This window comes from Cydia fagiglandana, chromosome 5 (assembly GCF_963556715.1).
Source record: "Cydia fagiglandana chromosome 5, ilCydFagi1.1, whole genome shotgun sequence".
NCBI lineage: Eukaryota > Metazoa > Arthropoda > Insecta > Lepidoptera > Tortricidae > Cydia > Cydia fagiglandana.
The window spans coordinates 7,065,370-7,137,458 of NC_085936.1; the positions used below are offsets into that span (position 1 = coordinate 7,065,370).

General features: G+C 38.1%; 2 protein-coding genes across 2 annotated transcripts; both read left to right on the forward strand.

Annotated features, from left to right (window-relative positions):
• Window positions 1-23,620: 23,620 nt before the first annotated feature.
• Window positions 23,621-30,210, forward strand: LOC134664366 (uncharacterized). Its single transcript, XM_063520946.1, has one exon. The coding sequence runs from the start codon at window positions 24,731-24,733 to the stop codon at window positions 29,984-29,986; it is 5,256 nt and encodes a 1,751-aa protein (XP_063377016.1). The 5' UTR covers window positions 23,621-24,730; the 3' UTR covers window positions 29,987-30,210.
• Window positions 30,211-33,799: 3,589 nt separating this feature from the next.
• Window positions 33,800-38,238, forward strand: LOC134664367 (uncharacterized). Its single transcript, XM_063520947.1, has one exon. The coding sequence runs from the start codon at window positions 33,815-33,817 to the stop codon at window positions 37,766-37,768; it is 3,954 nt and encodes a 1,317-aa protein (XP_063377017.1). The 5' UTR covers window positions 33,800-33,814; the 3' UTR covers window positions 37,769-38,238.
• Window positions 38,239-72,089: the final 33,851 nt, after the last annotated feature.

Genomic DNA, 72,089 nt, shown 5'->3' on the forward strand with positions numbered 1-72,089 from the left:
GACTCGGACCCGGACTCGGACCCGGACTCGGATCCGCACTCGGACCCGGACTCGGACCCGGACTCGGACCCGGACCCGGACTTGGACCGGGACTCGGACCCGGACCTTGACCCGGAAAACCACTATGATACCTAAACTAAATAAACCACTATGATTACCTACCATAAAATGTGGGTATGATGATGCCAAACCCCTCCCGCTCAAACTCCCGTACACCGCACCGCATGCGCCGTTAAGTGGGTTAGGTTAGGTTTGAACTGCGATCCTCACAGAACCGAACAAAAGTGGGTTAGGTTTGGTTAGAACTGCGAGTCTTACAGAAACGAAATGCTACTAGAAAAGTGGGTTTGATTAGGTTCGAACTGCGATCCTCACAGAACCGAACTGCTATCAGAGAAGTGGGTTAGGTTAGGCTAGATAACTACGACCCTTACGGAAACGAAATGCTACTAGAAAGTAGGTACTGGTTTTACCTCCTTTTCTACATAGTGCACCATCTACCATAATCTTTCACCGGGCCCCATAGAAGTCGGTTTTTTTTTCTTAAAAATTATTAATGCACATTTTTGTCAAGCTCGAGTTCTGATGATGGGATCCATGAGGAATCGAGAGAACTCCTCAAATCTTAAAGGCATGCGTATAGAGATTTTTGTATTTACATCTGAAAATTAAGCATTTTCATTAAAAACTGTCGCATTTGATGAAGTGGAACTGCTGATGATGATCAGAACAGAACTCTTCGACGACGCATAGTTCACGTTTCGAGATTTTTCCTCTTCGTTATGTTTGTTAAGCAAGTTAAGTTTTTAGTGCACATTTTTGTCAAGCTCGAGTTCTGATGATGGGATCCATAAGGAATCGAGGGAACTCCTCAAATATTAAAGGCATGCGTATAGAGATTTTTGTATTTACATCAGAAAATTAAGCATTTTCATTAAAAACTGTCGCATTTGATGAAGTGGAACTGCTGATGATGATCAGAACAGAACTCTTCAACGACGCATAGTTCACGTTTGGCGATTTTTCCTCTTCGTTATGTTTGTTAAGCAAGTTAAGTTTTTAAGCCACATTTTTGTCAAGCTCAAGTTCTGATGATGGGATCCATAAGGAATCGAGGGAACTCCTCAAATATTAAAGGCATACGCATAGATTTTTTTTGTATTTTCATCATAAAATCAAGCATTTACATTAAAAACTGTCGCATTTGATGAAATGGAACTGCTGATGATGACCAGAATAGAACTCTTCAACAACGCATAGTACACATTTGGTTATTACGAATTTCGATTTTGACTTGGACTGGGTCCCGGACTCGGACCCAGAACCGGACTCATACCCGGATCCGGTTCGGACCCGGACCCGGACCTGGACTCGAACCCGGGCTCGGACCCGGACTCGGACCCGGATTCAGACCCGGACTCGGACCCGGACCTTGACCCGGAAAACCACTATGATACCTTAACTAAATAAACCACTATGATTACCTACCATAAAATGTGTAAGTATATAAGTATGATGATGCCAATCTTACTAGCCCCTCCCGCTTAAACCCCCGTACACCGCACCGCATGCGCCGTTAAGTGGGTTAGGTTAGGTTTGAACTGCGATCCTCACAGAACCGAACTGCTATCAGAGAAGTGGGTTAGGTTAGGCTAGAACTACGACCCTTACAGAAGCGAAATGCTAGTAGAAAAGTGGGTGGTTTTACCTCCTTTTCTACATAGGGTACCATCTACAATAATCTTTCACCGGCCCCCATAGTAGTCGGTTTTTTTTTCTTAAAAATTATCTATTAACTGCTATAGGTTATTTTTATAATAGAAATACATAAGTACATGATTTAGAAGTAGATTTGGTTTGTGTTTTTGAATTAATTTTTATTATTGCTTACCTATATGTTAAAACCTGTACAGCGTATTCCGATTGTTCTCTTTCCTGTTTTTACAGTTCACATTTTTCATTTTTTTATGTTCAACAAGCCAAGGTATGTTCCGTAAAGATAATACCTAATCATATATTACATACAAGATTGATTTTTTTTCACTAATGACAACGATATCCCAAAAACATGGAGCGTTTCAACAGGAAAGCTCAAATTGAATAATACTCCTTTATTGCAAATTGCGTTCAATAATTCACTTTATTTTTAATTTAGCTGGCTTGCCGGATAAATTAATTGACATGTCCGGCTTCCCGCCGCAGCATGGCCATTCCATTAGCTTCACGGGCCTGGCTATGGCACCACGTGGTTGACACTATCAAAATAGGTTGAAGCTTTATAACTTAACGGTCGCTGGCGAAATGTACAATGTTTATTATTTTTGTGACCTCATTTTAGTGAAACTCTGTAAGCATGCTTGTATTTATAGTTTAACGACTTTATTATTCTGCGATGTGTTTTAAATCAAGCAATTTTAATACTAGAATTTGGCGAGCGCAGATCAAAGCGTCATCATTTATTAATTTTTTCGCTGTTTTAAATAATATTAATAAAATAAATGGTATAGTATAGTTATTGCAGTCATAAATAAGTTTTTGAATGAAAAAGAGCTAAGTGTGGTAAAATAGACTTCTATTGTGTTTCTTTTAGAAACTTAAATTACGTAGGTACGTACTCGTATACTAGTCATACACTATTAGTCCTTACAAAAGGTGGAGGTTCTTAATTCGGTTGTATGTTTTTATTAAACGGTTTTATTTAGCTTGACCCCGTATCTTCTTTGTATATACATACATATATGTGCTTCAAATTTTGCAATCAAATTTTCGGCCACTTCTACTTAACCGATTTCGATGAAATTTGGCATCCGTATCAGGTCCCCGTGACAATGACTTTTTATAATATTTTCAATCTTGGATCTTCAAATCCTGATGCTGCAGAGATACTGCTTACCTTAACCGAGAACATTACAGACTTGCTAGTTTAACTATATTATTGTTGCTATGAAACAAATCCTTAGTGACTTATTACTGACTTCCAACTCTTCAGTTCTGATGCTGCACGGTTACTGCCTGCCTTAACCACCAGGATTGATACAGTTCTGATACTAGAATAGGATTTTAAGTATTAGGCAGGGGCACTTGCATTTAATAATGGCCTCCAACTCCTCGATCGTGATGATGCAAGGTTACTGCCTGCTATAACCGACAGGTTGGAGAATGTGTAAATTTTAAAGTAGTGCTCTATGTTTTAGGAAGAGGCATTTACGTTTAATATTGTCCTCCCAAGTCATCAGTTCTGATGGTGCAGGGTTACTGCCTGCCTTAACCACCAAGATTAATAAAGTTCTGATTTCATAGTAGGATTTAAAGTATTGGACAGGGGCACTTGCATTTAATAATGACCTCCAACTCCTCGATCGTGATGATGCAAGGTTACTGCCTACCATAACCGACAGGTTGGCGAATGTGTTACGTTGGGAAATATAATACATTCATATATTTGGAAAATAAATATTAGTAAACATAACTAGAAATTATAACACAATTTTACCTTTTTCTACGTCATACCTAGCTCAGAAAGGTCCACATTTCATTGTATATTTTTACTTTTATAGATCTTACTCAACATTTTTAAATACTAACGCCCCACGTTTTTATTTTAGTCTGAGAAAAAAATCCGATCAATACTTAATCCACTGACATAGTGTCGAAAAGTGGCGTTTAGAATCAGACTCGAGAAAACTACATTTTGCTACACGTCTTGCATGAATACTGCCCAGAAAAGAAACATAGGTAGTACATATATAGAACTCCGATTAGTATAATAATTTTTATTTTCTAGTTTTTGGTACACATCTATTAAAATAAAACCGTTTAACTTAAAACTTTTTTACCTTAATTTTATTTATGCGCTTTTTTGTTATTTGTTACCTCGTTCAGCACTCCGTAGTTTTTCAAGCGATTCGTAAAATATTTTTTTTAATTGGAATGTATATACCTACAATTAGTCTCATTTATGCTTAAATCTAGTTCTGATTGTGATGATAGGATCCATTAGGAAACATATAGGCATGATAGACTGATTTTTGGTGATACAATATGGTCGTCAATAATTTTAATAGCATTTCAAACTAGTCTGTGTAAGTAATTTTTTTTAAATTTAAAAATGATTACGTATCTACTAAAATCTAAAGAGTGATGAATTCGTTATTAATGATTAGGGGAGATCGGGGCAAGATGATTATGCAATAAGTACCTACAGATTGTAACTAGGATTGCCGGCAGACTATTAGCCCGGGGATTGCGTGCAAAGTTAGAAAAAGTTTACAAACCGAATACGTAGATGCAAATATTTCCACCACGTAAAGTACTCAACTGTAAAAATGGAAAATCAACCTTGTACTCTACACAATAAGCTTTTGTTTCAATTGAGAAACAGAAATATAAATAGTGAAAATAAAACCTGTGTTCGCGGTGTAACCCGGGTTGCACTCGATTACTTTCTTTTTCCGGGATTCCATTTTTTTCCGAAAAGCTGAGTAACAATTCGTCAATGGAATGACAGCCTGTGAAGGGATTTTAAGTTTAATTCATATATTTTCACTGGAGTGCTGTTGAAATATTATATTTTGGGATAATGTATGCCATTTAAATTTAGGTTTAAAGTAGACTAATGAAATTGCACTGAATTCCATTCCATTGTACAGTAGCTAGCCGTTAAAACTTTTAAATATTAAAAATGGAACAATTTATTTCGCTTAGTCCATATTTCCAAATAAAAATGTATACTTGTCTTTAGAATTTTTTGGCACAAAACACGACTTTACTAATTATTTACTTGTTTGTGTTGTATTCAAAATTTGGAGCATTTTTTGATACACATTAAAAAAATATTTTATAGTTTCACGGTATGGTAAAGAGTTAGCCATTTTTACTCTTTTTCCTACTTTAGTATTGTAACTAGCCGTAAGCCCTATCTATAAATATAAAACATTTAAGTAATAAAAAGCCTTAATTATGAAATTGAATTAGACTTTACTCATACTTCAATATAAATATTAAGTTAAAACGTTTGATAACAACGCCATCTGTGGGCAGTGGTGGGAATTAAGTTCATAACAAGTTATGTATTGACCGTCGGAGCGTTATCAACAAGACACCTAACGTTCAAGTAGTTGCGTAAGAAATTCATAGATGGTTCTAAGATGTGACATCAATCAAAAATAAATCTTACGTGTGAGGCACAAGGGCTACACAGATAATGTGTCGTTACGACCTTTGGTTCTGAGGTATCAAATGTCTCAATTACAGAGCGTGTCTGAACTACTTCGTCGGGCCAAAATAATTCTTAAGTGAAAGATGTAAGGTTGATTTTTGTAGATAATTCGTTGAAGATAGGTATCATTTTCAAGGTGAATGTGACTGAACTAAGGGTGGAGGCGCAGGTGCGTTCGTAACTCGGACATGATTCTTGGAAGAGATGTCTGAGGTAGGCAGGTGTTCTGTCTCAACTAGGGGTGGCGCGCAGGTGCGCTCGTACTTCGGACATGATTCTTGGAAGAGATGTCTCAAGTAGGCAGGTGCAGCACAGATGTTTTGTCTGAACTAGCGTGTCTGAGTTAGCAACGAATCATATAAAAGGGCTGAGAGGAGAGGTCACAAGTTTAGTTTATCTTCAGCATCCGGACCGACACCTGACTTTGGTTTTCATAAAGTGCGTCAAAATTACTGGTGAGTGGAAGAACTCTGTTCATTTTTCTAAGTGTTTGGCTTTATCGAGGAAAAGACTATGTCTTTGTCTCATAGAGTTAATATTTGGAATTCGTATCTTTGTTTGGCATTGTGGAAGCAATGTTTTGTTTTCATAATGTTTAAGCTTGGGTATTATTCGAGCGGAGTATTTTCACTTTGCTATTAATTTTTAATAGGAGTTTTGTAACGAAGGTTTAGAGTCTAGTGAATACTCTGGTTATCTATCGTTGGCTTTCGAGGACGAATGTTTTCGGAAAGCTAGAGTTAGAAGATGTGTTATTGTTCGGACAGTGCGGGGTCAATACTTCGTAACGTTGGAATTTAATGCATCTGTACTGAGTATTTCACTATCATTTTGGGCTTTCTTGACAAGTAATCAATTAGATTCAGTTCAGTTACTTGCTTTAAATATAAATGTCTATTATATGACATTATTATTGAATAATTAAGGTTAATTGTTTCAAAATTGTACCTGAAAACTCCTAGACTATTTTTATATATTTCGAAACCAAATCAGTGTCTAGACAGACAGTTTGTCTAGCCTTTCATCTGTTATCCTAACGGTGACAAACGACGGATGGAAGGAGGTTTTTCCTATTTACCAAGATGAGGGTTGTCTTGGGGCTTATCTTTTTACCTACATAGAAAGCCAAATAACTCTCCCTCCTTGGTCTACCGATGTCCAGCTGTAGCTAGTAAAATGGGAGATTTCACGTGCAAATCATCTGGAGTAATCCGGGCTCATTTGAAACCTACAGTATTCGGGGACCTCGTATATTAAATATATTTATTTATACCATTCTTAGACACAATAGGGTCGTCCTACCCGAGTTGCCACCCGGTCTTTGTACCAAATGCCTCGGGGGGGGGGGACAATAACACGAGCCTATAGGTTGAAATTCTCAGAATCGCTCGCTGAATGATTACAGCTTCTCGTAGGGACTACACTTGCGTATATTCCAAAGTACCAGGTCAATGGTAAGAATGAACTGTGCTTTGGTTATACTAGATTAGGGACAGTGGCTAGGGTTAGGGTAGAATCACACACTCATTTGTTGGTTTTTTAGGGTTCTTTTTAGTTCTAGTCCATAAAATTGATATGGTTGATATATATTTATCTTTAAGGGTTTAAAAATATGGTTTCTTTATCCTAAAATATGTGTGTTTAAATGGTGAAGGTTCTATTGTCTAAATCTTCCTATTTTCTATTTTATATGGGGATCATTAACGGTTTTATAACATTTCTATTTTATATTTCTGGTTTTCTGGTGTAGGGACGAGGTACTGAGTGGTTCAATCAGGTTTTCATGATCAATACTTAAATATCAAGCTGGGTTTAGGAGTACAGGCTGGTCTGAGATGGAAGGGTCGAAGATTAGTTCTGTTTTAGGGACCCCTTTGGCAAGACAAGAGTAGTCCAATGGGAAAGTTGAGTGAAATAATGCTCATCTTGATATTTCAGTTTTAATAGACATAATAATTAGCAAATAAACTCGGTACTTTGTTTATACATCTAGAGACCTAGGAATTCTGTCTAGATTATCAGTTTTGGGGAATGGGACTAAGGGATTAGTATCCCTAGCTTTTGAATATAAAAAAGATAAGTAATTTTGATGACTGATGGATACTTTGGCACTTCTTTTCATCATCATCTAGGTGCGCATAGGTTCCGGAGTGCTGGTCAAAGCCCGTCTGGCTAAAGAGGTAGGGTAGGTGATCCGATTGATATTGTTATCGGACTAAGAGCTCCCAGACCTGCATCGAAATATGGAGGTAGTATGTGTGAGTAAATCACACGTCGTTTAGAAGATGATAGTTAAATATAATTATCCTTAAAATGCTAGGGAGTAAATGAGCTTACCTCAGGAGTGCTGCCTCTATAGTACCCCGGGAGCTTAATAGGCGTAGCAGGATTTTACCAAAAACATTTTTAAATTCATATTATATTCATACCATTCAAATATTTAACAATAACAATTATATCTTGCCTTGAGATTTGTTCAATATACTGTGTCTGAGACTCAATTAAAATACCCTTCAAATTATTCTTTAATATCATAATAAAACATATCTTCATTACCATAATCATCTTTTACAATCTAGGTAAAGTAAAGTAAAATTGGAGTCCAAAATATAGCTGTTACTCATTAAAGAATCTAGGGTATTTCGGTTCACTTCAGAGGGGTCCTAACTACTAGACTAGACGATCACGTGGCCAATTATTAGTGTAATTAGGAAATTATGTATTTATATATTTATTTATATAGGTTAAGTGGGAGTGAGAGGGTGACAGTATTAATAAATATATATTTAGCTTTTTTCCAATCACTGGCAATATGCGCCGCGCCGTTATGTCTCCGATATTAATTAAAAAGTTTCGCGGTATGGTAAAGAGTTAACCATTTTTACTTTTCTACTTTAGTATAAATAAATATATTGCCTTTTTCCAAGCACTGGAAATATGCGCCGCGCCGTTATGTCTCCGTAATTAAAGGAGTGTTCGTTTAAACTCATTTGCACGTAAGTTACTTAGCAATGAAGGTACATACCTATATTGATACGGGTGTCAAGGCCTGATAAGTAACTTACTCCCAGACCCAAAATAAGCCTCCAACACAAGAGCACGCCACTTTGCTCGGTCCAGAGCGGTATACGCCACTCCTGATAAAGTAGTACCTATACTTATATTGTGATATTGTGATGTTGCTAGGCAGAGTGATGGCAGGTGGACCAAAATGTTGACGGATTGGTGGCCGCTTTCGGATGAAAGAAGCTGGGACTGTGGGAAGATGGGACTAGCTCAGGACCTGGATAAGTGGCGTACAAGACGATATGCTTAGCAGTGGGAAACTGAAGGAATGAATGATTGTGATTTGTCGATATCAAAGTAAAACCCTCTTTTTCACCTTTTTTTATTCAAGCATTAAAAATATGTCATAATAATTGGATAGGGTTCACGGCGCTGCGCATCTCCGCCGGAGATCTCCGCGATCAATCAAGCTGGCAGTTGACGGAACACCTACATTTATCTTTACTTAAGGACGCCCGTGGACAATGTCACACTTAACTTTGATAGATTTTGACAGAGTTGATGAGCCCTTAACTTAAAGAAACTGGTAAATGATTGCCTACTCAATGGACTTGCTATTGAATGGATCGAGGTAGCCGCGTAAAATTCGGTTGATATGGGATTCGATACCTTCGTATCTATATGATATAGATAGATCTCTTCAAAACAAGAGATAGAGGCTGTTTCTGAACTATTATTAAGCTTTGTCCTTAAGCCCTGTCGTCACCTTGCTAAACTAAGTTAAATCGCGTGTCAGTTGGTAAAAATATAAATGATTGTATTAATTAGGGCATCGATTCGGCATTTCAAAAGTATCAAATAAAATTATAAATGCACTACGCTTTCAGAAATCAGACTTAAACCAAACGCCAAAAGAAAATAAATAGTGTTTTGGGGTGCTACAAAAGTCAAGTGATTTTTTCCATACATTAGGTGAATAAGTTTAATTACTTTCCTACGATTCAAACACGATCAATACCTAATCAATGATTCCCTGCAATCCTTTTTTACCCATACAATAATAATTTAAATGAAATTGACAATAGACCGTTAATAATAATTAAAAAGTTCAATACGAGAAGCTACAAATACTTTAAAGTTTAAACATTATAGGTAAATTAAAATATTCAGGTAGTTAATAATGTAACCATCAGTCATACATGTTGATTTTATCGGTAACTACTTCCAACATCCATTTAACAGTCACAGCGTCAGAACAACTGTCCATGTTGTATTATAATTTAAATTCCTGTTCAGCTGTAGTTATGCAAATGAACAATGTCCTTTGACACATTTCCATTGAAATCGAAACGCTTGGGCGAATAGTTCGCGCTCAAAAATACAGGGGATGCATTACAATCGCTTACATTAAATAGGCGCTCTTTGGATTCCTCTATTAGGTGACCATTCTAGCGTGAGTCATCTTCAGGGTAACATTCTGATGGCGATTGCAGCCGCGTTACTGTTGCAGCGTTATTACCTTACCTTACCTTACTGCTGTAGGGTTGAACCGGTATTGCCATTGTCAACCGTCTTTTGTTTTGCCATTGCGATGGTGTTGTCGAATTTGTACCCGCTAAGTTCACTAATTATACCTAATGGGCGGTGTCAAGCTCAAGCGTTGCTCTTGGCTCCTTGATCTAAGTACTACTTTAAAACCACCACCGTAGTCCAAAAACTCCCATTATGAAAGACCAGGGCCGAATTGCATAATACTCGTAAAATATAGTCAAAGAATTTAATTTACTACCCATTTTGTACTTTGTCACAGTGACAACCGTATGAAGTCTCTAGCGGCTTTCATATTGATTGTCACTGTGACAAAGTACGAAATGGGTCGGAAATTAAATTCTTTGACTGTACAAGGTAATACTAGTGATTTCACATTCTTTTGTGATATCAAAACAGATTAATTGAGTAGAAATTGTAAATAATAACTTAATAACCAAATTTACGTTACTTATAAACCTGTAAATTGAATTAAAATTTAACAGTTAACAAGTGTCCATGTTAATTTAATTCTGTAAACAAAGCTTAAAGTTTCGCGCCGTTCAAAACAATTTAATACGTTTAAGAGCTAAAATTCCGAAATAAACAAGTTTTGATATTCAACGCAAGAAAACTACCTTCTAAAATAAATCTCGGTGGCTCCACTTCTTGAATCCATCCCTGGGTCCTAAGGACCAATCTTGCCAAAGGAAATCTCTTGTTCATGCAACGCCGTATATTAGCTCCAGCGCCATCCGCTAATAGATACCTAAGACATCGCATTTTATCGAGACTGTGGGACTGTGAGTTCACAATGATGCTGGTGCATAATAGTACATTACGATACAAGTATAATGGCTCCTCTACACGATGGGCCAACGCCGGCCACTCCAAAGAACGCATTTATGCGTTAGAGGGAGCAAGTGATATTGCTGTCTCATTGTGTCGCATGGCTGCGTCCCTTGGAGTGGCCGGTGTTGACCCATCGTATAGAGGAGCCATAAGACGTCTGAAATTCGTAGTAGTGTATAGTAGGGCAAACCTATTAAATTGGCCTACTATACCGGGTGTGGCCTGTAATATGAGCAAAAAATTAAACTGTAGGCTGTACTCCTCATACTGACCAACTTTTGTTTAGCGACTTTTAAAAATAACTTGTGGTTTGATTTTTAATACACTTTAAAGTTTATTTATTCTAAGACGCAATGTATTGCGAATTTTGTTATGTTTAAAGCGTGACAAGCAACGTCAATCACTACGTCAATCACAATGATATGGCGTGGCGATAGCGTCCATCGAAGATAATATTTATGTAGTATGAAAAATAGGGAGTCTAAATACTTCATAACTTTTAAAATTTGTTGAACAAAAGTGACACCGTTTGAGGAGTACAATCTATGTTTTAATTATTTGCTCATGTTACAGGCCACACCCGGCATACCACGTACCTATTTGTCTGTGAATAATAACGTAAACAATTTCCTACGTCAATCGTTTATCAAAAAGGTATTCTATGGTCATGGCTAGTCATAGGCCACCTTGGTATGAGACAAAAGATAGGAACCTGTGTAAATTCAGCGCGCAGGTAGTACAGTCACCATCAGATATATCGGAGCGGTCAAGGTGCTCACAAATATTGGAACACGCCTCTATTCTCAAGGCGCTAGAGTGCGTGTTCAGATATTTTTGACCACCTCGGCAGCTCCGATATATTTGATGGCGACTGTACGTTAATGTGTATAACTTTTTGCCTTCACTCATTTATGTAAATTGCTGTATAAAATATTGAATATCTGTACACAGAAAGGGTTCGATTCGATTTTAAATGCAATTATTGTCTTGTCGGAACATTAAGAATTTAATATTTTTAACTTTCGCGTTTTGAATACATATTAACTCACAAAAACATCATTAAGAATTTAAATTTCGCTTCAAACAAACGAATGCAGGTAACAGGATAAGTTTATCCTTTGTAAAATGTATTTAATTTCTGTTGTACAGGTTCGTGGTATCGAGGTTTTATACTGCACTAGGTGAAATCTTGTTATTCATAATGTAGCTTAATGAAATTCTAATGTTCTAAAAATTATGTCCAGTCCACTGTAAAAATATGGGTGTATCCAACTTATTCAAAAATATGTCCCATAGTTCTTCATTAGCTGACATAAGAGCTATGGGACATATTTTTGAAATGGATTGTGCAGCCATATTTTTACAGTGGACTGTACTAACGTAATATTAAGTTATGAGTTTCGTGTTAAGAATTTTTTTTTTTACATTTTATTTTAGAGTTCCGTCTTTAAATCTAGGTAGTTAAAAGTTAAGCAAATTCAGCAAAGCAAAATGAGCAAAGGAAAAATGACTTCGTGCATTGACAAACATGGTAGACTTATAACATATTTCATTGTTATAAGCTTACCATATTAAGCTATTTTTACTCCGCTTAAAGTTGCTGGTAAAAAGATACACATCGTTATAAAAGTTGAGCGTTTAAGAGAAATTTCAGCGCTCTTGTAAATTACTTAAAGGACTAAGAAGCAAGAACAGCTCGTTGGGATTTCGCTGTGTACTTTCAGATGGGTTATCCGTATCGGTAACAGAGCTATGCTTTTGATAAACCAGTTTAACTTTGAACTGTAATGAGAGTGCTAACACATGTGCAGTGCACGAGTTGCAGCCGCCGCGAGCACTCGAGCCTGAGGAAGGACCCCCGACGGGCCCGAAACATGTCGCCAATAGCGACTAAAAATTCAAGTGAGTGAAACCGTTGTCGTATAAACAATTTAAAATATGTCTCACGAAAGTTTAATATAAATCTTAATCTTATAATAATAAAAACCTCAATATTTTACTTTATTTATGTCTTGGAAAAGAAAACTTTTACTTAGATGGTGATTTTGTTCTGTCTGTGGTAATTCTTTTGCCTACTTAGTGACTTTTACTTGTCATCCGACGATATGAGAGATGAGTTGTACGTCTCACTGAATAACTTTTAATATTATATAAATATTATATTATGTAAATCCCGAAATCGCACCAAATATTAACAAACTTTATAATTATTTTTCATCTATCAGGGTTTTACCACGCTCTCCAAAATATATCGCGCGAGTGACTTAAAAGACGTGGGTTAAACTGTAGAAATTATCTTAATTTAAGTTTATCCTGGTTTAAGTATTAGAGATAATTCGTCATAAGCGATGTGAATAATCAACTATCTCACGAGAGGCAACGAGCTGGACGTTGCTGTTAAACCTACATAGTTAATAGAAGGTATTTTTCAAACCCAGCTGTAGGTTTAATATACCAAGTGATTAGTTCTAGCCATTATCTTCCCAAGAAAAAATATGGGAGTCGGTCGATGTAGTTTAATTATTCAGTTGTTATTCGTGTATCGCTAAGTATAGGTACCTAATGACTATAGTTAATGACATGTTTGAAAGACAAGTCAAAATAAAACACATTTATCAGATACACATGCTAGTATTAAGTTGATGACTACGTCTGGTTAACTTGTTTGCCTAATATTAACTCGCTTCGCAACTAAACTTAAAAACACAACGTAAAGAATGACTCACCGACGGGGTCGACAGACAGACCGGGCCGGGCCCGGGCCGAAGCGTCTAACATGTCTTTCTCTATGACGGCTGTTCGGTGATCACGTGGTGTTTTCTATGGAAAACGAAGTGCTGAATTCATATATTATGATTTTTAGACACGTGAGAGTTCTATCTATATAGTAGTAGTACATTTTACAGGTATTAAAATCATTGTTTAGGAGGAATTACGTTCTCAACTACAAGCACGACGGCACTCCAAGTGTGGCGTGTGCCAATAATTATAAGTTGCCGGTAATAGCGGCGACGTTGTTCACAAGTACCTCGGCGAGTGGGAGTCATTACTCTGAGATATGCCAACTGGTCACGTAACGGGAGCTTTGCGTATGGAAACTCAACAGGGTTCCAGGGAACAAGTGTCCATGGGCTACGGTAATAAAATAAGGAAAAGTTATATCAAAAAAACCCTCCCCTTTTAAAGTAAGTTTAGTCAGTGTCCGATGTACTCCTCAATTACTTAAGATCTTGTGATGAAAAATGAAAAACTCCAGGATAGTACTATAATCTGCTTTTTATTAACTTAATAACTAATAGGTACAAGTAACTTTTGGGTATTCGAGACATCTAAGTATACAAAATGTATATGTGTAGCCCCTGATTGTACGGTACTGTCTAATAATGTAGGAACGCGGAACGGGGAGCCGTGACGTATGTGTGTGATGTCATGATTGTCATGTGTCGTCAACCGGTCTTCGTAAAGTCGACGTGAAATATAATTATGTTTACACTTTTCGCCTTATTACAAAGTAAGGTGCAATAGTGTAAACATAATATAATATCTTTGACGTCGAGTGTTCGAGTACACTTACTTTTGTTGCGCCAACTGACAGTTAGTTCTGACGCTACACTGGAACACACGACACAAACATAACCACACACATACATAGATTGGCTATCACACATAGATAGTCAAACAAAAACGTCACTTTTGACACTGACACGTCCGATCCATATCGTATCTTTAGCAAGTTTTTGAAGTATTTTAAAGTTCGAATCGGGCCGTTGTTCTATTTAAATGTTGGTTCACACGTTGTAGGTTTATTTTTACTGTTTTCGTAAGCACAGGAAGATTTTTCATTGCAGGACAGGTTAAATGGCTGCTTAGAAATGGTGTGAAAACAGTGATGTAGCCCCGTACTCGTTCTGAATACTAAATAGTAAACAAATGTTCAGTGCCGTAGAGATTTAAATTGCAATGCAATATATAAACAGAAAAAAGTGTAGTAAAAAGAAAACGTGCAAACCTAGTTTTGTACTAAATCAGTGTTTATTTCTAGTTCTAGCTGGGATATAAAAAAATCTACTTCATTAGATAGAGAATGAGAGATGAATACATCACAGAAAATGGGGCACTAAGCATATATGGTTATGGTAAAAAAGGACCTCGAAAATACGAAATTTTTGTTTTTTAATTAACATTTAAAAAAATATTCGAATTCGAATATTCATTAATTTTAATAAGCACTAGGAAATGCTAAGCCTTTGCTCTAATAAAACACAAAATCACCAAGAGCGGCATTCCGCATATTAGTTTATACTAATAGTAAATACAGTAACGATAAAGTTATTGCTTAATTGACAACGCCGGCACGTGTATTGTTGATAATAAATACCTATTGTAGAATAAAGCATATTATTTTATAGTACATACGGTCCTACTTTCCCGCACTAGTGCGGAAAAGAGCACTTTCTGTGCGTATGTCAAACGTTTAAAGGGGCATTATGTATTGCAAAACGTTGTACGATACACGTGCGAATAAGTAATTCGCAACTCGTGTCGATTTAAAACACTCTCTTCGGTTGAGAACCTTCGGTTCGGTTCGGTTCGTAGGTTCGGTTCGGTTTGATTGTGAGTAGAGTACACTGTATGTGTAAGTCACCATCTACATATATACACTGTATTCTGGAAAATAAATAATTTGTATTAAGTATGTATTTGTATTTATCGTCACTCGTTTTGAATTTCCTCTTTTCCGCACTTGTATCCTAAATAACTATTAATGCGCGGTTATTTTGATAGTAGTGATCCTCGTGAATTCAGAGTAGACGGACGATCGCACAGACAGGTGATCACCATTAAAGCGCTATTTGTGACCGCGACAGTACCCCTCGGTTTATAAACTGAATCCAGTTCATTACGATTTGCATATTATTTTAAAATGCATAATAATGTGCAAATAATATGGGCTTATGTCTGAAATAAACGATTAGTTGATTGGTAAAGGATATGCAATTATATTATGTATAATGAGAAAAACATGGACTTACTTAAAAATCTTATTTAATCCGTTATTATTACTGGCCCCGATGCAGTAGAGTTCGTTTAGTAAAAACAAATAGGTAACTCATTAATTTTAATAAGTTTTACATTTAATGAATAGATCGCCTCACTAATGCGACCCATAATAGTAATGTTCAGTCTAGTTTACTTAAACATTTAAAAAACGTTGTCTACGTAACGTAAAAACTCTCCTAAGAGGCGCCTTTGATTGAGGAATAATAAAAAAAGTAGGCTGCACTTATTTTATTATTAATACCTATTTAATGAGTTGATGCAAAACATATTATGTTTTGCATCAGGAATTCAACAGAATATACATAATATTTTATACAGTGTTAACAAAATGATAATTTAGGTAGGTACTAAAAGAAATGTTTCTAATATTGGAAAGAATAAATGCAATTGTGCAAGGTACGCGTACGTCACCACATCGTGAAAATCTACCGTGGATATCGCCACGCTGGGGAGCAAGCGATGCTAAAAATAAGGTAAGCAGATTGATGGAAGCTTTTTCCTTATCATGGGCAAGGAGAAAAATTTAGACACACATACACACAGTCACACACAGCTAAATTAGGGATAGTACATTGCAGGAGGAATTAAAACTAATCAACTTATAGCGCCACTTGCACTGTCCCACTAATCCGAGGTTAACCGGTTAAACCGTTAACCCAGTGTCAAATTGTACAGGTAATCATGGTAACTCCAGATTTAACCGGTTAACCCCGGGTTAGTGGAATGGTGCAAGTAGCCCTTAGTTGATTATTATTATATTTCAGGGTACACGTGATTAATAAGTCATAATAAAAAAACAAACACATGTTAATGTCATTAATAATTAAAACTACCCGTTCGCTTCAAGTTGGCCGTTGGCACAGACAAAACATCCTCTAGACTGAGCATAGTCGCGCTACCCCCGCTGCCACGCATACGGTAATTTTACTCCATGTTCGAGTCGAAAATATCTTTGTGTGACGTCCGTGAACTCGTTCGTCGTTTGAATGGACCAATCACGGCACGGGACTTCGCTCACCTCGTCCCGCGCACTCCCGCATTTTTGGCAGCATCGGTTGCATGAAATAATTGCTCTAAACTCCGTCTAGAGGATTCCTAGTCTATGGCCGTTGGCGATCGTTAAGGCAGGATTCCACCAGTGCGCGGTACTGTGCGGCACAAGCATTTTTGTACTGAATATAGTTGTGTCTTACAGTGCCGAACACTGGTGGAATCCTGCCTTTAATTTAAAGTCACAGGCAAATAATTATAGTATCTTCAATTTACGTATGAACTAGTCTGAACAAAGATAACTTTAGCACTTTTTCTCCAGCTTTCTGTCTAATCGAATACAAAAGTTAACATCCCGAGTCACTTTATTCTCCGGCGAATATTTGCAACGTCCATTTGCCTTGAGAGCAGCGTTTTGCAGCCAGCCTTTTCCTTTCTTAATTAGTTTTAAATTAGGGTGCGATAGCTTTGTTAATTCGCTAATTTTGTATCAGACTATACCGTTTGCATGAAATAAGCTGGCCAGACTCGGGTTGGACGTGTTTCAAGCGTTCCGAGCGCGTTGACGAAGTACCTACCCGATTTGACTTACGAATCTTACGATGATAATTAAGTACAGAAAGCGACGTGGCTATCATATGACTTTAATTGGCGATGTTATGGCCGAACCGTCAAATTATATCGATTTAGGTATTATGGAATTAGAAATACAAAAAGATACACGACGTTGTCATATATGTATAGCAGAAATATACGTACCCAAGCTCTCTTGACCGTCTGTTAGATGCCGTTCTTTGAAGTATAAGCTCCGCCGACCGATCGGACGGGCGTATGATTGTGATGCTATCTAAATATTCAGCCAGTATCAACTTACTGCTGAGTATAGGACTTTTACGCAACTGTACTCTGTCCTGTGCTGAACTCAATCCATGTAGTGTATACTTATTGTCGTTTGGCATGTGATCTTTATGTACCAGTAGGTGTCTTGTCTCCAACTACTTATGCAATTAATTTGCTAACGTCCGTAACTTTCATATAGCAGCAGATTTTACTGCTTGGGACACGATCAACACAGTACATGCTAATATGGCACGGCCCATGGCCCTTTGCACTACGCTCTCTTCTTCCTCGTGTTTTACGCACTAGTTTTTACGAAAGCGACGGGGACACTAGGCCTTAGTCTGACTCTAGGGATTAGTCCGGTTGCCTTACGATGATATCCTTTGCACCACACTATTCGCATCTAAAGACAGAATGCCTAATAAACAATTTGACGCTTAGATCCTATAGAATTACACCTCATTAGGTAGTCTGGATGCGGATTGTGTTCGTGGCTCGCTTGCTCGATGCTAGGCAAATGCAGGGCGCTGTTTGTATACGGTAAGTGAATAACTAGCAGAAATTGTGTACAAGGAATTTAATCTACTTACTTACTCCGTTGGCTCAGCGACCCAAAAGATGAAAATATGTATTTTTCAACCCTAGCCAGTAGATTCAATTATATGACATGGCATGATATGTGTCAATTTAAAATTACTTTTTAGGATTGTCACTGATATTTAATCTACATAAATAGATAAATATTTAATCTAAAGTTATTTTTAAAGTAACAGCATTTCTTGTTGTGCATGGATAATATTTTTCCAGTGAAAGCCGAGGCACATCAATTATTCGTGCAAGCCCCTATATTGTGAACTTTATGGAAACCTCTACATATAGAATTCTCGTTTACGAAAATTGCTTGTTTTGTATTAAAATAGAGTAGGTAGGTATTTTTAGGGTTCCGTAACTCAAAAGGAAAAAACGGAACCCTTATAGGATCACTCGTGCGTCTGTCTGTCCGTCTGTCCGTCTGTCACAGCCTATTTGCTCCAAAACTACTGGACCAATTAAGTTGAAATTTAGTACACACATGGAAGTCTGTGACCCAAAGACGGACATGTAATAAAAACAAATGAATTTTGAGCATAGGGGGCTATTTTAGGGGGAATATAAAAAAAATAAAAAACCAAGTTTTGCCAACCATATCGTGTTACATATTAAATGAAAGGGCTTATTTTGAGGATCTCAAATATATATTTTTTATAATTTTATATGAAACAGTTTAGAAGTTACTTAAGAAAATAGGCAAAAAATGACCGTCCCCCCCCCTTATCTCCGATACTACTGGGTCTAAAATTGTGAAAAAAATACACATAATAGTTCTTTACCTCTAGATGACAGGAAAACCTATAAGAAATCTAGAGTCAAGAGTGAGCGGACTTAAGAAAAACAACGCGGTTGGGCTGTTTTAGGGACACAGCCGTAATGGTTTACGTGAAACTCGGTGTGGACAGCTTTTACGAAGGCCGAAGGCCGAGCTACGCGTAGGGCCGAAGGCCCAAGCATCCCTCAGAGGCTTTTTAAAACGCACGAGTTGCGGGAGGTTAGTGATCAACAACAACAATTATACAACAATTATACAACAGACAGAACAATTATAGTTAAATTGTCTGAATGCGAAGGCCCGGGGCCTCTGACATGTGCATGCTTTGGGCCATGCTGCATGCATGCAGCGATTGGGCCCGATACCTATAAATTACTGGAAAAACGTATAAGAAGTCTGCAACTAAGCGTGAGCCGGACTTGAGAATAAGAATTGTGGATAAGCTCTATCAGGGCCACAACCGCAATTGTTTATGTGAAACGTGGTGCGGACAGCTAGTGCGAAGGTTCGATGGCCAAGCTCTGCGTTGGGCCGAAGGCCTGAAGCATCCAAGAGAGGTGCGCCTCCACGCAAGGTCGAAGGATGAGCTTTAGGAGGTTAGTGCTCAAACAGAACAAATAATTGGTTTAAGTGCGAGTAGCTAAGTGAGAAGGCTGAACTGCCGTATATCAGAGGGTCTTCCGCGAACATCGAATTTCGCAAATTGCGGGGATTTCTCTTTTACTCCAATGAAACCGTAATTAGAGTGACAGAGAGAAATGCCAGCAATTTGCGAACTTCGATTTCCGCGGTTATAGCCCTGTTATCTTGAAATAGGTAACAGAGATACGCATAACAATGAAAAAAAAAATGTAGGCACTATCATAATACTTGAACAAAATTAAAAAAATGGGGTAACTAACTATCCTAAGATAGCCAATTAGCCAGCCGTGTGTGGACAAATTGAATGAACAGTTGAATGTACTTATGAACTTCGCTTTGCTCGGTCGTTCGAAAATGTGTGTAGTACGGAACCCTTGGGACGCGAGTTCGACTCGCACTTGACCGGTTTTTTTTTTACGCTAAATATGAATGAAAACTGGATGAATTTGAAGCATACACATTGAAATATTAAATACACATATCTAGCATACATATTGACATACACAATATTGATATTAAGAAAGCATTTAGTATAAGAATTCAAACATAGGTATTATTAAAAAAGTCTGTGGCAAAAAAATCATTTTTGGTACAAGCTTTTATCGCTCACTGTACTTTTCTTACGACAGACAAATAATACTCATCGAGACAATTCTAAAGACCCCTAGCACAATTATGTTGTGTTGTTTCATCACAGAGTTCCTATGGCCATCTCCTGCCTACATCATCAGATCAGCTCGATGGTACCATAATGTTGCATTGTCATCCGATTTATACATGCATGCAAAATTTCAGCTCAATTGGAAACCGGGAAGTGGATCAAAATTTAACTTGCAAGATTTGATTACAGACCGAGAGACAGACAACGGGACAGGTGAAAGTAAATAAAAGCTTGTAATGTAATTAATCATATCCCACCAAAAACATAAATGTAAAAAAGGAGAGCCAAGTTCAATACAAAAATTATGCATGGCTGTGGGGTTCGCCGCAAAAAGAATGGAGACCTAAATGAGTGCCAAGTTCTATGCAAAATCCAAATATGTATTTATAAGAACAAAATAACATTATAAACAAGTATTAAACTCTATTTATTTGCTTTATTGGATACCTATAACAATTGCTGTTATTTAAAAAAATGTGAGTTCTTAAAGTAGGTTAGATTTGACTTAACCTACATAAGATCTCACATTTTTTTAAATAACAGCAATTGTTATAGGGTTCCTTTGCTTGAACTTGGCTTGACACGCTCCCGCGTGTCTAGATAACTTCGTACGGAAAATGTGGGTGATCTACATTTTTTTTGTAATAAATACCGAATATCGGTACAAGTTTGTAATAGATACAGAATACCTTTGCTCGTTGAGTTTTTATTTCCAATGAAAATGTTACCGAAATGTAGGCAAAGCTCACTTAGATTTCGTGTGACTAGTGTATCGCATGAAATAAATCATTTCCATAGAGTTGGCTGCAACGCGTCACGGTCGATAGAAAAGCGGAAATTAAAATGTTTACGTATAGAACATTAAGCATTATTTATGATAACGCTGTGTAAAACAAACTTCCTCTTCGTTATAATGCAATGTTCGGTTACGTTGCTAATGTTACTACTCATTTAAAAGCATTTCTAACCAAATCCACACGAGCGCCACGCACTGCTTACAAAATTAAATTGTATTCGGGTATTTTAAACATCATTTTGATATTTTTGCTGAATAAAAAATAAATAGCGTGAAGAAAATCGGTCTTTAATACCGATTCAAAAAGCCTAGCTATCTTATCTTTCTGGGTTGAAAGATGGTGATAATCACTTTCGAAAAAAAAACGATTGCCACCCCAATTCTTGGCCTAATTAATTTATTATCTTCTAAATCACAGATCAGCTAAATGACTCATTTAAGCTTATAAGCTCACGCTCGCCACACCTTGGTCATATTTCAGTTGTATCACTGTTAACGATCTGTATTCATATAGATTAAAAATATCTGGTACCAATTTTAGTTCTACAACTTACATTGAGCGCTGTAGATTTTATTTTACTAAACGTTTTATGCAGTTTCTATGCACTGTGTCCCAAATAACGCTATATTATTTACGTACCCATCAATTCTCTTAAATAATACCCAGAAGAGATACATTTTACTAACAGCTTTACCTTTAAAATGTAAATTACATTCAAAACGGCGTTCATTCCGTAAACGTTTCCAAATCAAAACTTCACCAGCGTACCTGTAACACCTAGCCTCCCAAATTATTCGTGCCTTAGTGCCAAAATGCTAATTAACATAGCGAGAACGACGGGCTGGGAAATGAGCAGCCTTCGCCAAGAATCATGAAGAGGGCGGTTCCATTAACTTTTATTATACGCTATTTTAAACCGTGTCGTCCAAATTAGTTGGACCTGTTCGCTAGGGTGTCCACTATTTTGCAATTTTTAAAATCAACGAATACCCCCTAAATATAACGATACTACTCCAAAACATCCAAATTTTTTTTCAGTAATTCCAGTAAAAAGAACCCGTGCTGACTTACAACTGAAATTCCCATACAAATTACTATGGAGAAATTTTGGCCAGACACAGCAGACACCAAATTAATAATATTTCATTGGTTTTGTGTTCACATCGAGATTTTTTTGCTAAATAAAGTTTATAAATTTGGCAATATTGTAAAAAATCGATCTGAAAAAAAAGAAAAAGAAAAAAATTTACATATTCATATATGTCAAAAATAAAGAAAAAGAAAAAAATTTGACATATTCATATATGTCATTTTTTTTTCTTTTTCTTTATGGGAAAATTTCATGAAAGTCGGCATGGGTTACAGTTACAGTAATGACCAGAATTTTTTTACAGAGTGTTTTGGGATAAAATAAACTGATTTAGGGGGTATGCGTTATTTATTTCTGAAAATCGTAAAATAAGGGACACCCTACTATTCGCAGAACATCTCCAAAGCGCTTACAGCTGTCTTCATTACACAAATTACTTTCCAAATTAATTTCGTTAGTAAGTGGACGCTGTTTTTAACGTGGATTGTCCGTTTGGTTGCTGATATGGGCTTTGTTTTGCTGATAAGCTTGGAAATTTTAACGAGCGTTTTTAGGATGTTTTTAGGCTAATTGCTTATACCCCGATGTCGTATCACGATTGCCTTTAAACGAGGTTTTTTAATAATATGTAAATATATTATATTTTGTTTAATATTCAAACAAAATAAAAAAAGATAATAAGAAAATAGGCTAGAAAGTTCCACGTTGCCAACTCTGGCCAGAGTTGATCATCGTTGATTTCTTCATTGTGACTGACATTTTGTATTTACAATTATAAGATTTGTAATATTGTGGACGTCTCATAACAAAACAATATATTGGCATTATTTATATCGTTTGAACACCGGAAAAAAATTATAAACTTTCTTATATAAAATATTTGAAATGTTGAAAAATTTTGGGCGGTTGAATCGCTCATAATTTTTGGCGCGAATTCGACAGAACTGAAGACGTCACTGTCTCGGTGTGAACGGAACTGACGTTTGCTACTCAGTGGCAAGTCAGGTCATAATGCCATCTCTTTCACTCTTGGTTGGTCATAACAATTTGTTGAAACGAGTGACGTCACGTAACGTTTCGACTAATGGCGTTGCGATTTGCTCACTAGCTTTTCGCGGGCAAATTTTTGTACTTTTTATTTATTATTTTAAGCAATTAAATGATAATTTAATAACGGAAATATATTTGTAACATGATATAACGGCAACAAACATCCGAATAAAAAATATATCGTTGAAATATAAACTTGATACATGAGTGTCTGCGCCGCTGCTTACAACGTCATCAGACGACCGCGGGGGGAGGAACCCCCGCCACCAGCCGCCGGCGCGCCCGCTACTCATTCTATTTGCCTCAGGTCGCCGGACCGAGCACACGCGGCCGCGACCCATATTTTTCATACATTTTTTATACTTTGTAATACCTAGCTATTAAAGGCTAAGTCCTATATTTAAATCTTCGTTCTTCATTTATTAACCTTATGTGCGCTCGCACATAATTTGGCGCCCCCCGGGTGGGCACGGACATCAAAACGCCAAGCCGAAACGTAACCCGCGTCGCGACACGCCACGACACGCCCACGTGTCGCCGACCCGCCTGCGGACCTCCAGCCAAGAATCTTCCTTCCTAACTGCCCCGAAGCTCGTCAATCGCGCCAAGAACTACAGCGGTCAAGAATACGACGGGAACCTGGACGAGTTAGCAACTACTAAGAAGAAATTCGTGCGCCGGAGCCGTGGCGTCTAGATGCAAAGGTCGGCCGGACGGTGGACACTGCGCCGCACGCTTGGATCATCCTTACAAGGAGAGTGCCGTGAGCTTACCCATCTTTTCCTTCTTTATTTCCCCCTCAATTTGAGCATATAAAGGCGATAGCACTTCATCATAACGTGTGTGAACTTAGTACATCTTTCTTACATCATTTATGACCATATTATCCATCTTCTTTGATTATTGCATCGTAATTGAATCTTACAAGCCATAAACGCATCTTATCAATTGTTATTTTGCATAAAAACGCTACTTTGCTTCTTAAGCTGTTTGCACCGCCACATGTGCTTAATGGCAGCTCTTCTTTGAAAAGTAGCTACATCGTGATTAATCTGTACTTTCTTACAGCATCCTACAATTTAAATAGCGATTTATTGCATCCTACGTAGTCATTTGCTTGCCCATCTATTTATTTTTGCGCAAATACTTTCCTTAAACGTCTTATACAAGATACCTATTTTCTGCCTGCCAATTCTACGCCGTCTTCTAGCATACTTTTTCACGCGCCTTTAATTATAAAGCATAAAATTCAAGCCTTACGTCTTATTTTTCATTCATTTAATTGCACAAAACCCTGCTTCGCACTTCGCTTCATGCTTACGCTCGCATAGCCAATATTTTCTTCATACGCATTTCAGTGAATCCGTGCCCCGGGAACGAACCCGCGTCGAGCCGGCCCTGAGGTGCATCACACCAGCGCGTGCGCGATCGGCGCAGTGCTCCGCCGCCACCTGGCCGGCCACATTCCAGAGCGCGATAACAATAAGGAGCGTAAGCCGTTTTTTGCAATTTTAGTTATCTTACATTTTAAAGGTGATTTATTCAACTTGTTTACTTATTTTATTGCCGTAATAAGTTACTTCATTGATTGCATATTTTTATTGTTCGACGTTTATAACTACATTTAAACATGGCGAATAATACAAATAAACCTGCTTCGCCACTGTCCCTCACGATACCACAGTTAACGACGGAATCCTTAGATGTTCTCAAGGTCAAACGGAGTTCCGTAAAGGGACAGATAACCAAATTCACTCGGTTTTTGGACAATTTTGATAGGGATGCCACATTAAGTTCTGTTCAAATCAATGAATTAACTTTAAAGTTGAATAAATTCCTAGAACTTAGCAACAGATTTGAGGTCATGCAAACTCGTATAGAGGTCCTGAATGAAGGCAACCTTGCGGATGAACTTGCCGAAAGGGACAGTATTGAGGAAAGCCTTCATCTTGCAATCGCCACAGCCCAATCTATCATTGAGGTATGTAAACCTAGGGAGACCTTTCATGATGCCGACCAAGATTCATCTTCTAATTCGCATTCCAACTCACACCGGTGTCATGATCACGACTCTTTAGGTTTTAAATTGCCGTTAATTCAAATACATAAATTCGATGGAACCTTCTTTAAATGGCTTGAATTCCGCGATACTTACGAGTCTCTTATTCATAAAAATGACCGAATCAAGGCAATACATAAGTTTCATTATTTGACATCATACCTTGAAGGTGAAGCAGCGCGCGTTATTTCAAATTTAGAAGTATCAGCTGACAATTATTCTGAAGCATGGGACCTTTTGTGCGATCGATATAATAATAATCGTCAACTTATAACTAATCATCTTAACTCTTTATTTAGCATCGAACCTTTGCAGCGCGAATCCGATAAGGCACTTAGGTATCTTAGTGACCACGTGACCAAAAACTTGCGGGCGTTAAAGACGCTCGGCCAGCCTACCGATCAGTGGGACACTATCATCATACATATGGTTACAACGAAGTTGGACCAAGCTACTCGTACAAAATGGGAAGAACATCGTAATAATTTAGTCGAACTACCCTCTTTAGATGAATTCAAAAAATTCTTAAAATCTCGAGCTGATGTTTTGGAATCTTTGTATAGGTCCAAAAGGGACAAACAAGTTAAACCTCAATTTAAATCAGAAATGCCTCAAAGCAAATCCTTTGCCGTTTCAGCTACCGAAAAGACACCGCGGCCGTGCGTCGTGTGCCAGGGGAAGCATCGTATCTTCGATTGCAAGGTCTTCAGCAGTCTGACGACCGACGAGAAATGGGCCCAGGCTGCGAAGCTCAAGCTCTGCTTCAACTGCTTGCGCCCGGACCACGGCACGGCGCGCTGTCGACTGGGAGGATGTCGCGTTTGTAAGAGGCGTCATAACACATCACTACACAAACACACCACTGACACACTCACATCACCAGCTTCTGCTAGCCCTTCTGGCGACAACAATGGTGGTGCTGAGAGCTCTCCCTCTTCTTCTTCGACTGTCATGTCAGCAGTATCCTCGTCTGCGGTTTTGCTAAGTACTGCAATAATAGATATTGTCAATCCGCGGACGAATAAAGTAGAAACAGTGAGGGCAATGGTTGATAATGGTAGTATGATCTGTATGATCACTAATGACTTAAAGCAGCGTCTTCAGCTGACTTCTCATCGTTCCAATGAAAACATCACGGGCGTCATGGACACCCCTATTGACATCATTCCAGAACGCTGCTCTGCCCTTATAAAATCAAGGCAGAGTACATTCGTTAGCGAGCTCGAATTTGTAGTAGTTCCTCGTGTAACTCAACTTCTTCCTGAGAACCTCATGTCTATAAAGCATCTTAATATACCATCATCAATTAAATTAGCAGACCCGACATTTAATCAGCCTTCGCAAATTGACGTCTTATTGGGCGCTGAAGTTTTCTGGGACATCATCGGTACAGAAAAGCGCCGTCTAGGGAACAAGCTTCCCATTCTTTACAACTCCGAGTTTGGTTGGTTAATAGGTGGCCGCATGCCAACTAAGGGCAAGACTGTAAATAAAACAATTTCGTGCAATTTCGTGGCCAGCCAGAACGATACTGATCTAGACTCACAACTTCAAAAATTCTGGGAGTACGAAGACTTTCCCAAGCATCATGAAGCTAAACCTACTTTAACTGAAAGTGAATCGCACTTTATTGAAAATACAACTCGTTTAGAAAATGGTCAATTTTGTGTTAGGTTGCCCCTTATTGACACTCCCGATTGTCTGGGCGACTCTTCCTTCTTCGCAAAAAAGCGCTTTCTTAGCTTAGAAAAACGTCTTAATCAAAACCCGGAGCATAAGAAAATGTACTCTGATTTCTTGCAAGAATACCGCGATCTTGGGCATCTTTCTGACGCTATCGTAGAAAGGCCCCCCACCTCATTCTTTGTGCCCCACCACTCTGTTTTAAAGAGCTCTAGTGAATCTACCAAATTGCGCGTGGTCTATGACGCGTCCATGCGCACGAAGTCAGGTTACTCTATAAATGACCTGCAAATGGTGGGGCCAAATATACAAGATTCCTTGTTCAACATTTTATTGAGATTTCGTCACTATAGGTACGTTTTGTCAGGTGATATTGAAAAGCAATACAGACAAATCGTTATGAACGAGCTAGATCGCGACCTTCAGTTGATTCTTTGGCGTGAAAATGAATCTCTTCCTATTAGAACGCTTAGACTTAATACTGTAACCTACGGTTTCTCTAGTGCCAGTTTTTTGGCAGCCAGATGTTTGTGGCAGCTCGGTGAGGAGTCAGCTGATACATCTACTAAAATGATAATCCAAAACGACTTCTATTGCGATGATTTACTTACCGGAGCTGATGAAGAGTCTGACCTACTTAATATTAAACAAGCCGTATCTAAGTCGCTGGCACTAGGTTGCTTTAACTTACGAAAATATAGGTCGAATTCTCAACTTCTGATTAATTCTGAGTTAGGAAACATACAAAATGATAATCTCGTACTGAGTCAATCACTTCATACGTTAGGATTGTTATGGAGTCCTACGCAAGACACACTTCATTTTAATATTGACGACAGTCATTCTTCATCTGATAAAGTGACTAAACGGTCTATTTTGTCCACGACTTTTAAGATATTTGACCCTTTGGGCTTATTGACCTTGTGTACTGTCAAACCCAAAATTCTCTTACAGAAACTTTGGTCTCTTAAATTGGACTGGGACACACCAGTGCCGCCTGAAATTCAGCGCGCCTGGGCACACTTCATAGATAACATTAAATACCTAAAACTTCTTACGGTGCCCAGGAACATATTTGATAACAGTGACTCACCTTCATTTATTGAGCTTCACTCCTTCTCTGACGCCTCGCAGGCTGCGTATGGCGCTTGTATATATGTCAAAGCCACCTTTCCCTCGGGCAAACAAACTGTAAATTTGCTTTGCTCTAAATCACGTGTGAGTCCGACACGTTCTGCGACTATTCCGAGATTAGAACTTGCTGCGGCGCTTCTTGCCAGTCGCCTTGCTTCGACGGTAAGCAAAGCGTTTCGCAAGCCTATAGCACGCTGTACCTACTGGTCCGATTCCAGTGTAGTATTAGCATGGATTAATACATGCCCCTCAAAATTAAAAACGTACGTCGCAAACCGTGTCGCTGCTATTCAAGAGCTCACCGAGAGCTCGACGTGGCGCCATGTCCCCACAGCTCAGAATCCTGCCGATCTTGCATCTCGCGGGATCGACCCTCAGCATGTACAGTCTCAACAGTTGTGGTGGCATGGTCCGTCCTATCTTCTAGAGCCCGAGGAAAGTTGGCCAGTTCTTAGTACTAACCATATGGCTCATGCCTTACCTGAACTTAAAACTACAAGCTCTTCATTTCTGACCAACGTAGTAGAACACAAAGAGGATGTTCTCATAGATTTCCATAAATACTCACAATTAAGTAAACTAAAAAGGGTTATTGCCTATGTATTACGCTTCATCAATATTAAATGTAAAAAACAATGTACAAGGGGCCCGCTAAGTGCAATAGAACTTGAAAATGCTTTAACTGTTTTGGTGAAGTTGTCACAACAACAATCATTCCCAGTAGATTTGCCCGCACTTGTAAATAACAAAAAACTTAGCCCTAAATCACGTCTTATGTCATTGGCTCCATTTGTTGACTCTCAGGGGATCCTGAGAGTAGGGGGCAGGCTAGGTAAATCTAGATATGACTTTTCGGTAAAGCATCCCATACTTCTTTGTTCCAAACACACACTCACAAAACTAATTTTCACTTATGAACACAAACGCCTCTTGCATGCGGGACCTCAACTTATGTTGGCAGCCGTGCGTGAGCAGTTCTGGCCCATTGGGGGTAGGGACTTAGCACGACGCACGGCTCATAAATGTGTTACTTGCATTCGGCAATATGGCCGAACAATGTCCAATATAATGGGCAATTTGCCATCACAACGAGTCACGCCCGGCTTCCCATTTTCTACTGTAGCTGTCGATTTTGCAGGTCCATTTTTGATCACTGATCGGCGAGGCCGTGGCTGTAAGATAACAAAATGTTATCTATGTCTCTTCATCTGTCTTAGATTTAAATGTGTACATTTGGAGGCAGTGAGTGAACTTTCTAAGGACGCCTTCATATTGTCCCTGCGCCGCTTCATTTCGCGTAGGGGTAAGCCAAAAGAAATATACTGTGACAACGGCAAAAACTTTGTTGCCGCTGCCAAGGAAATTAATGCCTTTTTTAAACAGCATTCTGGCCCTATTTTAGAGTTTGCAGGTGATCACAACATTGAATTTAAATTTTCCCCGGCTTACGCTCCTAATTTCAACGGCTATGTAGAGGCTGGCATTAAATCAGCAAAATTTCATATTAAGCGCATTTTAGGGAACACGCACCTCACCTTTGAGGAGCTTTCGAGTTTATTTGCTCAAATTGAGGCTGTCCTTAACAGTCGTCCTCTCTGCCCCCTTTCCTCCTCTCCCAATGACTACGCAGCGCTCACACCCGGGCACTTTCTTCTTGGCAGGCCACTGACGTCGCTTCCGGCCCCGGACCTGACAGAAGCCAACACTCGCAACCTGGACCGTTTCAACCGGCTGGAGCAGATAAGGCAGCACTTTTGGAAGCGGTGGCAGTCTGAGTACGTCATGGAGCTGCAGCAACGTTCCAAATGGAAAACGCGCGCCAGGGATCTGCAGCAGGGAGACCTAGTACTAATAAAAGACGAGAATCAACCCCCACTGTTATGGCGTCTGGGCAGAGTGGTGAAACTTCATACTGGCTCAGACGGAGTACCACGGGTCGCTGATATTGACACCGTGCGGGGAGTTGTCAGACGGGCTCTGAACCGCATATGTCTTTTACATGATTCTTGAAAGCAGGGCTTTCAAGGGCCCCCAGCATGTCTGCGCCGCTGCTTACAACGTCATCAGACGACCGCGGGGGGAGGAACCCCCGCCACCAGCCGCCGGCGCGCCCGCTACTCATTCTATTTGCCTCAGGTCGCCGGACCGAGCACACGCGGCCGCGACCCATATTTTTCATACATTTTTTATACTTTGTAATACCTAGCTATTAAAGGCTAAGTCCTATATTTAAATCTTCGTTCTTCATTTATTAACCTTATGTGCGCTCGCACAATGAGGCTAATTGAACCAATTCGCAATCTGGAGCGAAAAGTTTAGCTTTAAAGCTACGCTCATAAAACTAATACAATCATAACCGTTAAAATTGTTAAATAATTCTCCGTAAATTTGCACGCGTTGATTTGCCTCTCAAAATCAAGAGGTCCTTTGCTGCATTGAACCTTCAGAGAAAGGGTCTCTGGGCGCGTAGCCAAAGTGACAATCGCTTGCGCTATGACAAAGAAACGCTTTGTGTCTCTCTGTCACTCTCTCATATTAGTGCGACAGTGATCGTTGCGTTTGGTTCGCTACGGAGCGTAAACGATTGGCATGTTGGCTACGCACCTGGAAAGCATTAGCATTTAGTCAATAGCGGCACGATCCACGATTTTCCGATAATAGTAGGCTATTAGGTGAAATGTATTCTTATTTGAGAGGACACTTACAGTGTTTAGTGTATTTTGTATTTTTTGATTGGAATAAGAATTATGACTATTATGACGTATGCCATGACATAAATACCAGTAATCAAGTTACATCGATCCATTTCTATTTCTACTAGGACGCAGCCATATTCATGAATGAAAATTGAATATGAAATATGAATAAGAATATTAGCGCGTCGAACCGGCACACATTTTACGTTTATAATCAGGTTATAATATGAATGACAGGCGACTGTATACCAATATTAGCAGTGGTGGCCGAGTGGATATGACGTCTGACTTTCAATCCGGAGGTCGCGGGTTCAAATCCTGGCTCGTACCAATCAGTTTTTCGGAACTTATGTAAGAAATATCATTTGATATTTACCACTAGCATTTCGGCGAAGGAAAACATCAAGAAATTCAAAGGTGTATGTGAAGTCCCCAATCCGCATTGGGCTAGCGTGGGGACTATAGCCCAAGCCCTCTCGCGCATGAGAGGAGGCCAGTGCTCAGCAGTGGGACGTATATAGGCTGAAATGATGATGATGATGATGACGTATACCTACAAGACCTACATCCAATTTAAATAGGTACCTTACGATACAAGGGCGAAAAATAGGAAATTCACAATGAGTGGCGATAAATTAAAACACGACCGAAGGGAGTGTTTTAAACCGAGACAAGGTGCGACTTACCTATTCGCACATGTATCGTACAACTTTTTACAGTAGGTACCTACAGTAACTGTGCATAATACATGTGAAATTATGACGTATAAATAAAACTTGCACTGTGTGGTCTGTCAAAATCGTTAGTGGATATGTGTCCTGTTGTGTTTTAATTTACGCAAAAAGATAATTAAAATTTGTAGTAGTAACCTAATTGCCAACTTTACTGCATATTTTCTCTTAAACTGTAGTAAAACTTCAAACTAGAACAATGTGAAACTAGCAAAGAATGTAGGGTAAAATTTAACTGCGGTTTAAAACTAATTGCGTCTACTTACGTGCTTTTTAATTCTCTTAGCACAACTGATCGGTCGGACTAATTACACGGTCCAACCGGCTCGTCTGTCCATCTGTAACCAACAATAACCTACGGATTATATGAACACGGGACACAAAAGCAGCCAATACAACTAGCGGAAGCAGTTATAAAGTTGACCCAATTTTTTTTTATTAAGCTATGAGCTTCATCACATATGTTCCTTGAGTAATTCTAAGCATTTCAAGCCTGGGAGGCAATAAGAAATGTGTGTCTACTCGGATTTGTAATGGATTCAAACTTTCAGCCCCTTTTTAACCCTGTTAGGGGATGAATTTTACAAAACGCTGAAATTACTTTTCCTGTCTTTTAATAATAATCCCAAATACAAAGATTCAAGTCCCGCGTTCGAAATTTTTTTTTGATATCCATACAAACTGTCAACCCCTTTTTCACCACCTTAGGGGATGAATTTTCAAAAACGCTGAAATTTGTTTTCTTGTATTTTAATAATATATCGTTTTACGAAGTGTTTAGACAAATATACGCACAGACACACATGCATGTCTCCCGTTAGATAGATCGATGCCTATGTAAGCCGGTTCAGTTGCAAATAAACCATCGCTGTGATCATACGCAAATTTCTTTAATTTTTGAGAGTATTCAATACAGAACCTTATAGCTATCGAAACATGGTCCATAATCGAACAGGATGCGAATCGAAAGAATAATAAGATAATCACCGGTCGGCGACAGCGGCGATACCTGGATCGAGTGCAAAGTGCAGTTGTTTACATAAAAACATTGTAATTCTCGGCTACGCGGCGGTGATGTTATTATAGTTTTGAGTTGTAAAAGTGAATAACTTTGTTGTTTTGGGACTTATAACGTTATTTGTTGTTAATCGACATGGCTACAGTATCAATCGACGAAGTTTCAGTGCAATTAGAAGATATATACAACAGTATCAAGAAAGCGGAAATTAATTACAAAAAATGCCCTAAGGACAGGCTAACCCTTGGTTACGTAAAGGTGCGCATGCAATATATTGACGAGTACTGGTCATCATTTAAACAATTACACTCCGAGCTACTAAAAATATCAACTACGGAACAAAGGCAATCTCTGTTATACTTCGTCGAGAATTATTACGATAAATGTGAAGAAAAATACTTGAATCTCAAAACTACGCTTCAAGACCTGTTGGACTTTAACACACCTACACCGGCTGGCACGCCCATGAATGTTTCGTCAGTTCCTGGAGATATTAGGACAGTTATGGATGTGAAATTACCTCGTTTGGAATTACCGAAATTTTCTGGTGTTTATGAGGAATGGCAGGCATTTGAAGATATTTTTACGTCAATAATTCACAACAACCAGTCATTGAGTGACGTGCAGCGGTTTTATTACCTAAAGTCTTGTTTAATCGGAGAAGCCAGCACAACATTGAAGCATTATAAAGTAGTGGAGAAGAATTACAGACCCGCGTGGGATACATTGAAGAAACGTTACAGTCATAAACGTCTTGTGGTCAATGCAATTCTCAAAAGGCTGTTTTCATCAAAAAAAATGCTGAGTCAATCTCCTAGCCTGTTGAAAACATTAGTTGACAATATGAAAGAGTGCCTTCACAGCTTTAAGGGTCTGTCGATTAACACTGATTCTTGGGATCCCATGCTTATATTCTTAGCGACTCAAAAATTGGATCCAGAGAGTCACAAACAATGGGAGGAGCACGTGAGCCTGCAAGAGACTGGGGATCTGCCTACCATCAATGAATTGTTTCACTTTTTGGAAAATAAAATACATACATTGGAACTTACGTCTGCAACGTCGTCGCAAGTCAAGACTGTTAAGGAACGAGCATTTCACGCCAGTACTATATCCGACAAAAATTGTCTTTTCTGTCAAGAGGCTCATGCTTTATGCCATTGCAAGCAATTTGGGAAATTGGATCCAAGCGAAAGAAGCGAGTTTGCTAAGAATCAAAAATTGTGCTATAATTGTCTCCTGCCAGGACACTCAGTGCTGTTCTGTAAACTAAAGGTATCATGCAGGGTCTGCCATCGTCGACACCATTCACTACTCCATCAAGGCAAACTTTCAAGGAGTGACGTCAGCAACTGAAGAGAATAAGACAACTGACGTTTCTGCACATGCCAAAATGGAAGAAATCGACGACGGGAGCCACAACGATGACGAAAAATTAGAAGATATAGTGGCCAATTTTGCAGCAGATGAATCAGCTGGACTATTGGCTACGGCTATAGTACCGGTACGAGATACGACTGGAAGGGTGATCCTGCTGCGAGCTTTAGTGGATAAAGGATCACAAGCGACGTTTATCACGGAGAGGGCAGCTCAACTATTTAAAGTGAAGAGGGAGTCTGTTAGAGGAAGAATTACGGGCGTTGGCGAAACCAACATGAGGGTTAATCATACCGTCCAATTAGATGTTCTTTCACGATATGAGAATAAATTTAACCTCAATGTAAAGATGTATGTCATGCCTACGCGAGTAACAAAGGTGCTGCCATCCAAAAGGGTACCTATAAATGAAGAGTCAGGTGACTGGGCGCATTTGAAAGATCTCCCTCTAGCAGATCCGACATTTGACAAACCTGGAAGAATTGATTTGCTTTTAGGAGTGAAAGTATATTCCCGAATCTTAAAAGAAAAAATCGTCAAGGGTCCACCAGGAAAGCCGATTGCTCAACTTACCAGCCTGGGTTGGATTATCTTCGGAGAAATTGATGAATCAAACCCTCAAGAGGATGTAATAGCAATGCATCATCACTTAGACCTGGATAATATGGTGAAAAACATGTGGGAGTTAGAAACACCTTTAAAACGAGCATATACCGCAGACGAAAGACTCTGTGAAGAAATATATGAAACACTTCATTCCAGGACTAAAGATGGGAGGTATGTGGTGAAGCTACCTATGAGAAATGACCCGCCTCAAGCAACACAAGGTAATACCAGAAGCATAGCTATGAAACGACTTAAGCAGTTAGAATCACGTTTTGATAGGATGCCTCAATGGAAAACGGAATATACCAGAGTGCTTGACGAGTACCTTGCCATGAACCATATGGAAGAAGTTCCAGAAGAGGAAATGGAAGCTCCAGCTGTCTATCTATCTCATCATGCTATAATTAAAGAGGAGAAAGAGACAACGAAATGTAGAGTCGTATTTGACGCGTCAGCCAAGGGTTCTAATAACAAATCATTAAACGATGATTTACTAGTCGGACCCCAGCTTCAAGAAGACTTGCGAAACATTATCATGCGTTGGAGGATGAGAAAGGTATGTTTTGTGGCCGATGTGGAGAAAATGTACCGCCAAATACTGGTAACAAAATCGGACACTAACTATCAACGACTACTATGGCGTAGTAATCCAAACGAAGAAGTTAAAGATTATCGCCTACTTCGAGTTACCTTTGGGACAGCATCGGCCCCTTATTTAGCCGTCAAGACGCTGCATCAGATAGCTATGGATGAAGGCAAGGACCAACCTAATGCAGCAAGAGTCATTAAGGAAGACTTCTATATGGATGATTTGATATCAGGGAATGACAACGTGGACGAGGCCATAACCACAGCACGTGAAGTAAAGAGCATACTGCAACGTGGAGGTTTCCACCTACAAAAATGGACCTCAAACAAACGGGAGTTCCTGGAACAAATTGAAGCGTCGCAGAGAAGCTCGCGAGTTAAGATGGATATCAAGTTAGATGGAACGATTCAAGCATTGGGACTATCCTGGAATGTGGGCCACGATACTTTTCAATATACATTAGAGCTACCCGAAATTCCTGAAATTGTAACCAAACGAAATATACTCGCTCAAGTACAAAGATTATTTGATCCTCTTGGTTGGTTAGCTCCTGCAATTCTACCAGCTAAAAGTTTACTACAACAGTTATGGCTTCTGGGTATAAGTTGGGATGAAGAGGTCAGTGTTGATGTTAAGCAAAAATGGATAAACTTACGTCAAAGCTTTGATTACCTCTGCGACATCGAAGTACATAGATGGTTATATACGACTGAACGTAATGTGAAAGCAGTTTCGGTCCACGGGTACTGCGATGCATCCACAAAGGCATATGGTGCCGTAGCTTACCTAAGAGTTGAGACAGAAGAAGGAGAAATACGCACAGGCATAATTGCTGCCAAGACGCGCGTCGCACCTGTGAAACCAGTATCTCTTCCAAGACTGGAACTGTGTGCTGCGGTGCTCCTGTCTAGACTACTCAAACAAGTAAAAGAAGCAATGAGAATACCCGATACTCACGTATATGCCTGGACAGATTCTTCCGTAGTACTATCATGGCTATTGGGTGACCCTGGAAGATGGAACGTATTTGTCAGCAATCGAGTCGTCGAGATATTAGACAACATTGGCAATCAAAGGTGGTACCATGTTGCCTCTGAAGATAACCCAGCAGACATCGCGAGTAGAGGGACAACCCTTCAAATACTAGCACAAGATCAAAAATGGTGGAAGGGCCCTAGGTGGCTACAGACGGACGACATTCCATATAGAAGACCTGAAATAAAAGAAACAGAATTAGAAAGAAAGAGAAACATACAAGTAAACGTGAATATAGAAAGCGAAGAACCTGGAATTAAATTTGAAGATTTTGATACCTTGTCAGAGCTTATGAAGACGGTTGTGTATAGCTTGCGATTCCTTAACAGTAAGAAGATTCCTGAAAACGTACAAAGGGAATTAACAACTACAGAACTAGAAGATGCTTTAATAAGGTGTATAAAATTAGTACAAAGAAGAGAGTTTGGTGCGGAGCTAGACAATCTAATGAAAGGCAAGGATGTAAAAAGGGATAGCGCAATAAAAGGGTTGCATCCTTACCTTGATGAGAAAAATGTTCTCAGGGTAGGCGGAAGACTTAGGAATGCTGACATCCCGGAAGAAAGAAAACATCCTATTATACTTAATAGTAGAAATGCACTGACCTTATTAATAATAGCAGATGCTCACCAGAAAACGCTGCACGGCACGATGCCATTAATGTTTGGCTATCTACGTTCAAAATATAGGATCCTCAGAGTTCAAAATGCAATTAAAGCATATATTCACAAATGTGTTGTCTGCGCCAGGCAAAGAGCTATTACACGAACACAGATTATGGGAGATCTACCTAAAGTTCGCATAACGCAAGCCCGACCATTCTTGCATAGCGGAGTAGATTTTGCTGGCCCCATACAGGTTTTGATGTCAAGAGGCAGGGGAGCAAAACCTAATAAGGCCTATATCGCAATTTTTGTCTGCATGGTCGTCAAATGCATTCATCTCGAACTGGTTGGCGATATGACCTCAGAATCCTTCATAGGAGCCTTCAAGCGTTTTGTAGCTCGTCGAGGAAGATGCACGCACCTATGGAGTGACCAAGGGCGCAACTTTGTCGGCGCCGACAAGGACTTGACCATAGCATGGAAAGAATCAAATTTACAACTCCCAGAGCGGTTAGGTAGCTTACTTGCGGACGATGGAACGCAATGGCACTTCATACCTCCATATAGCCCAAACTTTGGAGGTCTGTGGGAGGCTGGGGTGAAATCAGTAAAATTCCATTTAAAAAGAATACTCACCGCCAATCTCACCTTTGAAGAGTTAAGCACGACGTTATGCGAGATTGAAGCGTGTTTGAACAGTCGGCCTTTGATTCCTGTGGATACAAGCGACCCAGATGCCGAAGTACTCACACCTGGACATTTTCTGATTGGCGAGGCGCCAGTTACAATACCTAACCCTGATTTACGAGAGATCAACACCAACAGGTTATCACGTTGGCAATTCACCCAAAAACTCGTTAGAGACTTCTGGCATAAGTGGCAAAATGAATATCTCTCCCGTCTTCAAGAAAGGCCAAAGTGGTTAAAACGAGAACGTGAATTCGACCTCGGCGATATTGTATTGATAAAGGACGATCAACTTCCCCCAGGAAAATGGTCACTTGGTCGAGTGGTAGACAAGCACCCAGGTCCGGATGGCGTGACTCGTGTCTATAGTGTACGGGGTCGCGGGGACGTTACTAAACGTTCAGTGTCAAAATTGTGTGAACTGCCTGTTAATGCTAACGAACAGTAATTGTGATTTTGCATTATTTGTTGCATGATTGTCTTGTGTTATGTTATGTACCAAAAATGCCCTTGAGTCTTTACTTTACCGAAATTTTAAGTAATTTCTTGTATAAGAATTGAACAAATATCACGAATTACCTACTTATAATTATTGTTAGTTCATTTATCTTGTTGATGTAATACGACGGGCTTTGATATGTTCTTACCCTTTATTTTCTTATAATAAGTAAACTTGTAAGAGCGAACATGCATGTATATGTATGCCTATGAATGCGACTTAGATGTAAGATTATTTGAATCCGTCAGTAAATAACGAATTAATTGTCTTTTGATTATGCCTGAGTGAAAAAATGTATTTTTTGGTAGGCGGCATGTTTAGACAAATATACGCACAGACACACATGCATGTCTCCCGTTAGATAGATCGATGCCTATGTAAGCCGGTTCAGTTGCAAATAAACCATCGCTGTGATCATACGCAAATTTCTTTAATTTTTGAGAGTATTCAATACAGAACCTTATAGCTATCGAAACACGAAGTTTCAAATTCCTAGCTTAAAATAAAACTTGAACACCATACAAACTTTCATCCCATTTTAACCCCCTTAGTGGTTGAATTTCTCAAAATCGCTTCTTATCTCTTGTATACTTTATAAATGTAATCTAGTGTGCAAATTTCAACTTTCTATCTTTTGTAGTTTCGGCTCCGCGTAGCAAAAATCTCCAACCAAAATTTTCACCTTTTTACGTTTTTCTTGTAAAATTACTAAGAAACTGAAAAAAACAAATATCAGCAATGAATTCTACGTCTTTGGTTTATACGAAAATGATACCAAACTTGCCCTAGTACCCACCAGGATCAGATTGTTTTTTTTAAAGATGACGGGTGGCGGCCGTCTTTGTACCCCACCGTCCCCCCCACCCCAGGCTAGAAATGCTTAGAATTACTCAAATATCAGATGTGATGTAGCTCATAGCTTAATAAATTTTTTTTGTGTCATGTATGGCAGCGATACATAACTGATTCCAGTAGTAGAATCAGTAACCCGGGGGTGCTGGCCACGGTGAGCCTGTGCGTGCCCCCGCGGTATGTGTGGTGCCGACGCCGACCGCCGCTGCTGGCGGAGCCGCGCGCGCGCACCGGCCTGCTGCGCGAGGCGCCGTGGACGAGAGCTCTGCGCACGCTCAATCGAGTTGCTACCCCAGAGGCGTAGCTAGAGGATATGGCGCCCGGGGCAGGCACCAAATTTGCGCCCAAAAACGAAATGAACTAACGAAAGAGTTACTTTTTTACTTATTACTTACAGTTTACTTTTAATTGAGACAAAAAAGTGTTTTTAGTACATCGGTAGCTAACAAGCTTACTTAGGGCATACTGATAATTCCTGGAACTGGCCACTTAGAAAACGAAAATTAAAAAAACAATTATAGGGTTTGAAAAAGGAACTCTCTGGCAGTATATTACTTTTTAATTTGTGAGGCTGTCATTTGTTTTTTCATCGTGACGTTGGGTTGAAATTCGTGTGTCGTTGTGGCAATGAATTTAAGTCGTGAAAATTTTCGAAGCAATTTTTTTTTTAGATTTTCGATGTGGTGTAACTCAGCAAGAAAGTTGTCAAAGACTTCAATTAGCATTTAGCGATGAAGCCCCATCTCGTAGCTCTGTTTACTCGTGGTTTAGTAAGTTTAGATGAGGACTTGACGATGAACGTGAAGGCCGGCCGGCGACAGCGGTTATCGATAGTAATATTGATACTGTACGACAACTAATTGAAACTGACAAAAAAATTACCTGTCAGCAAATTTGTAGTACCTTGGGCATTGGAATGAGCCAGGTGCAAAAGATACTGCATTTGCTCCTTAAGATTTAGAAACTTTTTACGCGATGGATACCGCACGATTTGACGGAAGACCAGAAACGACTGGGTCAATTTCTGAACACGATTTTTTTTCTGTCCGTGATGAAAATCGCTGGTTAGCATCAGATAATACTTACCATTTTTTTTTTACATAAAGAAGCCACACTTTCACACCGGGTTCCATATGAATTCACTGATTAATTGATTTTTAGAGTACACTTAAAAATACCTAAAGGCTCTAATTACTACTCCCGTGCCCTGTCCAGAATCTACTTTTGAGCATAATGAAAAATCCTACGAAAAATTCTACATTAGTATCACTAATTTAGTGTCAAATACTTAAACTAGATGATATTTACTATCACTGAGCACATACACTATTAACTTCATTGTGGTAAATAACTCGTGATCGAAGTTTAAATTTTGTCCGAGCGCGCGAGTAAAATTTCGTCGGCAAAATTCAAAGGGCTCTGACAGCCGACGTCTGTATCTGAACCGCCTCGTGTCCCGCCTCACCTGTACTGGCAGTATTCGGCTGTTTCTCAAAGCAAGCGGATGTACGTCAAGCTACGGCGTGTTCGAGCAAATCGCATAAGTATTTCGGAATCCGAGTGGGCGACAATTTTTTTCTAATTTCGATGCCCCTTATAAATTTTATTTCCCACATAGCTTTTCAATAAAAATTGTCATATTTAGGAGCCCTTTATGTATCTTTATGTAAGCGATAACATAACAGTTATGTCAAACACGATTTAAATTTATGGCGAATTTTTTTATTACGAATTCTAATTTCCGTGCCCTAATTCCCATGGAATATTTACCTAAAACAGCTGATTAAGTGGCACGGGAATTAGAAAGTATTACATTTATTGTCAACAAATTTTTAATTGGGGGCAATGTAAGTTAATTGGCAATGTTTACGTCATATTATTATTACATATATATATATATATATATATATATATATATATATATATATATATATATATATATATATATATATATATATATATTGGCATTGAATATATATTATATGTAATAATAATATGACGTATATCTTTCTATTTTACATTTAAGGAAATCTCAAAGAATGCACAAAAATCTATGAACGGTTTTTTAGTATAAGTACTATAGTACATACTTACAGGGTGGACCCGAATAACCCCGGCAATTTTAATACGTAAGGTAAGGTGGGGTAAGACGACACTGGGGTAAGACTATTACTTGTATGGAATCCTCGTACTGTTAGTCTTGCGCCACCTTACCTTATTCATAGATCATGTTAACATTAAAATATTATATAAACATAAAACTATTTTTGGAATTATTACATATTATAATACCCGTACCTAAGGTTACATGAAACAAAACGAATCAAATTTACAATGGCTTTTTTTTGTAAATTTGACAGCTGACAGCGTAAGCCGTATAAAGTTTAAATATCTGGGAGACCGAGCTTTGCTCGGAAAACATATACCTACCTAAAAACTCAAAAATGCGCGTTTTCCCAGAGACACCTAGCTAGATCGATTTTTCATCCTAGAAAACGCCCATATATGATCAAATTTCATCGAAATCGTTAGAGCTGTTTCCGAGATCCCCGAAATATATACAAGAATTGCTCGTTTAATAGATTAGTTGTTATAAATTAGCTTTTCTAATAGGTACAAGAAAAATTAAATATATCCTATTCTTACTATATTATAAATGCGAAAGTATCTCTGTCTGTCTGTCTGTTATATCGTCACGCTTAAGCCGCTGAAACAATATCATCTTGATAATACATATTTGACATGGAGATAGTTTGAGGCCTGAAGAAGGACAAAGGATCTGGGGGCACGGCAGTGCCGCCGCCAAGTCGAGCAAAACAAAGTGGCACGGCTGTGCCATCAAATCTCAATTCATCAAGCGCCGCATTTCTGGGCATTGAACTTGATAGGGGCCTCCAGTGGGAAGCACACACTATTAAAGTTTGTAACAAACTGGCGGGTGCCTGCTTCGCACTGCGACGCCTGGCAAGGGTGGTGCCCAGGGATGTGGTGAGGTCCTGCTATTTTGCCACTGTGCACTCGATCCTCCAATACGGTGCGGAGCTGTGGGGCCGCGCTGCCGAATGGGAGCGTGTCTTCCGAATGCAGAAAAGAGCCGTCCGAGCGATTGTACAGGTACGACAAAATACATCTGCAAAACCACTCTTTAAGGACCTCCAGATACTCACGCTGCCCTCTGTAGTCATATACCAAGTAGCTGTCTATGTGCGATGCCACCATAATGAATACGCGAGAGGAGCTGACGTGCACGGTCGTAACTTGCGGAATGCCCACAGGCTCCTGGGTGTTAAGCATAGGTTAGCCAAGTCAGCGAAACTAACCCACGTGATGGGGCCGACTGTGTACAACAGACTGCCGAGTCATGTCACGAATGCGCCGTCATTAATGAGCTTTAAAATACAACTGAAACGATGGCTTATCGAGCACACTTTTTACAGCTTTAATGAGTTTATGGAGTACAAAATAAGTACCCAAACTTAGATCTATATTTAATTTTTAATTGTACGAGTATATCATATTATGTAAAATGTTACAAATCTTATTTTGTAAATAATTTCTTGTAAACAATATTTTTGACATGTAATACGAACTATTATGAATAAAATATATGAAATATGAAAACAATAACATTCTATCTAAATAACATTTAATTTGATCATGTAGTCTAAGAATTAATACACTTTAAAATCCCTTAGTTTTGTCACTGGCACAATCACTCTCAATCAATATTATTTTAAGGTACCAGCATACCCACAAGTTCCAAATTTAAAACGTAATTAGGATTTAGCTTTTTAAGCCAATAAAAATCTAATAATACTGCAATATTAGTCACGTTCTAAAGATAACTGCATAATTAAGTTTGTAATCCTATAGAAATATGCGATAACAACGTTACCTTTTAGTTCTTACAATTAGTAGGGAAAGTAAAGGTACACTACGATGGACGATGTGAGTATGAATAAAGATGTATTATGATATGTATATACATAGTATCAGTATGGTATGGGTATGATTACCCGAAAAGAAGGACAGCCTACAAAAAGAGATGGGATCCTATCAAAAAGAATTCATATAAAAAGATGCAAATCTCGCAACGCAGTTCTTCTACTCTACTACAAAAAAGTTTTGGGATGTAATGTGAAAGTCGGTTATTTTAGTCAGTGCCAGGGGGTATATTTTTACCAAGTTTTTTTTTAGGAAGATTATGATATTTTTGAGAAATTACTTAACCAACCTACACTTTGAAGATTTTCCCGCAGGGCAGGGACACCCCGTATACCTATGTGTAAAGTAAGGCGGGGTAAGACTAACTTAGTTTATTTTCATCGGGCAAGACTAACAGTATGAGGATTCCATACAAGTGATAGTCTTACCCCGGTGATAGTCTTACCCCACCTTACCTCATATGTGTTCAAACAATTTTTTGGGTTATTAATTTATGAAGGCAGCATATTCGATTTCTTCAGATTAACTTACACAATAACTTCTTCTCACTGTGGCCCTATTTATTTCTTAGTATCATTTCCTATAAAACCATATACCAGATCATACACCTTGTACCTATCTATATGCAGATACATAATGACACTTTTTAATGAATAGTTTTGTATGTAAAGGCGGACAAGTTTACGAAACTACTCAAAGTATTGTTTTGAAATATGTACATTTTACTAAGAAAGAGAGATTAGTTGCCATTAAAATAAAGGAAAAGATTAGTCAAATACGTAGTTTTTAGTGTAACATACTTTCGTAGATTTGTCGTTCGAAACTAAAATTAAAGAAGGTAAATATATCCGATGCCACTTCAGTATGGTTGCAGTGTATTATTGTAGATTAAAATATACATAAATAATAGTTTTAAGTACCAAAATAAGTTAAGAAAACAATTCCCGTGCCGTGTTCTAATTTCCGTCCTAGTAAAATCTAATTTCCATGGACACACTAATTCCCGTGCCCTGACCAAAATTTTAAATTTAAATAACTTTTATAGTTTTATGAATATTTTTATCCCATAAGAAAATTAATATTTATTATATTTTTTATCAAATTCTCAGCATATTTTTTTTTGTGTAATGTTGGTATTTCAAAATTCCATGGGAATTAGACAAAAATGCTCGTTTGGTGAAATTGACCCGACTGCGTGTAGAGTGGTGCCGTAAAATGATAAAAAAAATTGACGGAGGACAATCAACGGCTGTATATAATATCGTGACAGGTGACGAAACATGTGTTTACTGCTTTGAACCAGAAAGGAAAAGTCAATCGGCGGAGTGGGTCTTTTCTTTTGAAGACTTGCCGACGAAAGATAAAAAAAATCGAAGCACTGGTAACAAAATGGTTGCTTCTTTTTTCGGCAAATCAGAGCATTACACCACTATACCGCTAGAAAACTTAAAGACAGTAACTGCAGATTTGTATGTAAACACGTGCTTGCCCAGAGTGTTTGACAAAGTTCGTGAAAAGCGTCCCCGTAGCAAAATAGTCCTCCACTACGACAACGCGTCAGCGCACTCCGCCAAGGCAACGAATGTGTATTTGAAGGCCTCAAATGTGGAATTAATGAGTCATTTGCCATATATCCCCGATCCTGCACCATGTGATTTCTTTTTAATTCCCAAAATTAAAGCAATACTCAGAAGTTTACGATTTACAAGCCCGGAAGTGGCAGTGAATGCTTTCCACAAAGCCATCGAAGAGGTCCCTAAGGAAGACTGGACCTGCTGCTTTTCACAATGGTTCCAGCGAATGTAAAAGTGTGTAAATAGTGAAGGTATATACCTCGTAAAACAATAAATATACCATGGATAATAAGTCGTCTCATTGCTCAGTATCCAGAAACTTTCAGTATGGCCCACGTACGACCCACCTGATGGTCAGCGGTCACATGCGCGTTGCCGACCATTTTAAAACTTATACACTTATTTTTTGGAGATCTCCTTAGACTTAAAGGTTCAATATCGCTTGTGAGTTTGGGATCGTAGACTATTCACAGGTACAGCGCGCCTTTGGACTGATTTGAAGGGTCCAAGGTGGCATCCAGATGCTCCTGCCCAAAGGTGACAGCAGTACTCAATAAATGGGATCTGTCTACCCCAGAGTAATGTATCGCCTCCCTTTATTGAGCACACCGAGTTTTTTTTTGGATACGAGCGCAGCCTACCCAGCAAGGTGGCTACGAAATTATTGGACGTCACTGATGGAGATCTCAACACCGAGGCTCCCAATACTCCCTGACATGGGAAGGCTTGTGCCTTGAAAAATGAGGTTTTCTTAGCCCTAAACGCCCAAAATTGAGTCTTGGTGGGATTGAATTGGACTAGTTTGTCCCGATCCCACATCGAAACCTGACACAGGTTTTTCACGACATTCTAGTATCACAGAACGAGCGATGTTATCACGGCATGTCTTATACAGGGTGGTCCAAACCTTGACGTCCATAATTTTTTTAAATTTCTCACGCTGTGGGCTATCAGAATATGTACGTTAGCCGAAGTTTCGTAGTTTTCGAATTATGATATTTATTCCTTTTAACGTTTGTTAAGAAATTCTGGGGTGATGATTTAATTTAAAAAAACTATTGAACTTTATTGTTTCTTTTTGTAACATAATCCTTGACCAACGGCGCAGTTGCTAAAACAACAGCATCCTCACTTGGCTGAGTTGAGCTGAGTTCAAGCTTAGATGTTGCCCTTACCTAAATAAATAAAAAATAAATAATGATAAAATACAAGCGATTTCAAGGACTTTTTGTTATTTTAGAAACTGCTAGACCCTTAGTTTTTTTAAAAGGCCAAAAAAGTGATACCTAATAGTCCTAATTTTTCAGAGTCGCCGGTCAAAGGAACTGAGGTGGAAAGCTTCCAAATTAGTAATTCATTAAAAAAGTCCTCTTTTGTTATTTCTACTATTATTTTATGGTGTCACTTCCCCATCGCTATTTCATGTTATATGTGCAAATACCACGAACATGTATTAGAAGACATAAAAGCAAAGCAAAGCTTCACCCCGGAATTTCTTAACAAAAGTTAAAAGTTAAACTCGTAAACTACGAAAAATCGGCTAATCATGGGGTATATATATTCTGATAAGTGATAACCCACGACGACGATACTAAAAAAAATTTTTGGACGTCAAGGTTTGGACCATCCTGTATACAGGTTGGCTAAAAAATAACTGCATTTTCCTTGCCAGGGAGATTTTGGGGTTACACCTAGGTACTGAGCAAGTCGCGAAAAAAAAATTTGTCTGTGTCCTTCATTTTGGCTGGTCCATTTTCTATGGGAGGTATTTTGCCCATTTTGGCGCCCCCCCCTTGGACGGCGCCCGGGGCACGTGCCCCCTCCAACCTCCCCCTAGTTACGCCTCTGTGCTACCCGGATTGATGTGTTCCATTGTTCTGAGAATGACTTCAATAAAATCACTTTGTTTGTATTATGTTATATGTAATTCTTTGAAATAATAATAGTATTAAGTCCTAGGTTAAATATTTGCTACACTAACGCATTGGGCAACTGTCATGATAGCTGTACCGTTATTATAAATAAATAATAATAAAAAAATAGTTAAGTTTATAAAATACATATATATGTTAGTCTGTAAGGTATTTGTAATATGAGAAAAATTGAAATTTCTAATAAAAAAAAAAAAAAAATTAAATGTAGCTTAAGACTCGCATGAACCCGCCACCACAAAGCATCTCCCATACAAATGAAATGACGCTCTCATTTTAAAACGACAGGATTAAATTATATGTACTTATAATAACATATACAAAGGAAGTAGTATCAGCCCAAAGTGTCAATGAGTTTAAGAATAAACTAGATAAAGCACTATGTAAACTCTACTCAACACTGAAAACTCGGTTGATGGCTCTAGATACTCAGTTATTTTCAACTGCCTGCCTGCTTCACGAATAATAAATAAATAAATCCTACCTATGCCTAGTACTAGTAAAGTTTTCATTTCGAAAAATGGTTAGGCGCCTCTAGGAAATAGAGCAAGTAGAAAAGTTTTGTAGGTAAATACTACAATTTCTAGCAATAAAAAAGTGTTCTAAATTAAAAACTCTAACTGAAAAGCACTGCCATTTTAAAGGAACGACGATTTTAGCGCAGGTGGTGGTCATGGGAGTCTAATAATTAACTATCCCACATCGCTTGTCCATACATTTGAAGTCATTGACCCGCGTGGCATCCTATCCATCTGTAACCGTGGTATCGTGGGACGTGCTAGTTAATTATCGTCCTAACCGACACCAATGTGATTTATTTAAATTCAAAGGCTTTTTAATGTTTTGGATTTCCGCTCATTACCGATATAATATGAGCATTAATAATGAGGCTACGAAAGCCCCATTTAGACCAGTACAAAGTTTATTTATTTTATTCAATTAATTAATTAATTAAAATGTAGGTAACTGACGGTGACCCTATTTCAAAATGAAGTTATAAAGTTTATAAAATCTCATTTGTAAGAAATACAGTAAGTTAATTGAACTTAGGACTAATTAGTAATTATTACGCATCCATTTTTGATACCAACTTTTATGTAGGTAACTAATTTTTATGTACCGCGTTTCATTGTTTAGCGTTTCTTTAAATATATTTGCACAAGGTGACAGTCCATTTCCAACGACAGCTGCACTACTGTTCATTTTACTATGGATATTGACAATGACAGCGACGGGTTCAGTACCGCTAGTGCAGCTGCGGTTAGAAATGGAATGTTACCATAATTTAAAGTCCTGCAACCTGATTGAAATCTACGGATCTATACGGTGCGATTCGGGAAATGAATTAGATATTCACTAGATATGAAATAGTAACAATATGTGACGTTCCACGGCAAAAGGTACCTTATGGCCGCAATAATACGAGTATTGGAGCGGCGTTAATAATAGCGTAAGCGCCAACCGCCATAGGGTACCTTTTGCCGTGGAACGTCACATATCGTTACTATTTCATATCTAGTGAATATCTAATTCATTTTCCGAATCGCGCCGATAAGCCCTCCTCTCCTAATGTGTGGGTAATAAGGTGTTAAAGAAGGTTCTGGGACCCGTCAAAAGAATCTATGGCAGTTTGTGGATCCAAAAGAATGCCGAAATAGAGCAACTGATAGCAGAGTTGAACTAAGCACATCGTCTCCGCTAGCTTGGCCACCTTGAAGATCGGGCAGTTAAAAGAGTATACTTGAGTCAACCAACTGAACACGATTGGATACAGTAGAGGCATACCTCTCCGTAAGCTCGGCGTCAGCAAAAACTGGCGTAAATCCGCGCAGGGCCGAGTAAAATGGCGTGCTCTTGTATTGAAGAGTCATTTTGTGTCTTCGCGCCACCCAAGTAAGCGTAAGTATATATAATTAAGTATGTAGTGGTAAAATTGACTTCTACATATATGCAACAAAGTACATCAATACTTTTTTATAACTATTATTATAATGTCAAAACTTATCTTCTAGCTATAATGTGTGTTCTTCCCTCAAGAAGAAATAAATACGTCACATTTAGTCAAAGCCTTAAGCGAAATATATTTATATTTCTAATACGTGTTATTTATGAGACTGTGTATTATTTACGAGTCTCGCAGTTATAAGCGTCGGGAAGAAAACTATTTTGTCAACAAAGTTTGCTATTCGTTTACTTTGTGTTCCGCCAGTCGGCCGGAGCCAGGGCAAGGTCCGTAAGTGAGAAGTCGGTTACTTCTTATTGCTGCAGGGTTGTCCTGCACAGGTATTTCAAATATTTTTCATAAGCGGGCTCTGTTCTCGTTTCGAAGGCAATATTTTTATAAAATACAGCATTAGCTTTGGCACACGCGACGCTTTTGGTATTCGTTATATTTTTAAAGGAGTTTAATGCTTGTTATGATGTTGACAAAATAGGTAGGTACTTGTGATGTAAACGTGTATGCGTTTTAAACTTTATTTCTTGTTATTTATTTAAATTTAAATATATTATGTTTTATAAAATAACGAGTACAAATGGCACACTTACCTAATGAATTATAGGTGAACCAGGATCTATTGAGGGTGCGCCATGTTACGGAAATTTGTTGGTACTAATTTCTAGCAATGGCAACAATTTTAATAATAGACAACATCTACCCTCTATGATAGTTGTCAATATTGACAATGTAAACATTGCTTTGTCTAGTTTCGTGTGAATTATTATTAGACTGCAATAATTATGCAGAAAGTTTTAGATTTTACAGAGAAAAAGTTGTAAATAGTGTATATAGTTATTTATTGGAAAAAAAACGTGCGGGAGAGGAATTTCTTCCATTAGAAAACATAACGAAATTAGCATCTGAATTGACGGGTAAGTTTCAAACTTATGGACAAATGTCACTATAGTCAGGTCGTCACGATTTGGTGGATGTCTTGTAATAATTTGATTTAGAACATATTTGGTACGTTAAATAATTTAATTTGTAAAATTATCAATATAAATTCTTACTTATAACTCTTGCTTACTTATTGACTTTACGCTATTCATTTTATCTAAATCGAGTCAGCCATTTAAGCGTAAAAACCGAAGAAATATCCAAAATCCAAACTTCGCACTTATCAAACTTCGCACTTATTAAAGTTGTCGGAATAAAACAAAAATCATCTGCCAATTTCCATTGTCCCCACTATACAAATTGTTGCTATATAAAATTCAAAACGAGCGCCCTCTTGACAATACTCCCAAAGTTCTGGTTTACCTATACCACTCTACTCTACCGGGCAAAACAGAGATGTTTGTTAGATGCAGGCTTTATAATTGAGAATATTACACGATATAATTACCTTTTATTTATGAAATATTAAAGACAATTGTCCAATTTATCGTTTACTAATAGGAACGGAATGGCGCCGTATTAGCAAGATCATCACTCATCGACCACTCTGGCAAGAGTGGACCGACTAAGAAGAAGAATAGGAACGTTAGAGCAATCATTCATAATAGAGGTCTTATGTATTTAAATTTTGATTACTAAGTCTCATTTCTTGAGTAAATAGAAAATAGCTAGATTTTTCACTTTTAATATTTTTGTAAGTTACATTTAACTGGTGAATGATAAGTGAATAAAAATCAAATGAAAAAATGGATACCAGATTAGCTTCGAGCAACACGGAAGGGAGGCGGCATTCGCACTATTTCCCCTCTGCCGAAGTACAAGATTAGCGCGTCAATCTAATGTAGCGCGGGTAATAAAACTAGTTGCACTTGGATTTTTCACTAGACCGAGTCCAGACGCGCGCGTGAACACTGCTGCACAAAAATGCCTATTTGCTCGGTTTTTTGTTATAAAAAGAGGTCGGGGACATCAAATTTACAAAAAGAAAGTGTTTCATTTCACATGTAATACTTTTTTTTACATATCATACGTTAAATTACATTTAAATACAATTATTATATTTTAGTCTCAAGTAATTGTTGGATTTATCGATTTTGCTCGCTCAGTACAAATTGCGGATCGGTCGAGCGACAAATCCGACTTCTCATCTCTCAGAATACAATGACATACTTCAACGAAAATGTGTTAGTGTGCGTGTTGTGACACTAGTCACTCGTCCGTACACAAAAAGAGATCGAGGTTTGCAAGATTTTCTTTTCTTTGACGTGTGTCATTTTCTATGTATTTGTGTCGTCATTACAGATTGGATTTTGTATGTAAGTGTGTGAGAAATGCGACTGTGTGCACCTTTCCCCCCGCGAAAAATGGCAGAAAGATTTGTATGGCGAGATATCGCTTAATAATAACCAAAGCCTACAGCGTAAGCTACGCTTGCTACAGTGACAACAACATGAGATCCCTGCCAGTCTTCATATTGATTGTTACTATGACAAGATATGAAATGAGACATAACGAAAATTCGTGTAATATTTTCAAATTAACTACAGAGTAATGACTTAGCCGAATGGAGTTAAAGATGATAATATAGAAAAACAGTCGTCGGCAACCCTAATGTTTGTGCCGGATTTATTTACTCACGTCTGTTGCGCACACCTGGTCCGTTCACAACATTTTTGCACCCTCGTTATGGTACGTAACTGAAATCATTTCTTTGTCTTCATGTCTTCAAATGAACATTCTAATATTATTTAACCCTGTATGAATAATATTATGTGCGCGCAACATAGAGTGCATTGCGGTTGCAATTTTTCATTCTTTGTTGTGTTTGAACATTGTACTTTTTAACGAAATAAATGAACGTGTAACAAAAATTGAGATAGTCGTCTGAATTTCGTGTATACCTACAGACTAACTTTTGCATTCATTTTTGGTATATACGTAATGTAAAAAAATTGAGAAACCTTATAGCAGTCGTAGGTTGGTACCTACCGGTTTGATGGTTCAAGCCGTTCATCTTTTTCTTTATCACCTATCAAGAGTAAAATGTCAAGTAAAGAGTCAAATACAAAAATGACAGAAAAAAACAATCAATAGAAATTGCACACAGGAGGAAACAGAAATGGACAGTTCCACGGTAAGCTTTTACATTTGCCACTAATTTGGTAATAGGTGTCATAAATAGTTATCTTAGTGCCACTTGCACCAACCCACTAACCCGGGGTTAACCAGTTAAACCTCGAGTTACCATGGTTACTAGTACAATTTGACACTGGATTAACGGTTTAACCGCTTAACCCCGGGTTAATGTGATGGCGCAAGTGGTGCTTAGGAACAAAGTTATGTATATACAGGTCTTAAATATTGCAAGATATGTTTTTTTTTTCACATTTTCATTTATTGTACTTGTATAAAGTTACATTTTTGAAGGAAAAAACACAATAAGAAGGAATCCGTATAAAGTATGCAAATTTGACAGTCTATTTGGATATTACACAAAAAGACAAAACTCCCACGACATTGAAAATCTGGAACGGTTGAAAAGTTTGATATCATTGAATTGGCGTGAAGTCAAGCCTTATAGATTAGGTACAGTCGGCATCAGATATGTCGGAGCGGCTAAGGCGCTCACAAATATCTGTACACTCTCTATCGTCAGGGCGTTAGAGTGCGTGTTCAATTGTTCAGATATTGTGAACAACTTGGCCGCTATAGATCCAATAATTATAAGTATATTGTTTAATTGCCACAAAAGTTAACTACGGAGAGATGACAAGAAAAAAAAAGCCAAGTGCGAGTCCGACGGAATAGAAGTGTTAATACGTCCATCGAATCTCTGTAACCTGTTACAGGTATTAAAAAAATAGCCAGTGATTTAAAATACCGGCGATAGGTAATCAAATAACGAAAAATGCAATTGCAAACTCGCTAAAAATATGTCGGAAATAAAACGCCGTCCGATTTTATCAACTTATTTTAAGACGAAACAGGAGCTGAGTTTTAAATATTTTAGGTAAATATACCCATCTCGCTAACGGAAGCGGCTCCTAAAACTAGTGCGATAAGGACAAGGCGAAAAATCCTGCGTAAAAATCTCAATAATCGAGGTTTCGTACTCGAACGTTTCCTCCTCCAAAACTTAACCAATCGTAACCATATTTGGAAATCTAAATAATTATGAAATTATCTGTGTCGGACCGTTTTGCTTTTCTGGCTAATTGATATCAGTTTTGAATACTACGCTACGCCTCTCATTGCGGCATAGACAATGAGGCCATTTTGCCTATTTTTGAAGGGCTCTAGGGTCTAGGGCCTTAAAAAAACAAAAATATCAAAAAAAGCAAAACGGTCCGACACAGATATTGACAATATTAACCTGTGTTGAAACGGAGGAAACAGTCGAGTACGTTTGTATGGAGAAATGACCACTCCTGTTGGCTCTTAAATCAAACAAGGTTCGTTTTAGGTGTCTATTTATTAATAGTTCCAGAAAAATTGTATTCGTTTGCTCCATTTTTTATTATATTACACTATCACTGAGACTGAGTTTGCTAATATTTACAAGTAAAATACAGATCATTACACTCATAAGCAAAGGAAAAACCCATCGAGCCCATGTTTCCCACGAACATGTTATTATTACGTTGATGCTATAACGTGCTGCTGTATACGAGTCGATTACAGGCAAATTGGTATTAAAGGGCAAAAGCTACACGTTGTAATCTGAAACGGGTATATTGATGAATCGAAAAAACAATACAATACAATACTCTTTATTGCACACCTCACACACTCGTAGCTTACAATAAATGTACAGTAACATAAACTAATCTTTACTTAATAACCTAACCTATAGTTCGTTTTTTTAGCATTAGAAAGAACTCCTCAGAAGCAAGCGTGCAGTTTTTATCAGGCTCTTTAATTGTTAATAATTATTGAATTATCTAATGTAGCATGGTCAATACATATAATTTACTTCAAATTATTACCGCTAAAAGTGCCGGATTTGGAACCACAAGCTTACTTCTGCGAAGTTCTTTCTAATGCTAAAAAAAACCGACTGTAACTTTAACCTTTTTTTTTCACTTTAACCTTTAGTTTTGGATTGCGCTTTTTAATTTGGACACTTTTTTATTTATGTAAGAGTTCAAAGCTCAAATTGAATTTTTACTAGTTTACGAGTATAAAATAAGATCTTAAAAGTAATCGTATATTGCAAAAGTATAACAAGTAATTACGTTTCATTTCACAAATATGCAGCATGCCACCCCAGATTAAACAAAGTGAATGAATATTAGTTTATTACACACGACAATACCGGAGAGCATCTCGCGCTCGCGAACTATGTACTTGCAGAAGTTCCATTTACCCGTTGCTTGGTACACCTACACCACGCTACATTAAGTCACGCGAAGCTCACATTACATCGCAGAAAGATTTTCGTTTCCACTCACGAAATCACTTTGTATTCGATGCTCTTTGGCTTTCTTTTGATGGGCAGATACCTACGTCGGATATCTGTAGGCTAACAATAATGCCTTTCATCTCGAGGTTTGACCAGTCCATTCATGATCGAATTTTAATTTCGGAGTAGATAAAATGAACAGTTTATTTTCGTACTACGTAGTTCACGTTGAGTGCTATTATATAGTGGCACCAATAAAAGTCTGCAGAGGATTTGATAGCCCACGCAGTGTAAGTGTTATGTATACGTCATATGGCACCAATAAAAGTCTGCAGAGGATTTGATAGCCCACGCAGTGTAAGTGTTATGTATACGTCATATGGCACCAATAAAAGTCTGCAGAGGATTTGATAGCCCACGCAGTGTAAGTGTTATGTATACGTCATAATTTCATACAAGTTTGACGTTTAAAATGACACTTGCACTGCGTGGGCTATCAAAATCGCTGCAGACTTTTTACGGTCTGACTATATGTATAAACGAATTATAAGTACCTAACTACGTCCACCTAGTTTGAAACATTGTTATAGAAAATTGAAAAATAAATCATCACTACGTGTCACTACACACCTTATAAAACAAAGTCCCCCGCCGCGTCTGTCTTGTTTGTTTATATGTTCGCGATAAACTCGCTCTCACGCTCAAAAAACTACTGAACGGATTTTCATGCGGTTTTCACCAATCGATAGAATGTTTGAGAAAGGCTGGTGTATAATTTGTTAACCCCTGCAAAGCTAAATAGCCGCTAGTATTTGATATAGGTAGGCAATGTTTAATTCTGAAATGAAATTCCAAATGTCGCAACACGTATAACGACCGTAAATTACTTTCGAAAACTCATTCATTTTATGACGTAATTCCGCAACTCTTATGTGCATTCCCAAAGTCTTTTAACAGTTTATTTCTTTATTTTTTTGACTAAAGGATGACTCACGTTAGACCGGGCCGTGTCCGGGCCGGAGCTTCCGGAGCTTACTTTTCTATGACATCACAGGCGATCACGTGATGCTTTCCATAGAAAACGATGAGCCGGAAGCTCCGGGCCGGACACGGCCCGGTCTAACGTGAGTCACCCTTAACACGTTTTCAATTAAGAAAAAAAATCTATATAGTTTATTATGAAGAAGCGCTGGTGGCCTAGCGTACGACTTGCAATCCGGAGGTCGCGGGTTCAAACCCCGGCTCGTACCAATGAGTTTTTCTGAACTTATGTACGAAATATCATTTGATATTTACTAGTCGCTTTTCGGTGAAGCAAAGCATCTTGAGGAAACCGGACTAATCCCAATAAGGCCTAGTTTCCCCTCTGGGGTGGAAGGTCAGATGGCAGTCACTTTCGTAAAAACTAGTGCCTACGTCAAATCATGGGATTAGTTGTCAAGCGGACCCCAGGCTCTCATGAGCCGTGGCAAAATGCCGGGATAACGCGAGGAAGAAGAAGACAGTGAGCGTAATATTACCCCGAAAATCACCTTTACTAAGAGAAAAGACCTGTGCCCAGTAATGGGAATAAACACATAGACGTACTGGTATAATGATGATGAATATTCTAAATCGTTCTATCGCTTTTTATTTAAAACCAAATACATGTTTCAGCTATTTGAAAATATTCAACAGAAACTTATGACGTCTACGAATTATTTCAGCGTCAGCTTGACGGCTGCTGCAAGTCAGACACAATTTCACGCTGTGCCAACTTGCGAAATTCATCGCAATTTCATACAGAATTCGGGTGAAGCTGAGTCCTAACTGCTGGTGTGACACGCCCTGCTTGGAAATAAAGTAGCTATCATGAATGAAACGGATACACTTTAACGGCTCGTAAAGAGATTTTGCTGTATCTAAATTTGAAACTTTGTATCTCAATTCGTCGTGTTTGACGAATAAAATTACTAGGGGAGACCGAGGTGAGTTGTGACAGAGGAGAGTTGTGACATCGTTGATTTTTTGGAATCTATTAACTAGAAACAGGGTCGCAATAGAGCGCGTTTGTTAGTTCAAGTTACGAGCTAACACACGCACACTGTTGCGAGCTCGCTAACAGTCATTAGATTCCAAAAAATCGACAATGTCTCAACTCTCCTCTGTCAAAACTCACCTCGGTCTCCCCTACCTACATAATAGATTTCTATGTAATATTTTGAAATTTTTTACTAGATGATAAAAGTTGTGTTAAACTAAAAGTACTAAAAAATGTATGTAGGTACTATTACTAAAAAAACAAGATTATCAATGATTATGTACAAGCCGATTAAGTAACAGAGTGAACTTGTAAATCAAAAATGTGTGAGAGCGCTTCGCACTTAAAATCAGATTGAATTGGAAGGAAGGATTTTAGTAAAAGAAGATTGATAGATGGGACGTATTAAAAGCAGGCCCTCATGTTAAGTACATCACACTTTAACATATTAGCTATGCATGTAAGATTTTTGATCAAATATAATCGCGTATTTTGGATAGAATATGCCAAAATATATGCCCAGTGATGCGAAATCTTCATCATCAAATAGACCACTGTCTGATGCTATAACGCTACGTCTTACGTAGGCGAACAACGCGCGAACGCGGCGCGGCGCGGCGCGGCGAAAGCGGCCGCCGCCGCGCCGCGCCGCGCCGCGCCGCCTGACATTCGCGTGCAAATCGCGCCGCACCGCGTTCGCAACGAGATCGCTTACGTAGGACACTTCTATGGGCATCAAAGGATTGATTTCGCCGCGCCGCGCCGCGCCGCGTTCGCGCGTTGTTCGCCTACGTAAGACGTAGCGTAATTCAGCGGGATTAACTTAACCCCCCGTATGCGGCCTGTCAAATATACCTAGTCATTGAAAAAGTGACCTTGACATTTAAAACAATATATTTAAATTCATACGCCCCGTGTCTAAGCATACAAGGGGTTAAGCAAGTCTTCCTTTAGGATACCTATCCATTATGATAAACCTGTAAACCCTTCCTTCAGTCAAGTATATACAATAACAATTATGTACGACATCGGTTGATTGAATATTTAATTTTTAATTTCAAACGGCTAAGGAACAAGCAGTAACCGGATTTACCTGAAGAAGGGTGGTTGAGTAAGATGAAAAAGATTTAAACCTGGTAATTAATGAAATTATAGCTTTACAAAATTTGTTTGAACAGCTAATAAAATATTAACCTGTTTTTGCCGCCACTGTACTTAGTTATTCATTATTATGAGAGTCATTTTATTATTTTTTCATCGTCGCTGTTGCACCCTTCAACAACGGATGAAGGAAGAACAGGTAGGTATGTGAAATTGTGGAATGATTAATTTAAATTATGATACCTATAGATATAACTGTGTTTTGCCAATCTGCAATAAAAAATAAACCATGTTTTTTAGTTAAAAGAAATTGCAAATAATGGAACCACCCGCCAGAAGTATCTGCCATACTTCTCCTAATTGTGATAAATCTCTACAGAGGGTCTACCGCGAACCACGTTCGACGTGTTGCCTCTCTGTCGCACTTGTAAATTAGTACGTAAGTGTGACAGGAAGGCAACACGTCGAACGTGGTTCGCGGTAGGCCCTCAGTTCGCGATCAAAGGAGTAAGTTACATTTTAATTACATAAGTACTTTACAAATATTGACATTATTTTTTTGCAAAACAGGTATATATTTTTGAGGCATAGTCCACCGTAGCTTGCAGACTGTACCAAATATTATTATTTCCTTACATGTATTCTGACATAAAATCTTTCGTTTCCAAGTTTGCTTAAAGTTACTTCCCACGAAATAAATCCTCAGATGTATTTGCACCAATTTCTGGCCGCTCAAAGCAACAGGGATCGCTGTTTCGCTACTCAAGCGGCACACAAAGAGCTCCGAGGGACGTGCATATTGCTTATTACAGTTACTGCGTTTATGCTGTTATAGTCTTTGGTGTTTGCAATGGTTGTGAATGAAATGATTGTACTTAATTTTACCAGTCAACCCTAAGGCCAAACTGAGATTAACAGTAATAGTGGGTGATACTATACAAAAAAGTAAAAAAGGGTGATTATAATAAAAATGGCACCCGGGTATGTCCTTAAACTACGTCCAGGACCCGGGTATGTCCTTAAACCACGTCCATGACCACTGGTGGACGGGCAGCAGCGTCCCTAAAATTTATAGTATGGATATGTAGATAGCTCCTCAACATGGCATCAAAGAAATTCCTTTACAAACGAATATTGGATTTACTTTCAACCTTTGCTGCAGCAGTTTTATAATCGATACTCTCGCTCAGTGCTCTGATTTTTCACGGATAAGGCCATTATTTAGGGCATCGCACTAAAAACTCCAAAATGCGCTTTGTACAGTTACACACGCAAATTCAAGTCACGGCAATTAAAACGATGCAGATTGCACTAATATGTTAATTTCCTGAAGCGAGCGTTTTTGCGTCAGCTCGTGCCCGTGGCTTTTTCTGGATTAAGGTTTGCGCTCACATAGGTACCGACAGTCTGAGCTACGACACTTTTCTTTATCCAGACAAATTTCACTACACCAGAAATAACGTAGATATTATGTACGTATGATACAATTTTTATATGAGTAACTGAGTTAAGCGTTCCTATTTTGACAGCAATGCGGCTACAACAGCATCGTAATTTTTCGCTACTGCAACGGTGCAGCAGTATGATAATTAGTTAATTTATATTTAACCCTTTTTTACAAATACATAAGTCGAAATGACAAATTAAGACAAACGATTAATAGCTAATTGAGACTTCTAGGTAGCGCGATTGTGAATAACGCCATTGGTCACCCGCTTGATGCTTGAATATGGGTGAGTTGGGTCCTCCCCCTGATCCTGATCCTTCCGGCCGATTGCGACAACTTCGACTCCTAGTTAGCTCGGCGCTCGCGCGCACGAATATGGCTGACATAGCCGATCTTGGAGGTGAACCTCCGCGCACATTGAGGGCACGTGAGAACACCAGCCACATAGTGATAGTGAATGGAAGCAGGCTGGCGCGCTTTCAGATCATCGCGTTTAGCGTCGAGGTCAACTTTACGTGACGCGGTGAGTTGGGTAAATGATGCCAGGAAATGTTAGTGCTTAACTGTGCAACAACCGTTACACTGTTGATACTAAGCTTGAAATTCCGATACGTAAATACGTAGTTATGTAGATAAAGTACATGTTCGATGGAAGTAGATTAACTCTGTACTCGTTTGTTATCTGTTACAAAACATGTTTCGTTTTTGTTTTGGCGTAAATCCGTTTTTTACGTGTTGATCAAATAATACACGTGTTTATGATACAGCCATGTATAATTGGTTAAATTTTATAAGTAAATGAAAATGCTTATTGCTACATTGGTTTAATGTTAATGTACTTATACCTAATTATTTCTTACCCTACGTACTCTTGGCTTATTCATGGTTAGAAAACATCGACATCTGATCAAGTGATCAGCCAAAATGCATGATTAAACCAATATTTTTTTTCACGTTCTGGGTTGATCCCTTAAAAATATAGCTCAGTGTAGCGAGTAGAATCGGCAATATCATGTTTGATGGAACGTATTGATTACTTTTTAGGGTTCCGTTCGTCAAAAGGAAAAAACGGAATACTTACAGGATCACTTGTGCGTCTGTCTGTCCCTCTGTCACAGGCTATTTTCTCGGAAACTACTGGACCAATGAAGTTGAAATTTGGTACATATATGTATACACACTGATTTAAACTTTCACGATTATTAAACATTATCAAACTGCACAACGGGACTTAATCGCGTATTTAAGTTTTAAGATTTACCTCCGACGTTTCGAGGACGGCGTTGTCCCCGTGGTCTCGGAGAAGACTGGCTCAAGTTGACATCAACATCTTCTAGCCGCGCGAGTTTTTCGAACTACCCGCACTTGGTCTTGTTTATCAGTTTGAACTTAAAACTTAAAAACTTAAAACTTAAATACGCGATTAAGTCCCGTTGTGCAGTTCATATATGTATACGTATATTAGTGACCCAAAGATGGACATAACTATTTTTATATAATTTAAAAATACATAGGTTCGAAGTTATTTAAGAAAATAGCCAAAAAATGATCATTCCCCCTTTATCCCCGAAACTTCTTCTTCCTCGGTCCCTCATTGCTGAGGATCTTGACCATGTATGGTACCTACGTCTCCACAGTGTGCGATCATAGGCCATATGGGTCACGCACTGCATGTTGCCGCCAACCACCCTCTTTACAACATCAGACCATCTCGTGGGTGCTTTTCCTCGCGCTCGCTTGCCCTCTATTTGGCGCAAGATAATCTGCCTTTCTCCGAAACTATTGGGTCTAAAATTTTGAAAAAAAATCACAAAGTAGGTCTTTACCTATAGATGACAGGAAAACTTATTCCAAATGTGCAGTCAAGCGTGAGTCGGACTTATGTACGGAACCCTAGAAACGCGAGTCCGACTCGCACTTGGCCGGTTTTTTTTATATAAACGTACAACAAATTAAAATTACAAAACATGATATCCGCGCTTCCGGGCACGCACTTCCATCTCACTCACGCTTACGCTCAGTGAGAGTGGGAGGAGAACACGAACTTACTGGGCTTTTTGATTAGGATAAAGTATATTTCTGAATTTCTATATTATCTTATGTATATCTTAGTAAGTTAATTCACTAGGTATCGATGGTCGGATGTGGTGGACGCTGATCTGCGCGAACTCCGGGTTGAAACCTGGCGAGAAACGGCACAGGACCGGGATCAGTGGCGACTGGCGAACTGGCAACTGTCAGAGGCCAAGATACACTTTGGGTCGCTGCGCCAGAGGAGTAAGTAAGTATTTTATGTATATGACACCGTAAGATTGTGAACCCGTTATTTTATAATCTAACGTAGGTTAGGTTAGGTTAGATTGTAATCTCCCTACCGTCAGTTTATAATTTAACTAGCGATATAATAAACTGACGAGTGTTCACAATTTTACGGTGACATATATACACGTTGATTCCCTGTATAAATATAAGAAACTAGACGTATTTTCCACCTGAATCTTTTTTCGCCGGCAGCCAACCAAAGTAGTTGTTTCGTGCAATGAACTCGAGGAAACTATTACCAAGTTCCAGGAACGCGGGCCGCGGTGCCGGGCCGGCGCGGGGGCGTGGTCGTTGCACCGCTACAAAAATTTCTGCTTTCGCTAAGGCAACCATACGTCAGGCATTTTCCTGACATATCATGAATTTTGGATCATGGTAGACTGATTGGATTTTTCAAACTTTTTTGTACTTTTTTCTAACATGATGTCAATCAAACATGAGATTCTGTAACAAGATATAATGTAATAAGATTTGATACGAATATAGTGATCAGAGCAAGTCCTTTATTTTTAAGATTGTGCGACCACAGACTAAGTATGATGATGACGATAAAAATAGCCTTTTGTCTGTCTGTATGTTTCTTTCGTTAAGTTGGATCAAAAAGTACAACATATTGCAATCTTTTTGTTTTAATGATTAGGTTATTTCTAAGTTCTTTAAAATATACGAAACAGTAATTACATTTGGAGCACCATAGATAGCAAAATTTATAACAGAATTTTAGTTGAAAAATCAGACGCGTCAGAAATTTTCGAAATAAGATAAAATAAGATAAGATTTCTTTATTGTCAAAGCTGTGTTGGTACATAGGTCTTATAAATATTACAGAAGTCCATCAGCTTGCCCATTTCTAATAATAATAATAGTATCTGGTAACCCTATACCGGCTATACCAACCCTTCACTTAGCTCACGGTTACATTTATTTTTAATGGGAAACCACCAAAGCAATGCATGAAATGTTTCATGGGAAATTCCTTATCGATACTTTTTCAAGACTAAAATTAACCAATTAAATAAATAAATATTTTCTCAAACATACTCCGAAATGTATGCGTTAATATCACGAAATGAAGACATGAAGTTGCTCATTTATGGCTCCTTACATTACTTCAAGAAGTAATATAGGGAGTTCTAACTAGTATGAAACGTACATTATTGTCCGCTGCTCTAACTTTTTTAATTTGCTCACTAAGATTAGACTGACAAAGGAAATATTACATACAGCCAACGACCACTGTCTCTATTAAGCATACTTACGACATTAAAATAATTAAAAAAATATATGTTACTATATTTATAAGCGGTTAAACATGCTTCTCGAATAGCTTTTGCAAATTTTAAGTTTAAAAAATAAAAAAGGCGGAAATTTAAACATTTACTTGATTACTTAGTAGTTATTTTAATTATAATATTTTCTTACACTGTTTGAGAAAAGCACTATACACTCCTTGGCTGGAACAGGGATTGCAAGACTCGCTTTATCCGCCTCGTCTACGACTCGGCCGCCTACCGCAATCTTGTCTTGCGCTCCCTTACTTCACAGCCTCTGCAGTAATGCACTTATAAGTCAAGTTATCATCAAAATCGACTATTCTTCCATTAATCGATGAAACATTTAAAGAGCCGTGTTTGTAATCGACACGAAGCGCAAAGCTAAAAACGTCAATCTGTTATGTACCCTAATACTTCCTACCAGTAAATCAATTATAACAAATGCAAGTAGTGGAGCGTGACCGCTAGTTTACTCTGTGGGCCAATAAAGGGGCTTGCGCCGCAGAGGTGGCAAATATATCACCGAATAAAAGATTTATACCTACACGCTTAGGCAAGATCCGCGGCTGTTGTTTTATATGCTTACCGAGCACAGGGGAGCGTTTTAGTCAATCAAACTTGTTTTGCTATGTTCTTGTGTTTATTTACTTGTTGCACCAGTAATGTACGGGGAACTTGTCGCCGTCAGGGGTAATCATTATCATTGTAATCGAGTGGACATAAAAATAGTGTACCTAACTGATATCGTTATGAACGCGATAATCAGTTTTGTTGCAATAATAACCTTTTTCTGTTAAGACCATAACAAACAAGGTTCTGCATCACTTTCGTTTTTTTTTATTGCAACAAAGTGAATGCAGTACTTAAATTACCTAATGATAATTGCACATACTTTTCAATGACACTCTAGTGTGTCATCATAAACGTCAAGTTTCTGTGAAAATGGGATTTAGGGACTCTAATATCCGATGACTCATAGTTATTAACAATCTAAGGCTGATACTTATACTGGTACACTACAGACAAATGCTTGTTTGTGTTAGAAAAACGACGGAAAAGACCCAGGACTATGGGCCCTCGTCGGTGCATTTTAACATAATGTACATGAACAGACATGAAAATAAATTATTCATAGTATTGGATGCGGATTGATCTTAATTCACCGAGAAAAGAATTTGTAGTGTCCATTTGAAGATAGATTGAAGATGAAAATTTTATTAGCTATAGCGTACACCCTTTAAAAGTTTAATGTGCAGTTTAAGGAATAGAAGACTTTAAGCTTTATATGAATATTGATAATTCAAACGTTTATTAGTACAGAGTACAGGCCTTTTCTTAATCAATGAAACTTGTCATGCACGAAGCTTTAAAAAAAGGAACGTTAAAACAACATATGCAATCAGTGGTTGCCCTCCTTAAGAGTCCCAATTTGCTGGTTTTTAATTGGAGTTTAGTAAAACGTTTGAAGTCACTGTAGTGAAACTTGCTAGACAAATACAAAATAAAAATAAAATTTATTTTATATTCTCCGTTAAATTATCTACAATAATAGATGTTCGGACAGTACTTTGAGTTAAAGTTTACTTTGAAGCCTGAATTCATAATTACTAACTACAAAATGTTTGATAGTTTGTACTATGAATACTTGGACACCGAATTTGCTTGCCAATTAGTTTCGCTGAGTTAGCAACGCGAAGAAAGCATTAAAGTGTATTCCTCCGTATCTTATCAAGTTATCATGTAAACAAACGTGACCTCAAATTCATAGACAATCCACACATCGTAATGTAAGATGTTTTTGAGGTGATTCGTTCGTTACTGCGTTTATTGATGAAAATCTTATTAGAAGTGAGGTTTTTAAAGGTTTACTTAGTGGTTTTTTTAATACTTTGTCAGTTTTTTAAGCATACAACAACATTTTAAGGGATGATTATTATGTAATTGTAGAGAAAAGACTGTGATAATGTCTTCAAGAAGTGTTTGTTTCCATGGTAGGACAAGTAATGATGAATACAATTTAAAACATAATTATAATATTACTTGTTTTAGTCTTCTTCTGTAGCTATCAATTTACTAGAATGACAGTATCTCAATAGTGGTCCCAAAACACCTTCATTACTTGTTTAAACACCGCTGAGCTCCGGCCTCAATTTGAGCCGGTGCTTTACTTAACTGTTATCTTGGGTTAAATCAAAGCTTGGCCTGGATTAACGTCAAAACTCGTGAAACCAATATCAGATTTAACATTTAAATACCTATTAAACTCAATTTGACTGGATTTAAAATAAATTGTTTTACACCACGCATGAAATAAAGCACCAGAAAATTTATAGAAATTCATGGACAGCAGTTATTTTTAGACACAATTTTTATTTTTAAACCCGCATAAAACTATCAAGAGTAGGTAATTTGATTGTGACGTCACATGCTAGTGTTTCATATAAATTCCATAGTAGCAAAATCGTTTTTATAGTTCGAAAAAAGAAACTGATTTGTCTAGTAGTCAAATACCCTATTACGTATTTAAATGGTTGTTGTTAATAATTATGTCAGTCAAAAGACAATAGCAGTGTAGTTTGTAGGAAAAAATGTTGTAATAAGTTTACTAACATGCTTGTTAAAGAGCAGGCCTCGTAGCCAAGATGCCAATCGATTACGCTCCGTAGCGATCGAAACGCAACTGTCACTGTCACACTAATATGGAAGGGTGATAGAGAGACACAATGCTTTTCGTTGTCGAAGCGATAGCGATTGTAACCTTGGCTAGGCCGTCTGTTTGCTGCAAAAGTATATATTTTCTAAAAGTTAAAATTTAAGCAATTACACATAGGTAAATATAGTGTAGGTAAAGGTATGATTCCTAAATCTATAATATATTGTAATTGTATGATAAAAGAAGTTTATTTTTGATCTGAAACTCGTGTTTGATTGTCGCATCCCAAGTACTCCTCGTAAGACCCACGCAAATTTTTGCGCTTTTGAATTTGGAAGTTTCTTTCATTTCTATAAGAGTTCAGAACTCGAATTTAAGTAGTACTTGTACAAGTAAGCGGGGACTTACGAGTTTATCATGGCGCAGTCAGTAGGATAGTTTGGTGTCTACCAATCTATTATCTATGAATAGGTCACATGGAACTCCAAGCGTTATAAATTAAGGAAAACTGACGTTCCCAAAAATCTAATGATCTACTTTTTTAATATCTTAATAGAGAAGGACATGTGAACTAAATCCAAGTCACCGTCTTAATATTACCTACTACCATTAGGTACCTTTGTTTGAGGTACAATGTAGGTACTTGACATGGATTCATTTTGTCATTTTGGAGAGGTAGCCAACATTTGAATTAGTAGTAGCTTTTTGTAATCTTTTTAAAGTACTATTATTGCATTTTACATAAGGTAGTGTTTAGTCTTAAAATCAGTGTCCGTCAAAACGGTAAATAGGTAAAATGTGTTTTTTTGTTATTTAAAAAAAAATGCTGTTCGTTAAGTTCGCTTAACTTAATAGATGATTGATGGATGGACCGATTTAGCTAATTGTGATATTGAAATATTTGTGGAAGTCCAGGGAAGGTGAAAAATAATGGAAGGAAAATAGTTAAAATCAAGATATAATTTTCCTATACCAAATGTTTCTAAGTGTCAAACATTTGATGTTCATCATAGGTACAATACATAACAAATACTAGATAGGATGATACGGAGCTCACCGGACTAGCTAGTATTTAATGTAATTAGCTTTTATTTTTACTTTTTAGTGTTAATATTATGTTTAAGTACCACAACATATAAGTATATACAGTATTATTAAATAAAATCAACAACTGGTTGCAGTGAAAATATTTTTAATCATGTTTGTCTTTAGTCTTAAGATTTTATCACAAAATCAGAATATAATCCATTGCCGATAAAAGGTTGTTAACGTCTGGCTTGTTTTGTAAACAATTCAAGGGTTCCTTTCACGCGAAGCCCCGACCGTTCCCTGATAGTTTCTTTGTACACTTCGAACTCTTCTAACAACAAATTATTTTCCCTTTTTATTTCATTTATACCAGAAGTCTTTGTCGTAGTTTTTCCAACCGGGTGAAGAATAGTTTGTAGTGAAAAAGCGTGTTGATGTTCCAATTTTCTTTGAGTGTGTGAAGTGTTCGCTGTATTTAAAAGTGAGTAGGTATTTATTACAAACACATCGACATCGTAAAGTACCTATGTGAAAACGAAGACCGCATTCATCCTGAGGGTCATGAAGTTGGAATCTCGACACAATGCGAATTTTAATTCGTTTGTGCTGAGCGTTTCGACTGAACTAACTGTACTGGACTAGCGACCTTCACCAAGGAGGAATTTTGGCCGAAGGGTGTCAAGTTTCGGCGGTTCCGCGGCCGGCTCCCTGACACTGCGGGGTTGCGTAATGCATCGCAGCCATAATGTGTTTTGTAGTGTTTAGTTTTAAAATATAGTTTTATAATATGTATGCTAGTTTTAAGGTATTTATGTATGGGCCACTAGTTGCCTGAAATAAAAATTTTCATTTCATTTCATTTCATTACTCCTACTTAATTTAGTTGCTGGTTTAATAATTGATTATTTATCGACAGTAATGATTTATTATCAAACTGCACAACGGGACTTAATCGTGTATTTAAGTTTTAAGATTTACCTCCGACGTTTCGAGGACGGCGTTGTCCCCGTGGTCTCGGAGTCGTGGATGGGTGGGTCGGGATCGTGGTCTTTGATAATGTTTAATAATCGTGAAAGTTTAAATCAGAGTAATGATTTAAATGTTGAAAGATAAAGTTTGACTATTTTACAGTGCTTGTTTGTGCTGGAATTTGGTATACTCCCGTAATTTCGGAGACAATGTAGCTAATATTAAATATTAGCTAATATTTTGCAGCTATGCTTTCAATCTTTAACGCCAATCAATTAGTAGGCAATGGAAATTATCTAACTAAACTTGTCACGAGCTTTAGTTTGCATTTATTTGATTCGTTCTTTCTATTTTATTTTTCACTTTTCATTTGGCGTTAATGAATTAAGCATACGTTTGTGATTCTTCTTCTTCTTCCTCGCGGTATCCCAGCATTTCGCCACGGCTCATGAGAGCCTGGGGTCCGCTTGACAACTAATCCCATGATTTGACGTAGGCACTAGTTTTTACGAAAGCGACTGCCGTCTGACCTTCCAACCCAGAGGGTAAACTAGGCCTTATTGGGATTAGTCCGGTTTCCTTACGATGTTTTCCTTCACCGAAAAGCGACTCGTAAATATCAAATGATATTTCGTACATAAGTTCCGAAAAACTCATTGGTACGAGCCGGGGTTTGAACCCGCGACCTCCGGATTGAAAGTCGCACGCTCTTACCGCTAGGCCATCAGCGCTCTAGCTAATATTAAATATTAGCTAATATTTTGCAGCTATGCTGGCAATCTTTAACGGCAATCAAATAATAGGCAATGGAAATTATCACTAATTATAAGTACGTGTCACGAATTTCAGTTTGCATTTATTTGATTTGTTCATTCTTTTTTTTCACTTTTCATTTGGCGTTAATGAATTAAAAATATTTGTGATTATTGATTAATATTATGTCTTAATAGGGGGAGGCCTATGTTCAGCAGTGGATGTCTTATGGCTGAGATGATGATGATGATGATGATGATTATGTCTTGTGTGGAACTCAAACGCAGAAAACAAACGAAGCCACGTCGTGGTTGGGCTTACTAAACGCAAGGAATTATCACGTTAGGAATTAGCACGAAGGGATATCGTCTCATAGAAAATTTGAATTTCGCGCCTTTTTCTACTGACAAGATTTGCTTGACCGTCTATATTTGCAGTACTAATATAAATGTCATAAAAATGAGAGAAACTTGTTTATTGTTATAAAAAAAAAGATTTCATAAATACATTGGAACACATGACAGGGGCCCGATTTAACATGAGAAGGTGACCTACACGGCTACCATCAGTTTGGCATTGACATAAACGCTATCGTGAACGTAATTTACTTTCGATAGGTAATTTACCGTTTCCTCGTACTAATTAAATAATAATTCTTGCTCTTTTTTTTAGTATAGTTAGAAAGGGACAGTATCGTTTGGAGTGGAGTGAAGTTAGGCACATAAGACCGTAAAGAAACGTAAAACGTGACATACGGCACGTTTATTCACTGAAAGTAAGTGAAAAATACTCTGCCAACTGATGGTAGAGGCTCTAGACTGGTTACCATATCGCATATTTTGAATGAAATGTGACCTCACTGATGTAAACTGAAATAGGCCCAGATAAACCCCAGATAATAACATCACGTGGAAAAGTCTTGACGTCACTGCGTCCCACGCTCAACGCGAGATCTACACCAGAAATCAAGTTAGCGAGAAATCATCGCTACCGAAATACATTCAACATGTATTTTGCCACGCAAATATTGACTTGAGAATCGTTTTTATTTGCACGGGTGTGCTTTATGTTACTTTGGATATAGCGACGTATTAAAAATAGTTGTAAATAGTAAATGTGCCCACCTGTCTGAAAATTAAGCAAGCCGGTGGGAATCCGGAGCTTTGCTGTAGGTGTTCGCCTTTAAAAAGTCTAAAGAAAAGATAAATATTCTATTATTAAAACCTTTACTTAAGTAGTTTTCCCGGTTTCGCTCGAAGTCCGCTGAATTGTTAATTACATAGCGCAAGTTTTCTACTTAGCACCGCTGTCTGCGCTTATCCGATCCAGGAGATTTATATCTTTTAATTTTTGACTCGGCGAGGCCGGTGACGTCACGGCTATCAGCCATATCACGATCGTGCTCGTCGCTAATGTCAGTTTGGAACTGTTTTGTTTCCCAATGCTTCGCGAGAGCTCTTCGGGCAAACAAGTATCTTTTCACATCACCAATTCGAAAATGGGCTTTTTCTTCCCTGCTAGGAGGGATCAAAGTAACACTTTGCTGTTCTAGCACACAATTTTTAAATTTTTTTGGGCATTAATTTTTTAGCTTAAATAATTTGTTTAATTAAGCATAAGATTGTGTCAACAGTAAGATTTTTTTTCCTAATAGTTGATGTGAAAAGCAGTATGTGTCAGGTATCAAAATTATTTCGTCTTGGGCGTTAACACTTGAATCCCTCATTACGCTCAGGTTTCTACTTTAATTTGTAGAATTCATCGCTTCATTCAGGAATCAATGTACGCCCTTGACGGAAATATATTATCATTTTGATCCCTTGTAACACAAACTACTATTCTTCCTTCGTGATTATTATTTCAGGTATTTCGATAGCAAGTTATTTGTCAGGTATTTTAGTACATTAGCCTAATCTGCCGATTTTATAAGTGATCTTGCTCAATAGCTAATTCCCTCTACCAAATTTGGAGGGATTTAAATAATCTCGGGCAAAGGTGTAGCGTTGGAGCCGGTGTAACTTTAGTTAATGTTCATTCGAGCGCATTGTAAAATACCTACTTGAAAAATAAACTATCTATCTATGATTCCGAGTTTATGGTGACGTATCCAAAATAAGGTAAAAATGGAACTATACTAGGTGATTGCCAGATATACCGTGTGTGGCCTGTAATACGAGCAAAAAAATTGCCGACACCCAACATTACTTTAGCAACTTTTAAAAATAGCTTGTGGTTTGATTTTTAATACACTTATAAATTTATTCTAAGACGCAATGTATTGCGAATTTTGTTAAGTTTAAGGCATGAAAAGCAACGGCAGTCACAAATTATATGGCATGGCGATGGCGTTCATTGAAGACAATATTTATTTTGTATGAAAAATAGGAAGTCTAAATACTTCATAATTTTTGAAAGTTCTTGAACAAAAGTGTCACCGTTTGAGGAGTGCAATCCATGTTTTAATTATTTGCTCCTGTTACAGGACACACCCGGTATACACTGCTAGAATGGAGTCACGATTCTTCACCCAGTGTAACGAATCACGCATCAATTTTCCAGTAGATAATATACTTAATTATCAAAGTTTTAAGCTTTAACATTCAAAAGAGTCAGGAGACAAGGTCTTATAAAAAACTTTTGCAAATCATCAACTGTTTCCCGAGGCGAGGGCTAGGCGACCGATGGAAATAATACCTCAAACTTGTCAGAGCAAAGTGCGACAGATTGTTAGTTGGTAGAAAATCTTAACACGTCACTTGAGGCCTTGTTTGTCGTAAAGTATTATTAGGGCTTAGCCGGATCCAGTTAATTATAGGAGAATCCCGTAATAGGAAATACTTTTAGCAAAACTGTTTAAGATACTTTTATTCATCTTATTTGTGATTACGGAAAAGAAACTCAACCTTTTTTCGTCTGAAACGAAACGAAACTTTTCGTTTGTGTTTGTTTATACACAGGAACACAGCACACATTTTTCAGTCGCCTATTCGCATGTTTTTTACACCATTAGATATTTTATTTAATTGAATTTTGGAAAAATACGAAACGTATTGACTTAAAATTACATATAGTATATGAAATAAACAGTTATAGTAGAGTAATCAGGAGTAATCGATAAATCTTACTATATGTCAATAAATGCCTCATATTTGTTTATTGTAGGTATACCTATATCTTTTAAAATGTTAGCTCTCAGCTAACACAAGAAAAATTAAATCCTTTATTATTTATTTTCAATGTACTAAGTATTTGCGTTTCCACTTACATTTATTCAGAGGTTGTGCAATAAAGAGGATTTGTGTCCATTTATATCTTTTGTATATTACCATAGTATCGTCAAAGACATATGTAACTCCGTGTCTATTCTCTTTGGTCCCGTGACATCGGTGATAAGTTAATAATAAGCAGTAAAAGATTCTCGAAAATATTAATGTTGCAATATATCATTTGACGTGCACAGATGTCTGTTTATTCGATATGATTTATCACCCTGCTGAGTTCGTAGTGCTGCAATATTGAACTGACTACCCAAGTTCGAATTTCAATAAAGTGTGTAGGTACTTGTAACTATCGGCCCGATTCGGGAAATGAATTAGATACTCACTAGATATGAAATAGTAAAGATATGTGACGTTCCACTGCAAAAGGTACCTTATGGCGTCTGGTGCCGCGATTCGGAAAATGAATTAGAGATTCACTAGATATGATAAATGAAGATATATTATGTTACGTTCCACGGAAAAAAAGGTACCTAACGGCGGCTGGCGCTTACGTCGCATAGCGCAGCAATAATATTGGAGCAGCGTTAATAATAGTGTAAGCGCCAACCGCGATAAGGTACCTTTACTATGGGACGTCACATATCTTTACTATATCGTATCTAGTTAATCTCTAATTCACTTCCCGAATCGCGCCGTATATGCAATATGCATGATGATGGCGTCCCTCGGCGAAACATAGCTCTGCAGCCATTGGGATAATATATTGTAGCGTTGAATGAAAGCTGTTATTTTCACCAGTACTGTAACTACTACTTACCTATGTAAGAAATACATGAATGTGTTATAATGTGATGATTTTCTGTTATACAATCGTATAGAAATTGGCTCTCGAAAGCGTGTATCGGCATACCAATTATTGATCTACTCACACATTATTGCTACGGTGTATTTATATTTAAGTACACTAAGAATTTGCTTTTGAAAGTACGTACAACCTCAAAACCAGGCAAAAGGGTGGAGTCCGAACGTTGCCGACGGTAGATCAAAAAAACAACGGGTTGCACTCCGGGAGTGCCGGCAGAAGTGAAAACACAATGACATTGTAACAGTTTTTCGATCAGTTCACGTGTCCGTCTTACGTCTTACGAATCTTACGGTCACGTGACCTTTCGCGAGTTTAACATTTTTTCCCCATCACAAAAAGTGCACAGCGCCGCTAAAGAAGTTTTCACTTCAAAAATGAAATAATGTGTGACAGTAAGATCATGGTGTTATCGAAGTCAAAACCTAAGTATACGTTGATGTTTATAAGCTACTAATAATTGACACAGATACAAGTCCTCCCGTTTTTTATACACAATTTTTCTTTTTCACGTGTTTGTGTTTGATATTTCAAAATTGTAGAGCAAGTCCTAATGCGGATTAACATAGCAACATTATTGTTTTAATTTGTATTTGGAACCACCACAATTATACCATACCATACCACCATACCATACCATTTTCTATGAAATAAATTTATGATTATGATTATTATGAATAACTAAATTTGAGTGATCCTTCCGGCCGATTTCGACCATGGCGACCACTTCGACTCCTAGTTAGCTCGGCGCTCGTGCGCCCGAATATGGCTGACATAGCCGATCTTGGAGGTGAACCTCCGCGCACATTGAGGGCACGTGAGAACACCAGCCACATAGTGGTAGTGAATGGAAGCAGGCTGGCGTGCTTTCAGATCATCGCGTTTAGCGTCGAGGTCAAATTTACGTTGCTCCTCGAAACCGTGCACTTTGTCATGGACCAGCCTGCGCCACTCAGGACGTTGTGCTGCCAAACCCAAATTTGAGTACAGACCCTACAGTTAACTAATATTTGAAGAGC

Excerpts from the sequence above, each read along its gene's own strand:
- LOC134664366 (XM_063520946.1), top strand. The coding sequence starts at position 24,731 with ATGGCGAATAATACAAATAAACCTGCTTCGCCACTGTCCCTCACGATA.
- LOC134664367 (XM_063520947.1), top strand. The coding sequence starts at position 33,815 with ATGGAAGAAATCGACGACGGGAGCCACAACGATGACGAAAAATTAGAA.